The 72,089-nt window shown below is 38.6% G+C and overlaps 1 protein-coding gene across 1 annotated transcript; it reads left to right on the forward strand.

The window, feature by feature from the left end:
* Nucleotides 1-20,327: 20,327 nt before the first annotated feature.
* Nucleotides 20,328-21,182, forward strand: LOC109167419 (adenylate isopentenyltransferase 3, chloroplastic-like). Its single transcript, XM_019316435.1, has 2 exons — nucleotides 20,328-20,793; nucleotides 21,073-21,182. Exons 1-2 carry the CDS (start codon nucleotides 20,328-20,330, stop codon nucleotides 21,180-21,182), a joined length of 576 nt encoding a protein of 191 aa, XP_019171980.1.
* The last annotated feature ends 50,907 nt before the right edge of the window (nucleotides 21,183-72,089 follow it).

Below are 72,089 nucleotides of genomic sequence, written 5' to 3' on the forward strand. Positions count from 1 at the left end.
TTGTGTTGTCGGTGAAGAGGTTGGCTCAGTTATTGAGTTTGTCTGCTACCGGAGTGGCTCAGTACAGTGGCCATTCTTGAGTTAGTACGGATACCATGGGGTACCGTGACTATTTGAGCTATCTGTTGGGCCGTACGAGTGGTTTCACTCAAGCCTCTTGGCCGGAAAAGAAGTGGTTGTCTGCGGAACAAAGGATCTTGGTGATGTTGGAGTCAGATTGTTTGTTGCCTAATAACAACAAGGGCAGTTTGTTGGGTAAGTTGGAGTGCACCTTTGCTTTCTGTCTGAAGAATATGGTTAAGTTCAACCTGCCTGCTTTGATGATGCAACACATGGTGTTTTGCCGGGATCACAACCGGAAGAGTTTGCCGTATGGAGTGGTGCTGAGTTGGATCTTGGTTAAGAAAGGTGTTAGTGTGGACGGTTGCCTTCCGAAGCCCGTGGGGAAGATGGTGTTGGATACCACCAATCTCCGGAGTTGTAATCTGTTTCAGTTGGATGATGGTGAGTACATCACGCTTGAAGAGGTTGCAAGGAAAGCACCTGATGAACGGGCGGAGTTAGCTGCTGGGCTTGGAATCCATGCCGGGAAGTTGAGCCTCGCAGTCCAGAGTTTGGGCGGTGATGAAGAAGCTGAGGAGGAAGCAGACCAAGAAGAAATAGGAGCACCGGAGACCGCCGAAGCTGAAGTAAGTGAATCAGACAGTGAGAAAAGCCGGAGAAGGAAGGAAGCTCGCACCAAGAGAGAGCATGACGTCGTCACCTTGCTTCGTCAGCAGAACAGCCTGATCGCCAAGGGTTTCGCGTTTTTGAAGGCGCAGTTCGTCGCAGTGCAAGAGAGGTTGGACCAGATTGAAGCCAGTTCTAGCCACAGAGACGAAGACGGACAGGAGTCTGTTGAGGCCGAGGAGTCTGAGAGTGAGGAGTTTTAGTTTGTGTTGCGGTAACCCCGTTCGCTTTTTCCTTGTTGTTTCTTTCTTAACTGTTGCTAGCTTGGTGATAGGTTGTTGTTTGCCTTGCGTGCTTGTTTGTTTTGCTTTTTGTCTTGTTGTTTAGCTAGCTTAGTAAGTTGTTTAGTTCTTGGTTGTTGCCTAGAAGTTGGTGGTTGTGCTGAGGGTAGAGTTCTTGATGCTCAATCTATCCGTTTGTTGACCTCTTGATCAACCCTTGAATTTGAAATATCTTCTACTTTGCTTTGGAATCCTTGTGAGTTCTTTTGGAGTTTTTGACCAAAAAAGTTATTCTTGAACTTCTTGTCACAATTTCGTTTCCTTGTTACCGTTCGCTTTTAATTCGTCGTACCCAAGCTTCGGGGACGAAGCTTCTTTGAAGGGGAGAGGATGTGACACCCCAAAAATTCACATTTCAATCCATGAATTAATTGAGTAATTAATTCTATATCTTTTGAGGAACTAATTCCCAAAATCCTGATTTTTAATACTCAAGGACTAGAATTTGACTAGTCAACCTTTAAGTTGTGTTGTACCTTGTGCTTTGAGGGGAGTTCCCTTGTTCCTTACACTTTCTAAAGGTTAGTAAAGGTATTCTTGTCTTTTCACCAAGAGTTAGTATTGTAACCTAACCTAGAAGACTTCTTCATTTCATTCCTTACAATTCCTAGAAAAATATCTCTACATTCTCTAGAAAAGAAGTGTAGCTTATTCTCCAAGCCAAGTTGAGACCCTTGTTAAGATTTCAAGTTTTGCTTCCAAGATTCAATCTTTCACCTATTTGGGCATCTAGGAGGGTAAGATCAAAGTTCATCTTGTGTTTTTGGTTCCATCTTAGTTGTCTTTTTCTTAAAGGCAGGATCTTTATGATGTTTTGGTTTAATCTTGAAGTGGGTTTAGAAAGTGAGCCTTGTGGAGAGCTTGTTGTGGTGTAAAGTGAAGTCTTTTGGTCTTCAAGAGGTAACTCATGCTCTACAAAACCTATTTTTCTTACCTATATGTGATTTCTTGGATTCTACTTGTGTTTTGCTATGAAATGTGAGGGTTTATGCATTTATGTTGTGATATTGCATATCTAGAGCTTGTGTTTAGGGTTCCCTTGTGCCATTGCTTGGCATTTTCCATGGTTTAAGTCATTTTGTTGTGTTTGGTGAGATTTAGCATGTTTTGGAATTGAATTTGTGTTTGGAGAAGAAAATCCCCGAAGGATTAGTTGTGGAACAGGAGTGTTCCCGCGGGCGGAACGGCGGGCGGGGCACCACCCGCCGGCCTACCCGCGGGTACACAGCCTCGTGGGAAGTGTTTCCGCGGGCGGAACCACGGGCGGGGCACTACCCGTGGGTCCACCCGCGGGTACATGGTTGTGGTGATGATGGGATTTGTTCCCCGTGATTCGGTTGTCTCAGTATTTGATATTTTGGCTTCCCGATGTTCTTTTGTGGAATTATTTGAGTGTCTTCTTGATGTTTCGTAGGTCTAGAACTATATGGTAGGTATCCATGTAGGACTTTGGTGTCTTGAATCGTGCTAAGTGTTCAACATTGTGTTTCGTTGGACCAAGAGGTGTCTTGTGTTCCTCGGAACTATCTTGAGTTTCTCCGTTGTTAAGCATGCTAGTTTATTGTCTTAATGCTAGCGTGTGTGTGGTTTGTACCTTCCGTTTGGTTTATGATAACTTGTGTTATTCATCGTTGTTATCGTTGGGTTGTGACTCGTTCCTTGATTGAGTATGTTTCATACCTTCGTTGCAATCCTTTGATTGATTCCTGTTGAGGTGTGGTGTGCGTGGCTTTACCTGGATTGCACGATTAGTGGTATGGGACACTAGTCACCAAGGTATTGCAGCGGTCCTCGTGGTGGCCGTGACGTGATTATGGAGTTGTGACCTGTGTGTCAGGTTCACGTATTTTCTTGGGAAGACGTGTGTCGCCGTGTGTGTGTACGGTACCCTCGTGTACTATGAAATTGGTGGCTTTGTTGGTGGCTTGTTGGTAGGGGACGACGGTCCCGGAGGTAAAAGGTTGGACTAAGAAGTACAGGGGTCCTGGAGGTAATGGTTGGAAAGAAGATACAAGGTTGGGGGTAGCCATAAGGTTGGAACAGGGCATAAGGAAGGCATACCAACTCGTGATGGGTGATGTTGCGAGGGCTTGTAAAGCCGGCGTTGTGTGATATTCTCTCGTGACGTGTGTAGTCACGGAGGCTTGTGTTGTTTTGGCATGTGTTGCCGTTGGGTGAGTATTTATCCTTTGTGTTGTGGTTAACCTTTGTGGTTTGGGATGTGTTCCCGGTGTTATCCTTGTGAGTGGTGAGTCTTGTGTTGACTGTTGATCTTGGTTTTGACTTATATACTTATGTATTCCGTTTCGAAAATGGTTTTATGGCTTATATCTATCTATATATGATACTTAACGGTATTGGTGGGTTACCAGCATTATTCGCTGACCGGGCGTCGTCCCGATGTTTATCTTTGTATCTTTCAGGTAATGTTTAGACGAGAGCGATGTCTAGAGCCTGGTAGCTTAGCATCTTTACCTTTCTGTTGTGGCCTGTGTGCCGTTGTAGTGTTAGTTTGATGTCTTTTTGGGATAGATGTATACACTTGCAGATTGTTCGCCGTAGCGTTTACCGGGTTTGGTAAATGTGGCATAACACCCCGTTGGATTTCTTTTTATCCAGTTTCCGCTTTATCTTCCGATGTGCTAGTTTTGTTGTTTAATCTGTATGTGTTAGGGCTTTTATTGGGCCTTGTTTGGGGTTGTTACAATTACAATCTTCAAGATAAGCTTCAGCAGAACCAGGTACAGGCTATGTATCTCAGAATTAAAACCCTTAATAAAATATATAATACAAGCAGATTAATTTAATAACTTTGTAGAGAATCCTTTCACTTAGAATAGTAGTTCTCGAAATCAGCAACTTTCTTCTTTGGTGTGGCTTCCTTTTAGAGCAACAGATATGCATTACATTGATCCTCATAATCAGCATCTCAAAATCTCCATTATACCAAAGCCACACGTTTTATTTGAATGCCACATAGCACGCACTGACTTCTCATTCTCAATCAACAATTAATTTGTGTCCATGCAGATTAATAATGTATGATTGGAAGTGGTCCAAAGAGTTCTTTTAATCCAGCTTAAATCTTAATTGAAACAAACTAAATAAATTTAGCCAACCAAGGTTTAATGTGTACTATATTTGTACACTTACAAACACAACTACAGTATCATTATGATATAACTACAATTTCGTTGGGCAATATTATTCCCTCAAAATATGTGAAATTGTTATTCAGTTTCATTTTGTATACACTGCAGTTTCATTTCAACACAATTATAGTTCATTTCAATTCAATTGCAGTTTAATTTGATAATATAAAAATAATACGTGATGCAGTGTCAGTTTAGATACACTGTAGTTTCAGTTGGTAATTCACACACCAAAAAATGCGCACTCCATTAACTGTAATGACGCGCCATTTCTTTACTTAAAGAAATGCGTCGTTTTAGACCCGCGGTCAATAGTATAATTGTTGTAAGATTGAAATGATGGTCATAAGAATAATTTGTGTAAGACTGTCTCATCAAGGGCCTTATAATACTTTTTACAAGTACATATAAAGCTAATACATTTTAATTAAAAATTATTAAATTTTTTACATTGGACGATGTCATATAAAATTTACTCTAATATTTTTGGCTAAATCTAAATTTGTAGTTCACAATTCGATGAATTGAAGTAGAGAGCTATTGACTCACATGATACAGCTCCTTAATTAGTTAAAAATCTTTGCCTCCATAAATAAAATTTTGGGGACACCTCAGTTTGTACACATGATAGAATGTATCTATATTTTTAGAATATATTTAAATCTACTATATACTAATAAGAGTCTAAGAGAGTTAGGCCTATAATGGGTAGAAAAAATGACCGTCAAATGAATGGCTCAAATTGATCAGATTTTAACTTTTTCGTAAGATTTCCTAATTTATCATTAATGAATATAATTATCCATTGACTTTTACATTAAATATTATCTTTTCCATTAATTTCTATTAGTTCACTGTTAACTTATTGATTTCAATAAGAAAGGTCTTAGGTTCGAACCTCATCCCAATGAAAGTTGGCATAGCTAGTAATCTATTTACTTGTATTAAATTAAATAATAATTTGGTAGCTACAACAAAAAATAATACGTATGCATTTTCACGGTTAGTCCTATCATTTTATAGGCCCGGAGCAAAATATATAAAAACAAGGGCCCTATATGAAGTTAAAAGATTATACGAGTTAATTGAAAATAATTAAATGATAATTTTGAATTTTTATAAATATATAATTTTTTTTATTAAAAAATCATTTTAGATTAGCTTTGGAGTCAATCATTATTACATAGACCATGATCCACACAATTGTGTGGACCATAAATAAAAAGTGCATTTTTTAATATACTAAGGGTACATTATTTATGTACGTAAGGTACATTTTTTGAAAGTACATTTTTAAATTACTAAGGGTACATTATTTTATATAATGTATCTTCAGTACAAAAATAATGTACTTTTAATATATTAAAAATGTATGTACATGATATTCATGGTCCATACAATAATTTGCCAAAGCAGTAGTACCTATTCAAACTTTGGACCCTATATGAAGTGCAATTATAAATTAATTCGACGTTTGCAAATATATATTACAATGTAGTATCTATTCATAACTACTTTCTCAACCAAATGAAGCACAAAGAACTTTGGACCCTATATGAAGTGCAATTATAGATTAATCGACGTTTGCAAATATATATTACAATGTAGTATCTATTCATAAAGTATTTTCTCAACCAAATGAAGCACAAAGAGCCAATCACCTCCACTGAAGCTCGAACCCACAACCTCCCCTATGAGGGAACAACTTAATGTCATCGGACCACAAGGTCTTTGACATTAAGTATATTTAAAACTAATAAAATAATTTTGAAGTCATTGATTCAAATCTTTACATATGTAAGCATTTTTTTTTTAACTTTATCAAAAAAAAAAAAAAAAATAGAAGAAGAAGAAGAAGAAGAAGAAGAAGAAGAAGAAGAAGAAGAAGAAGCCAAACAAGGAGCCCTCCCAACGTTGGGCCCAGGGCGGTGCCCATCCCCCGCCCTTCTGGGTCCGCCCTGTGCATTTCTTTAATTTAGAATTATGTGTCTACCATGTCTTTATTCAAAAAAATTATTCATTATCACTAAATTAATTAATAAGAGAAATAATTTCATTAGTTATATTATCATTATTTTTTCTCCAATATAAAAATTCTTTACATTCAAATTCATCAATTGATTATATTCGCTACATTGTCCTTACAATGTCTTTATTAAAAAAATTATTAATTACCAATAAATTAATTAAGAGATATAATTTTATTAGTTATATTGTCTTTATATTTCTCCAATGTAAAAATTCTTTACATTCAAATTCATTAATTGATTATATTCACTATATTGTCTATTATCTTTTTTGTGCACTATTTTTTAATTAAATATCAAAGTTATAATACAAAATAATGCTATATATTTATTTACCAAGTATTTATTAATATCATGAAAAAATTTAAAAAAAATATAATTAATAAAATAATCATATTAACTACTTTGAGAGATTTGTTGACAAAGAAAGTATTCAAATCACACACCAAAATGAAGTGAGAACTACCTCACAATGTCCTTGTTTGACAATCAACAGTTAGCGGTTAGCGTTAGCGGATTATATTAGCGGATTTGACCAGCAAATTATATCAAAAGTTGGTAAAAAGATATTTGAAATAATTAGCTTTTTAGATTAACATGTAAAATGAGCTAATGGTATATATATATATATATATATATATATATATATATATATATATATATATATATATATATATATATATATATATATATATTTTAATATAATAATAATAATATAATAATAATAATTGTTTTTTGGTAAAATAATAATGATTGTTTTTAAAAAAATAAAAATATAAAAAATATAATTAAGCCAATCATATTAACTACTCGGGGATTTATTGACTAAAAAGAGTATTCAAATCACACAACAAATTGAAGTGGGAAACTACCTCGCGTTGTCCTTGTTTGGCAATCAGCAGTTAGCTCTTCAATATTAGTATATATTTAATATTTTATGCCCTAATTTTTATTTATTCTCTCTTATGTCTCGTATTTGGTTTCAAGCATACTATACAATTATTTTATTGACAATTATAATCAATCTTGACTATATTATCTTGCATTTGTAAACTTAGAATTACCTATTTAAATACAAAAATTCAACATTCGATTATCTATGAATTAACAATTCCAATATAATCTTGCTTTGATATATTTTAAAGTACTTATTTAAAAAAAAAAAAAAAAAAAAACATTGGGCATTACCTAATCGTGCAATGCGCATAAAAAACTAGTTTTCTAATAATTATAAATTAAATAAAAATCTGAATAATACATTGTTTCAATAAAATTGATTCTTACAATAAATAATAATTAAGTACATTTAATTATGTTAAAATCTAAATGTACAGTTGAAAACATACATAACAATATATATATATATATATATATATATATATCTAAAACATAATAAGCCTCAATGAAAGTTATATCCTTGATTTATGTTCCCTCTTTTTGTAGCAAATAAATGTAGCATTTTACTTTAATATGTTGTACATTCCAATGTTATTAGACAAAACTTCCTTACACCGTTATAACACGTTAGTTTTTAATTCTAACTTTATAACACTATTTATTACCATACACCTATTATCTATATATCTTTTCCTATTTTTAATTATATTTTATTAAAATCATTATATATTATAATTATACTTAATTTATTTTAATAAATTTCTATGAATGATAAAGATATATGTGGTGTGTACAATACATATATTATTTGTATATATATCATTCAATTTATAATTTTTATTATTTGAATTTATCAATATTTTAATATTGGCATGAATTTTCACGCATCCGCGTACATAATGCTATATATATATATTGACATACAATAATGCCTATAACGCCATTCTTTAATTTCACTTTGCCCCACGCAATTACGTTTTCTCATGAACACCGGTCAACTACTCTATCTCTATAACATTAATTTATATTACTCATGAGTCGTTCGTTACCTCACCCTCTCTCTTCTTTTTTAATTTTTAAAAGGTGTTATGCAATGGAACGTGTTACCTGGTGGTGAAACACGGTTCCATACCGACGCCGTTTTGAGTGAGTGGACTAACGGTGCCCGTAAGTGGCACCGTTAACTCCCACCACTCATATTTTTTTTTTTTTTAAATTAAACGCGCCAATAGCGTTTGCAGTTCCCACTACACCATTTCACTTCCTCTCCACGCAACGTCCATCACTCTGCTCTCTGAACTCCACTCTCGAGCTCTCTTCTCTCACTTCGTCTTCCACAGCCATTTCCTTCGATCACTCTCAAACACTCTGCTCCACAGCCATTCCTCTCTGCTCTCGCATTTCCGTTCTCGCATTTCTCATTCTCGCATCTCTCGAACAAAACTTCGCGTTCTCCCATAGCTATCAAAGGAGACAGCCTCTCCATCGCTCATTCTCAACGTTGATTCACTTGTCTTACAGTATTTTGTATATGGTGTGTTTATGATTTAGGGTTTTTGTATTCCGTGTACATATTTTGAAATTTTTAAATGGGTTTTGAATGTAATGTTATGAGCTTATGAATGTATATCTGTAGCATTATATATGTGTAGATTAACCATTATGAATTGATTCGTATATGTTTTTACTGCTGTTTATTCACTTTCTATGCAAGCTTTGAATGTCCATAACGTTTATTCACTTATGTATTATGTCATGCTTATGTATTTTTATGTCATGCAAATATGTATTTTCTGTGTGAGATTATGAATTTTCTATTGTGCCTATGAAATTACGGTTTTGCTGTTATGAACTTTCTTATATGTGGTTATGTATTTTCTGTTAGAGATTATGAATTTTCTCGTAGAGAGTATGAATTCTGTATTGTGAGTTGTGAATTTTATGTTCTGTAGTTATGAATTTTCTGTTTGCAGTTATGAACTTTCTGTTCTGGGGTTATGAATTTTCTGTTCTGAGGTTATGAATTTTCTTTGTGGAGATATTATGAATTGCATGTTACTATACTATGAATTATATGTGACTGTTATGATGGACAATATGGAATTATGGATTTTCTCATATGAGATTATGAATTCTACAATGTGAGTTGTGAATTTTCTGTTCTGTATTGTAGTTATGAACTTTCTGTTCTAAGGTTATGAATTTTCTGTTATGATATTATGAATTTTCTTTGTGATATTATGAATTTTATGTTACTATATTATCAATTATGTGTAACTGTTATTTGATGGACAATATATTCTTTTCGGTAGAGCATGGCTGGATTTATTCGGCACTCCCCATCCCCCCTCTACTGAAATAATGAATATATTTTCCATCAATCTATATTATATGTTGTATATGAGTTACTTGCTTTCTAACGTTTTTAATAAAAGCAATGGACACTGCTCAACGAAGGAGAACACGCTCACAAACAAAGGCAGTCTTGAGCTCTCAAGCTGCCAGAACCATCACAACCCTCACAGACGATAGCTGAACAAAACACTGCAGTCAAACCTACAACAAAAAACAAGAGAAAACGAACAACAAGGGCTGTACTTGACTCACAGGCTGCTCAACCATCCCAGCAGCAGTCTGATGACCTGCTCGAGCAAGAAGTTATTAAAGAAAAGAGATCAAAGCAGATAAATGACAGACATAGGGGCAAAACAGCCATTGGAGGTGATTGTGTAGAAGGGAGTTCTACTCCCTACTTCAGCACACGGATGGGACCAAAGACCATGTTTAGGCTTGTACAACAACTACTGCCAGAACAAAAAACAATCTGTCCGTGATATTGGTTTTGGAGCCCTGTTGGACCTTCAATTGTGTGCAAATGAGTCACAATTAGTCCAGTATTTGATAGCCAACTTTGAGGTTTTCCAAACACATTTCAAGTTGGAGAACGACAAGCTCACAGTTGATGAAGAAGACGTTGAGTACACTCTTGGCATTCCAAGAGGAGAAAAAAAGGTTGTTGAGGCCCCAAAATATGATGAACAGGGGACACCGGAATACAGGGCTCTCTTGAAAAGCTGGAGGGAAAGGTGGAATATTAACCTTGGTTCCCCAATCACTACCCAGATGGGAGATGTCATAGTTCAAAGGGAGATTCTGGAGATGACTTTAAGAGAGACTTCATGGTCTTGACTGTTTCGTGCATGATGAGGGGATTTCAGACACGCTACTGCAACAACAGAATCCTCAACTCCTTGATTAATGTTGATGAGATAAAGGAGTACAACTGGTGTGGCTACACCTACAACTCTCTGATCAAGTCCATCGAGCAGTACAGGAAGAAAAGTAATAGCTTCTTTACTGGACCAATGACATTCATATTGGTAAGGTCTAGCTCCACTTATGAATCTTATGATATTCAGATTGTAAATTATATGTGTTAGATTATGAATTTTCTTCTATGTGATTATGAATTTTTCTCTATGTGATTAAGAATTTTCCTCTATATGATTATGAATTTTCCTTTATGTCATTATGCATCTTCCTCTATGTGATTATGAATTTAGAGTATGTACTTATGAATCTTATGTTGTTTAGATTTTATGAGAATTATATGTGTCATATTATGAATTTTCCTTTATGTGCTTATGAATTTTCCTTTATGTGCTTATGAATTTTCCTGTATGTGATTATGAATTTACAGTATGTACTTATGAATTTTATGCTATTTAGATTTTCTGAGAATTGTATTTGTCAGGTTATGAATTTTCCTTTATTTGATTATGAATGTTCCTTTATGTAATTATGAATTTTCCTTGTTGTCATTATGAATGTTCTTTTAATATTATGCAATAATGAATCTCATAATAGAAAGTTCATAATTGCATAACATAAAATCCATAATACGATAGTTGAATATAATGTTCATATGGATTATGAATTTTCTATTATGATATTATGAATTTTCTGTAGTGTAATTATGAATTTTGTGATTATAACTTTTTTATTTTACCTTTTTCTTCAACATTGTAGCTATTCTACTTTGATCGGGTCCAATTCAAAGGAATGAGCGTTCAAAGAACATATCCAAGCATTACTGCATGGACAAATAAACTTGCACGGCAAAGGGTTTCCGCTGAGAAAAGGTCGGGCGGATATGGTAAAGGGAAAGTTATCCCTCGTATTGCAAAGCCTACTGCTGATTGTATCGCTTCTACTTCCGCCCAACCAGTCCCAACCATCTCTGTGCCGCCATCTAGTGTTGATAGGGTCACACGGGTTCTACAACGCCTTGCTGCTGATGTCTTGGAATTCGGTGAGGCTATGGCTGAAGTTGGCAAACAAAACGCCCCAGTGGATGTTATGAAGGCTGCATTTTCTGGGATTTCCACCATGATTGGCGTTGCAAGCACGATAGAAAGACCACCATCTCCAACCTCCTCTCAACTTGACGACATCTTCTTTGGCCAAGAGTCTTTCACAAAGGCTGTTGATGCCTTGGTTGAAGCCTTCCAAAAGACCAATCGGCAAATGGAGATTGACCCTCCCTCATTTGATTTAGGGATTTCTTATACCCCGGCACCATTGGTTGATGAACCACGTGAGCAAAGTGCAATGGATGACGATGAATTGGATGCCCTTGTTGAGAACATTGTGAAAGACACTCCTGGTGCTGCTGATGCTGCTACACTCTCTACTACTCCTACCGCTATCCCTGCTACAACCCCTGCTGCTACGCATGGTGCTACGGCTGTTTCTTCCCCTGCTGCTTTCCCTGCTCCTACACATGTTCCTACCACTGCTGCTACCCCTACTGCTTCATCTTCTGAAACATATACTGCTACCCCTGCTACATCAAGTTCTGAAAGACGAGAAATAACTCCATTGATCAAGGTTCCATTCGCCAGAGATGTCCCTGATGCTGCTAATACTTCTACGCCTGCTGCTACACTACCTGCTACCCTCGACGATATTGATAGGTAAACTAATTAGAATATGAAATTGTGTTATGAACTTTCTGATATTATATTATGACTTTTCTTCTGAAATATTATTAATTTTCACATATGAGATTATGAGTTTTCTATTATGAGTATTAAATTACAGTTTTGATATTATGAACTTTCTGATATGCAATTATGTATTTTCTGTTCTGTATTTATGAATTTTCTGTACTGCAGTTATGAACTTTCTGACCTGAAATTGTGCAACTATGATGATATTAACTAGCTTCGTGTGTTTACAGTGCATTTCTGGACAGTGAATCTGATGTCGAGGATGTCACCAAGCGAAAGAGACCAGTCCGGAAATACAAAAACATCCCGTTAAACTTGAGGTCACCTTTTTGGACAAAGAATGTGCCATTTGACCATAATGCCAGTGTGACCGAGAGGGCCGTATCAAACTACGCCTTCATGGATGCTTCTACGGATCATCCAGTGGAGTATGTTTGACTCTAACCATTTAGAAAACTTTTTATTTTCATGAATATTTCACATTTATAACCATATGTTAATTTATTTACCTATTTATCAAAATTTTTTGTTCATGTAGTGAAACTCTGTTTATCTTTGATGATTTCTCAATGACAAGAGGAGATTTCCACACCCTCCGCAGCGGTGAAATTTTTAACACATTCATAGATGTATGGGCGTTGAGGCTTACACTCCTCAACACAAAACGGGCGTTGGGGAAGCCAAAGTGCATCTATTTTAGCACGTTGGTACATGTAAGTTAATAACAACAATTTTTACTCTGCTCACTTCTGAATTTCATGTTAAACCATTCTGTATTTTATGTCATGTAAATATGTATTTTCTGTTTGTGATTATGAATTTTCTATTGTGAGTTTATAAAGATACATTTTTGATATTATGAACTTTCTGATGTGAGATTATGTATTTTCTGTGTGAGATTATGAATTTTCCCATATGGCATTATGAATTTTCTATTTGTGAGTTATGAAATTACAACTTTGATATTATGAATTTTCTGTTCTGTGGTTATGTATTTTCTTTGTAATATTATGGATTTTAAGTATTTTCTGTGTGTGATTATGAATTTTCTCATATCATATTATGAATTTTCTATTGTGAGTTTATGAAGTTACATTTTTGATATTATGAACTTTCTAATGTGAGATTATGAATTTTCCCATATGGCATTATGAATTTTCTATTGTGAGTTATGAAATTACAACTTTGATATTATGAATTTTCTGTTTTGTTGTTATGTATTTTCTTTGTAATATTATGGATTTTATGTTATGATATCATGAATTACGTATGACTGCCATTACATATTGCACAACTTATCATTGATACGTATTTTTTTCCCCTTAGCTTCAACTCGACCCATCTGAACAGTGGATGAAGAATCTTCCGCTTCAAAAGCGGAAGGATAATTTCAATGAGCGATTACAGTATGAGATTTCAAAATTTGAAAATCTTGATGTCAATGATGCTGATTTGGTAATTTATAATTACCCACCTTCAACATTTATTCATTAATTACATATTTCTTCTCTATTCTAACTACTTCTTCTTTTGATGTTAGCTATTTTTCCCCGTGCTTCGACACGAACACTACTTTGTTGTCTGCATCAACACCATCTCAAAAAGTGTTGAAATCATTGACAACAAGATGTTGCCTAAGGGTGTTACTGAAGCTGACAAGTATGAAGATTGCCCAAATCTACTGGTAACTTAACCTTAAACTTGACCTTTCAAACGTTTGTTATACATTTCATGTGAATCATTATCACACTAGTTTCATTTTTGTCCAGATGAATGCTTTGAAAGAGTACTTGACTGCAGAAAAATCCCCCCTACTCCGTAAGATACAAAACCTTCCTGTATCATACTTGGCCATTCCTTGGAAGGAGCTTGACAATGTCATTGATTGTGGCATATATGTCATGCGACACATGGAGTCCTACAAGGGGAATGTTCAAGATTGGGACAGTGGATTCAAGATAGGCACCCATGTAAATGTAAGAGTATAAGATATATTAATTTCAACTTAGATTTGTTTTTTTTTTTTTTTGTTTTTAACATCTTTTTTTTTTTTGAAGGCTGACTTCATTTGGGAGCTTAGAGCTAAATACGCATCAAACATTATCACATGGGGTAGGAACACTGAAAGATTGCGAGTTATGAAGGCAGCCAAGGATCTTTCAAAAAAGAAATGAAACTATACCGCTTTTTGGTGTTTGAATATGTTGTGAACATGAAGCAAATCTTGACTGTTGGTACCCTAGATTGTGAATCTCTCATTTTGTAATGTGCACAGATATTTTGCACCTATGAATATACAATCTATTGCTCTTAATTCAGATTACATGTGGATCATGTAGAGTTTATGAATTTTCAACTACCATATTATGAATTTTCTATTATGCAACTATGAACTTTCTTTTATGAGATTATGAATGTATACGTGTTAGCTATAACTGAAATTCATTATTACATAACATTAAAATAACATTCATAATGACAACAAAGAAAATTCATAATCACATAAAGTAACATTCATAATCAAATAAAGGAAAATTCATAATCTGAGACATAATTCTCTTAAAATCTTAATAGCATAAAATTCATAAGCACATACTCTAAATTCATAATCACATATAGGAAAATTCATAATCACATAAAGGAAAATTCATAATCAGATAAAGGAAGATTCATAATCTGAGACATAAAATTCATAAGAACATACTGTAAATTCATAATCACATAGAGGAAAATTCATAAACTGGTAAAGGAAAGTTCATAAACTGGTAAATGAAAGTTCATAAACTGGTAAAGGAAAATTCATAATTTGACACATAATTCTCATCCTATATCTAAAAATCATAAAATTCATAAGTACATACTGTTAACACGATCTCAATCTATAGCTACATCGTGGTCTACATTCTTATTAAAATGAACAAATTGTGAACCCCCGGTGCTTGGATGTACAAGATATCCATCACGAGCAATCTCTGAAATATTTTCCAAGACCAATGATTGGACAGAGCCCTTTGTAATTGAAGCAAGCTTGTTTGCAGCACTCTTTCTTCCCCTTGCTGCATTGTACTTCTTCTCAATAACACTACTACTCCTTTTATTTCTCACACCTTTACCCCTCCGGCTTGAGGGGTCTTGGACAATACCACTTGACGAAGACACAGCACCCTCCTCAGTGTTCACATCCCCAATCTCAGCTTCAATGTTTTTCCTTGCATTCTCAACGGCTTCATCACAGAATTGTCTAGCAACACTGTTATCTTGGCTAGAAACAATAAGCCTTTGAAATTTCCTACTAATCTCAACAGCCCAAATTGAAGAAGGGACACCACCATTATAAAACACAGATGCAATGTCCACGTTTCTACCCTCAACAACCTTTTTAGTCCATCTTTTTAGAATGTATTTATCGGGAATACTGGAAACACAGTGCACATGAAGTATACGTAAGCAGTGACAGCAAAGTATTCCCAATTCTGAAAACAGCTTGCAACTACAGCATATATCCAAATTGATTGCCTTAAAGGTTACTTCATGCCTTATGATATCTATGTCTGGTCGCCACACGTGATACTTGCACTTACAACCATCGTTCAACACCATTTCTTGATAACAAGAGCTACCTTTCATAAATTGTTCCTCGAACAAAAAATAAATCTCAATTGTATAAACCTCTCTAGCATGTGAAAGGAGTTTCACATGATCCATCATCATGGCGGGTACTCCTTGAGAACACCGGAAATCCTCGCCATTTTCCTTACTTCTCCATTCAGATATAACACTCACAAAGGATGAATAAAAATCACATAAACCAGCAGTCTTGGACAGCCTCCTAGAAATTGCATGATTTGTGCTTTCACTCCTTTGCGAAGATAAAATACCCCCGGAGAAATAATCCTTGTTGAACGCTGGACACCACTTCTCCCTACAGTCATAAAGCTTCTCTAGCCATGTATTCTTATGACAACTATATTTTGTAACCATCCTGAAAAGGTTAAAACACATGTTTATTACTCATATTCTGAAAATTCATAATCTCATATTAGAAAGTTCATAATCATATAACAGAAAATACATAATGACATAACAGAAAATACATAATTGTATACTGTGAATTCATTATCTCATATTACAAAGTTCATAATCATATAACACAAAATACATAATGACATAACAGAAAATACATAATGACATAACATAAAATCCAGAATTGTATAACTGTGAATTCATAATCTCATATTAAAAAATTCATAAATCATATAACAGAAAATACATAATGACATAACAGAAAATCCATAATGACATAACAGAAAATTCAGAATTATATAATGTAAATTCATAATAACATACCTTGTCCAGTAAACCTCAAATTCAGCTTCAGTCTCGGTGTATTTCAACACACAATTGAACATATCCAGAAAATCCTTATGATTCCTCAATGCCTTGATATGCTTCTTCGAATTCTCACCAATATGCCATATGCAAAGACGGTGGCGTGATGTAGGAAACACCATGGAAATGCCAGCAGCCATAGCTGAACATTGATCCGTCATGATAGTCTGTGGACACTTGCCATCCATGGATCTTAAAAACACTCTAAACAACCACGCAAATGACTCTATCCTCTCATTCATCAAAAAACCACAACCAAACATTACATTCATGCAGTGATGGTTCATCCCTACAAAAGGACCACAAATCATATCATATTTGTTAGTGCGGTATGTTGTATCATGCACTAACAGATCACCAAACACCTCATAATCCCTTCTCATTTGACCATCCCTCCAAAAAAAACTACACAATCTTCCATCCAAATCAACTTCGAAATCAAAAAAGAAATCAGCCTCATTAGATTGCCTCCTCCTGAATATCTCAATCAAAGAATTAGAATCAGATCCATCCAAACACTTCAAACTCACAGAAGCCATCGAATTGTAAGCATCGCGGTTGGTAAAGCCAACCAATGGAGAACCCCCTGACTGATGTTTCAAAAACCTCATACCATCCGCCAATGCAACACCACTACTCTTCATGTCTTTTAAATATTCAAGCTGATTGTTTCCCACTCTTCTATGCGACCGAAGCAGATGACTCTTGCCAAATGAACATAACTCGTGATTGTGCTCTTTCAAGTGTTTTGTAACTGTCCACATCCCATCACCCCCCACATCAAATTGAACAAATGCACCACATCCAGTCCTCATATCAATCTTTGAATAAAGCTTAACACCACTGTTTGGTTTCTGCTTATACCCAGCCTTAGCACAGAAGAACCTCTTCATCTGAATTGACTTAGTAGATGCCTTATAACGTTGTTGGCCTTTACTCACACTAAAACCAACTCTGTATGCATATCCATTATATAACTCAAAAGCTTCGTCAACATTTCTTACTACAACACCCACCAAGTCTTCATCAACTGCAATTGCAACAAAAATATAACCACACCTATACCAACTACTAAAATATGAATGTGGATTTCACCTATAATGAATATAATATGCTACACTATAGAATTCATAATCTCATGTGAGAACATTCATAATCACAAAGAATAAAATTCATAACATCATATAAGAAAGTTCATAACAAAGACCGGGTATCAATAACATTTGTGACATTATGAGCATTCAAAGTTGCATAGATACTCATGGCATGAAATGCATAAACTCATAACATAAAATTCATAACCTCATATGGAAAATTCATAATCTCATATAGAAAATTCATAATAACATAACGGAAAATTCATAACCTCAAAACTGTAAATTCATAACGTGAACAAATTATTAATACCAATCACAACATTCAATTTGCATATAATCACCATGAATCAGTACCTACACCTACCAGAAACAACATTCATGATACACCAACTAATAAAAAGAACCTGGACTTGAAGACGAGCCATCAATGTCAATGTTTAACTCTGCTTGATCATTGCTTATTGAATCACCAACACAATCTTCATTCACTGAGTATATGCAAGCAGTGTAACATACCAGTTAATATGTTATGGACATAGTACTATTACATTATGAATATTCATATCACATGCATGAACAGAGTATCAAAATTCATAACTCTGTAACAGAAAATACATAATTGCATTATGTAAAATTCATAACAGAAACATGGAACTAATACACATTTACGGCCATTATGAACATTCAAACTGCATAGATACTGAACAAATACCAATAAAAATAACTAAATCTTCAACAATCCATGATCTCATAAATCAAACGAAATCAAACGCATAAAATCGAACGCAACCTGGAATCGCAGAAATCATATCGGTTGAATCTTCTCCTCGAACTGTCGTCTCCTCCATCGCGAATAGGAAAGAATCGCGAATGTCGGATCACAATTGCCTTCAGAGATTTGCGAATAGGAAAGAATCAAACGCAAAGAGTTGTCTGATCATAACTGCCTTCCTAACGCCGTTAATAGAACAATGTTTTTTTTTTTTTTTTTTTTTTTTAAAACGACGCCAAAAACGATGTCGTTTGGAAGCGTGTTCACCAAGCATGGTGAGCACGTTTCCACGGCATAATTTGCGCTTTCTCAACTCCTTGGCTATTCCAAGTAGGTTAGACTCAATATACCCACTCCACTGGGTCGGGTCTAGAGGTATAATCCCAACATCTATACATATATTTACATCATTTAAAAATAATGATCCGTAGCACATTATATTTAAATTTAAAAAATGAGCAACGTAACATGTTTGGTGAGTGGTTAATTTGATTCATACAATACTTCTAAAAACAATATGCTTGTATGAGTGTAGGTTTCATTTGAAAAGTTGTGTTTGAAGCATTTAAAACCGCGGTAAAAATTTTGGAGTAACAATGACTTTTAAATAATAACATTTGAAATTATGAGAAAATAATAGTGACCTTGAAATGATTATCATAAAAAGAAGTCTTGTATTATAGTCTTAATATGAGACCTATAATACTTTTTAGGGAAAAGGTGTCAAATTGGCCACCTAAGTCGAGTGGATAGTGCAATTAGGTCCCCTAAGTGAAAAAAGTTCCATTCAAGTCTCCTAAACCTGTAAAATTGTTCAATTAAGTCCAAATTGACTTGTTTATCGGGTTAAATGCATACGGTGTTGACACGTGTCTTTATTTTATTTTTTTATTAAAAATATTATTTATTATAAATTAATTATAATAATAATAATTGAAAAATTAAAAATTAAAAAAAAAAAGCCACTGGCTGTCCACGCCGGACAGTCGGTGGCTGTCTTCCTTCTTCAAGAACAGCCGTGGCCGGACGTTCCAGTCCCCTCGGTCTGGAACGAGGGCAGCGGCGAAGGTAGTAGCCCTCGTCCATATCTAGAAGACGACCATGGCCGTCTTCCTTCGTCGGTCGTGGCCGTCCGGCCACGGCTATTTATATATATATATATATATATATATATATATATATATATATATATATATATATATATATATATATATATATATATATATATATATATATATATATAATAATTATTATTATTATTATAATTAATTTACAATAAATAATATTTTTAATAAAAAAATAAAATAAGGACACGTGTCAACACCATATGCATTTAACCTGATAAACAAGTCAACTTGGAGTTAATTGAACAATTTTACAGGTTTAGGGGACCTAAATGGAGCTTTTTTCACTTAGGGGACCCAATTGCACTATCCACTCGACTTAGGGGGCCAATTTGACACTTTTTCCTACTTTTTAGAGGTGCATATAAAAAATTACTCCGTACAGTTTAACTAAAAAGTGTTACTACTCTAATATTTATGTTAAATTAAAATCAAAACTGATTTGGAGAGCCATTGACTGTCTTCAGTAAAGCTCCTTAATTAGTTAAAAATATTTTCTGCCCAAAATAAAATTTTGGGTTCATCCCAGTTTGTACAAATGATCAAATGTATCTATATTTTTGGTATATATATAAATATTGTACTAATTTTAAATTAAATAAAAAGTTGAACAATACATTTTCTCAATAAATCATTTAATAATTTAACAAATTAGGATACTAAATTGAATTAATAAAATTAGAAAAAAAATAAGTTAATTTTTTACTAAATTCGCATATCTATTAATATTCACTTGCCATACTCGTCACTCCTATAGAAATATATATACCCTCACCCATACCCCCATTTTCATTTGCTATGAACAGATCAAACAGGCAGGCGTCGGCAGGCAATCGATTCACTGAAGATGGCGATGAACGCTGTGAACAAGAAGGTGGTGGCGTTCATCATGGGAGCCACCGGATCGGGAAAATCGAAGCTGTCTGTCAGCCTTGCCGCCCGCATTGGAGGAGAGATAATCAACTCCGACAAGATTCAGGTTTATAGAGGGCTTGACGTTCTGGATAACAAGATTCCTGAAGTCGAGATGCTTGGCGTGCCTCATCATTTGCTTGGGCATGTTGGGAACCCCGATGAAGAATACACTGCCCGCGACTTTTGCTTCCAGGCCACGTCGATGATCGAGCGAATCCTCAACTCCGGCACGGTTCCGATCGTCGTCGGAGGGTCAAATTGTTTCATTGAAGCCCTGGTGGAGGACACTGACTTGAAGTTCAAGTCCAACTACCACGGCTGCTTCATTTGGCTTGATGTTTCTCCAAATGTTTTGAACACTTTTGTGTTCAAAGGAGTTGACCAAATGGTTAATCAAGGTAACTTAAATTCATTTCTAGGTAGAATCGTCACAACGAACTTATATAACTAGTCAGACTAATTTGGTTAACTGGTCTATTTGCATGACTCTATAAAAGAGATCATCCGAGACATATATTCATGCATAATTTTTGTTTAGTGTACTAACTGTTGTATTTTCTGCTAGTAGGGACGAGAATTGTGGGAAAAAGGGACTCAGATTAGAGTTCTGTATCATGTGCAACACACTGCCTTAAAAACATTCACGACCTGGGATTGATTCGTATGTTTCCGACCAGCAAAACAGAACAGCAAACCAGAAGAACACAGAGGGAAAGAGACGCAAACAGTAGAAGTGTTTACTGTTAGTGGTGCGTTTTTCCCTTTGTCTAATGTCGCCTATTTATAGTGTAATGATGCATCCCATTACAGCACCCCACCTCACACTACCACAAATGTAGCGCTAAAAGAAAGGATGAGGACAAATTCTGTCCAGGTCATTACAATGATCCATAAAAATAGGGTGTGAAATTTAATACGTAGAGCAAAATGTTGACCCAACCCCGTGCCGTGCCGTGCGGGCGGCGGCGGCGGCGTGCGCGTGGTCTACCTCTTTTCCCTTCTCATAACACTTCAAGTTAGATGAAAAGCCTTGGAGTATATAAGTAAGGTAACAAGAGGCTAAACTTCCAATGTGGGACAACATGGGAAGGCAAAAGTAAGCCTTTCCCTTTAAATGCTCCCAACAATCCACCACCATTAAAGGGATTTAGGCTGATGCTGTCATTGCCTGATAACGATCAAAACAAATTTTCATGCCAGTGTATAAAACTTGAACTGTCATATAGTGACATTAAGTACTTCTCTAGACGGGAGTGAATTTGATCTTGAACTCATCGAATAGACAAAGTTTGAACTCAATGCACTTAATTTGCTTTGGTCGCCTTGAATCTCATGAGGTCACACTCACGACCCTGAGATATCCCCTGTTAGGTCTATTCTAGGATAGACCTTCAACTCTGTCAAGTCTACCTCATCGCAGACCACCATGACTGGCTACAGAGTATCTATGGGTCCCAAACCCATTTCCCTTGACGTATCAAGGACGGCCTTCCTGTTTAGGCCCTTCGTGAAAGGATCAGCAATATTCCTTTCAGACCTCACAAAGACCATTGTGATTACCCCATTTAGTATTAACTGCCTTACAGACTCATGTCTGACTCTTATGTGTCTACGTTTCCCATTGTAGACACTGTTCTGCGCAACACAGATGGCAGTCTGGGAATCACAATGTATGGGAACAGCAGGTGCTGGGCAGCCCCACAATGGCACGTCTGCCAAAAGATTTCTCAGCCATTCAGCTTCCTGACTTGCTAGATCTAGTGCTATGAACTCTGATTCCATAGTTGATCTAGCTATACAGGATTGTTTGGTCGACTTCCACGATATCGCAGCTCCACACATAGTGAACACGTATCCACTAGTTGAGCTTACGTCATTAGTGTCATTTACCCAGTTTGCATCACAGAACCCCTCGAGCACAGCTGGGTGTCCTTTGTAGTTAAGGCCCCAGTCTATTGTGCCTCTTAGATACCGAAGTACCCTTCTTAGTGCATCCCAATGTGAGATGCCAGGGTTGTGAGTATACCGACTGAGTTTATTCACCGCAAATGTAAGATCTGGTCTAGTATAGTTCATCAAGAACATTAGACTCCCAATTATCTTTGCATATTCTTCTTGAGACACACTGGCCTCTATGTTCTTTGATAACTTGACGCTGGGATCATAGGGGGTTTTAGCTGGAGTTACCTCATAACTCTCAAACCTCTTCAGGAGTTTCTCCGTGTAATGACTTTGGGATAAAAGATAACCTTTCTCAGTTTTTGTAACCTTTATCCCGAGTATTACATTAGCCTCCCCTAGATCTTTCATATCAAACTTGTCACATAGAGTTCTTTTAGTCTCTTTTATAGCTCCTATACTTGAGCTAAAGATAAGCATGTCATCTACATAGAGACAGATTATTACGATGCTAGACTCTATCTCTTTGGTGTATAAGCAGGCATCTGAGCGGTTAGTAGAATAACCTAGCTCTAACAAAGTTTTGTGAAACTTTTCATACCACTGCTTGGGAGCTTGTTTCAAGCCATAAAGAGATCTCTTAAGTCTGCATACCTTCCCTTCTTGTCCTGGTTCTACACATCCAGGGGGTTGTTCCATGTAGATCTCCTCCTCTAGTTCACCATTTAAAAAGGTTTTTTTTACATCCATCTGATGTACTATCAACCTATGTAAAGATGCTAAAGCAAAAAGAACGCGTATAGTAGCTATCTTTGTTACTGGTGAATATGTAACACCCCGTGTTACGAGTCCTAAAACCAATTAGTTAATTAATCAATAGCCCAAGGGAAAGAATAAATTATAATGATTAATTAGGGAAAAAGGCCCACCATAGTCCGTGGGCCCTCATATCTAAACCCAACCCCTAATCCCAATAGGATTAGACTCTAAATAAGATCCCTAGATCTATAAATAGGGAACTTAGGAGGCACCTAGAATCCCCACCACAATAATCTCTCACCACCCAAAGAGCTCCAAGAATTCCCCTAGGAGAAATCAAGAAATCAAGAAAGCTTAAAGAAAGATCCTTCATAGCCAAGGAATTAATTAAGGCTAAGAGGTAACCCATGTCTCAACAAAACCTATTTTCATAGTTATAATTCCCCCTTAGGGTTTCCCCATATTATTGTATATTGGCGAGTTATGATGATTATTATTGGTAATTGATGTGATGATCCCATGGGGGATCTTGATGATCCTGATATTGGGAGATTCTTGATAATTATGGTGTTCTTGATGATTATATGGAGTTCGTGATAATCATGTGTTGTTCCTGATAATTGTGTGATGTTCTTGATGCTTATGTGTTATTCTTACCGAATCTTGCAATTAGAAGACGAACCGTATTCCTGTTGATATAAAAGTGATTAGAACCCTAGGTTGTATCGTATGATCTTATTCTTGGGTTATCGGGTGGGGAAATCGCATGTTTGGGTGTTGATTATATTTAGAAAAGCATGATAGGTTATGTGCCGTTCGTTTCTTGTATTTGATTCGTTAATTGGCTACATGTTATCGTTAATTTCATAGTAAAGTGTCTAAGCATGGTTTCGGGTTCCACAACGGTTCCCGGGGCGTAAAGTGTGTGAAAAGAGTCAGTGGGGGGTAGGTGGGGGGTAGGGGACCCGCCACCTACCCACGGCCATGAAACACCGCCCGGCAGCCGGTAGCCGGCGGGCGGGCAGCTGCCCGCCGGCGACCCGCTGCCCGGAACAGTAATTCCGGCGGGCAGCCGGAGGGTGGCCCCCTACCCACCGGCTACCCGCTGGAAATTATCCCACCTTGGGATCCCGGCTTCCCCGTTTGATGTTCCCCCGTTCCCCGTGGTGTCCCAACGGACTCCGTTTATCGTGCCTATGTCTAGTTTGATGTTTCGGGTACCGTTCGTAGGTTTATGAGTCTATTATATTGCATGCTAATTGAATTGGTATCCCGTTGACCTAGGTGGAAGGAGTATGAACCCCTTAGGACTATTCTTAGTATGTGATGGATCACGCATAGGTTTTGTTATGCGCTTTCTCCCCCTTCCCAATGTGTAATATGGGTTGCATGTGCTTGCTATGTGTTATGTGTGTGTGTTACCCCAATTCGGTTGCGATCGGATTGGTTTTTCCTGAGCTGCGGTTCAGAAGCTGGCTGCGGTCAGATTGATACTCTTGGGCTGCGGTCCACCGTTTGGTTGCGATCAAACGTTTCTATACGAGCTGCGGTTCGTCCTTTTTCCTGGCTGCGGTCAGATGACATTCTCTTGGGCTGCGGTCAGATGACATTCTCTTGGGCTGCGGTCCACTGTTTGGTTGCGATCAAACACTATGATGAGCTGCGGTTCATCGGTCGGTTGCGATCGACCCCTCCGTGTTGCGATACGGGCCAGGGTGCTGCGGGGCCGTGTCAGAGCTATATGCGCTGACCCTCATGTATGGGCATGCGATTGGTCCTGTGGCGCCAACAAAGTGTGTTATGTGCGGTGACATGGACGAGTTGGAATTACGAGTGTCTTGGGAGATGTGACTATGGGATTTATATTGGGGATTGTTCATATTGGGTTATGATCATTGTTTATGCTTTGCCTTATCTGCCTTATCTATTGTGAAACTGCATATGCTCGTTATGACTGTTGCTTGTGTCTGGCCTTATCTGTCGAGTCATTCCCGGTTTTAAAGCTAGAGTTCGTAGGATATATCTTCATGCTCAAAATGGTTTTCGTATATCTATATATATCTCTATATGTATTGTATTTCAACGCGTTGGAGTGGGTTACCAGCATCTCTCGCTGAACAGATATATTTGGCTTTCAGGCACAGAAGATTAAGTCACTGGAGCACGCTAGAACTTGAAGTATAGAAGTAGATAGTTTTCCCTTTTGGCCTGCGTGCCACGTTTACGTAATTACGCTTTGAGGATATTAGTTAGTTAGCCTGTGCACTTGGGTTCTCTAGCCCAGGTGTGGCATAGCACCCCGTACGCTTGTATTTATTTCTTGGGATTTAATGGGATTCTACCTTTATTATAAGTTTTAAAAAGTCTTGAAAATCTGGGGTGTTACAGTTGGTATCAGAGCCTAAGTTTGACCCTAGGAAAAGACTCGTAAGATCGGACTTTAGGACATTAGGCTTGAACTCTAGGTACTTAGGAACATAGGTCTTAGGAATCTTAGGACGCACGGTGAGATTGAGAAACCTACACATCACCTCCCCTCACTTCATCCCTCTCTAATATTAAGAAACTCTCCTCCGCTTATTACATCAAAGTGAAAACACAAAGTAATATCAACCTTTAAACACCAGGATGGCACCCAAGAAGAAACAGACAGGAACACCGAGACGCCCTACTCAGGAATTCCTGACCCAGAATCTACAACGCCTGGCCCAAATCGCCCAGGCACTAAGTACTATCATTCCCCAACCTCTACCAACATACGAGAACTTGGAAATCCACCACCGAGTCTCGGCACACCAACCACCCACCTTCTCGGGAGATGAAGACCCCACGACCCTCGAAGAATGGATTGAGACCTTCGACAGGGTATTCAGGGCAACCCAATGCCCCGAACACCACCAAGTCGGGATAACCTCCTTCTACTTCAGACACGAGGCCGACATCCGGTGGGCCCGTGAGGGACCTACGTACGAACAAGACCCCAGATTCAACTGGGAAGGCCTAAAAACACGGTTACGAGAACAGTTCTACCCCAACCACCTGAAAGCCGCCACATGCGAGGAATTCCTCCATCTAAGACAAGGGGCAGCCCCAGTCTCATAATACTACCAACGATTCTGCCAACTGGCTCGCCTCACCCCCGAACTAGTATCCACAGAGGGGATCAAAGTCAGGAAATTCTTAGCAGGCCTTAACCCCGAAAACCAGAGGGCCTTGGCCGCTCAAGAACCAAAGACCCTCGGAGAAGCCTACACCAAGGCATGTCAACTACAACAGGTAATGAACCCGCCCCAAGGGACGCAACTGGGGTATAAAAGGAAGCCCGAAAGAAGTCACCCAATTCCCACCAAAGAGCCTAAGAACCCCAAAACCACCTCACTTGACCAGGCCATCACGCCGACTGCCCGGGGAAGGATCCTCACCCTAAGCAAGGCCAGGATCGGAGATAGCAACATAGTCTCCGGAACTTTCCTAGTGCACGCCACCCCAGCCACCATACTATTTGACTCGGGGGCTACCAACTCGTTTATAGCAACCGAGTTCGCCGCCCAGCTCGGCCTTAACGCCAGCACCAAGGTCCGACTCCAAGTCAAGGTGGCCTCAGGCGAGATCATAAAATGTGACCGCATGTACGAGCATGTAATGATCACCATTCAAGGAGTGGAATTTCCCAGCAACCTAATCCAGTTCCAACTGGATGGGATGCAAGTAATCTTGGGCATGGACTGGCTAGGGAAATTCCAAGCGCAAATCCTGTGCGGAGAGCAGAAAGTGGTCCTACGAGGACCAAACGGTAGGAGGGTGTCGTACCGCGGTACCCGCCAGGATCCGGGAATCAAGCTTGTAAACATGATGAAAACTAAGAAGTATCTGGGCCAAGGAAACAAGGCCTTCTTGTGCTCAGTCGAAGACCTCAACGCCAAAATACTCGAACCACGAGCCATCCCAGTGGTAAACGAGTTCACCAACGTCTTCCCAGACGAAATTCCCAGGGCACCCCCAGCCAGAGAGGTCGAGTTCACTATAGACCTCATACCGGGCGCCGCCCCGATCTCTAAACCACCCTACAGACTAGCACCAAAGGAAATGAAGGAGCTGAAAACGCAACTCCAGGAACTACTAAATAAGGGTTACATCCGACCCAGCACCTCCCCATGGGGAGCACCGGTACTATTCGTTAAGAAAAAGGATGGAAGCATGCGCCTGTGCATCGACTACAGGGAACTCAACCAAGTTACAATAAAGAATAGGTACCCCCTTCCCCGAATAGATGACTTATTCGACCAACTTAAAGGGGCAGGGGTATTCTCAAAGATCGACCTAAGATCCGGGTATCATCAAATTGAAGTGGCCAAACCGGACATCCAGAAAACGGCCTTCCGGACACGTTACGGCCACTACGAGTTTACCGAAATGCCCTTCGGCCTCACTAACGCGCCCGCCATATTCATGGACCTCATGAATCGAGTATTCCGACCTCACCTGGATGACTTCGTCATTGTGTTCATTGACGACATCCTAGTCTACTCCCGAAATAAAGAAGAACATGAGAAGCACCTTCGCATATCACTGCAAACCCTCAGAGAAAACCAACTTTACGCTAAATTCTCCAAGTGCAAATTCTGGCAAGACAACGTAGCCTTCTTAGGCCACGTGATAACCAAAGAAGGGATCAGGGTGGACCCCGCTAAGATTCGCGCCGTTAGAGAATGGACCACGCCGAGCTCGCTCTCGGAAGTCCGAAGCTTCCTGGGCCTGGCTGGTTACTACAGGAGGTTTGTACCCGACTTCACCAAGATAGCCCAACCCCTCATTAGGCTCATGAAAAAGGAAACCCCCTTCCGATGGGACAACAACTGCATCTCAGCCTTCCAAGAATTAAAGGACAAGCTAACCACGGCGCCCGTACTAGCCATCCCCTCCGGAACGGAAGGATTCGAGGTCTACAGCGACGCATCCAAGAAAGGGTTGGGATGCGTGCTGATGCAAAAGGGAAAGGTAATAGCATACGTATCCAGGCAACTCAAAACCCACGAAGAGAATTACCCCACCCACGACCTCGAACTAGCCGCTATCGTATTCGCACTAAAAATCTGGAGGCACTACCTGTATGGGGTACAATGCAAAATCTACACCGACCATAAAAGCTTAAAGTACATCTTCACCCAGAAGGACCTAAACATGAGACAACGAAGGTGGCTAGAACTCATAAAAGACTACGACCTAGACATCCAATACCACGAGGGAAAAGCCAACGTCGTTGCGGACGCCCTAAGCCGAAAGACGAACTATTCCCTCAACACCACGTGGGTCCTACCGGACCAACTGTACAGGGACTTCCAAAAACTACACTTAGAAATAATAGAGCAAGGACAAACCCGCCCCAATGCCTACCTACTCAACACGCAAGCCATACCCGCCCTCTTCGAGGAAATCAAGGCAGGGCAACATCAGGACCCGGAACTAGATAAGATTCGCCACGACCTAACCCAAGGGAAGGAAGGCCCCTTCGAAGCACGCCCGGACTGCAGCCTCCGTTAAAAAGGAAGGTGGTGTGTACCCTCAACGCACCCTCACTTGAAACAACGGATCTTGGAGGAAGGGCACAACTCCCCGTACTCAGTTCACCCAGGAGGTGACAAGTTATACCAAGACGTAAGGAGGACGTTTTGGTGGCCAAACATGAAGAAGGAAATCGCAGATTTCGTGGCCAGATGCCTGAATTGCCAAAGAGTAAAGGCTGAACGATGCAAGCCCAAGGGGCTCGTGCAACCCCTTGAAATACCACAAGGAAAATGGGATTCCATATCCATGGACTTCGTCGGAGGGTTACCCCCAACAAGAACCGGCAAGGACAAAATCTGGGTCATAGTGGATCGGCTGACCAAAACAGCACGATTCATTGCCATGAAGGAAACATGGACGATGACGCAACTAGCCCAAGCCTACATAAACCGGGTAGTGAAATACCACGGAGTCCCCCGAAACATTGTGTCCGATAGAGATTCCAAGTACCTCTCGCAATTCTGGAAATCTCTACAGTCGGCGTTGGGGACGCAACTAAAGCTAAGCACAGCCTTTCACCCCACCACAGACGGCCAAACCGAGAGAACCATCCAAACCCTTGAGGACATGCTAAGAGCCTGCACGCTAGACTTCCGAGGGACATGGGAAGAACACCTAGACCTCATCGAGTTCTCATACAACAACAGCTACCACGCGAGCATTCGCATGGCACCATACGAAGCACTATATGGTCAGAAATGTAGAACCCCCTTATGTTGGGAAGATATGGTCAACCCGGTAACATTGGGCCCCCAATACCTACAAGACACCATAGCTAAGGTCAAACACATCCAGGAAAGGATGAATGCCGCCCAAGACCGCTAGAAGTCTTACGCCGACCTAAAGAGGAAACAAGCTGAATTCAACCTCGGGGATAAGGTCTGGCTAAGGATCTCGCCCACACGAGGAGTAATGAGGTTCGGAAGAAAAGGAAAACTCAGCCCCCGATTCATCGGCCCTTACGAAGTCATAGAGAAAATCAGGGACTTGGCCTACCGCCTCGCCTTACCCATCGAACTAGAACGAGTACACAACGTGTTCCACGTATCTCAGCTAAAGAAATACATACACGACCCAAGCCACGTACTCCAACCCGAGGTTGTAGACCTCGACGAGTCACTAGTATACGAAGAAAAACCCGTAAGAATCCTGGACACCAAGACAAGAAACACCCGGAACCGAGACATAGAAATGGTGAAAGTCCTCTGGACCAACCACGGGACCGAGGAAGCAACATGGGAACTTAAGGACACAATGAAGGAGCGGTATCCCGAGCTTTTCACACCAGGTAACTAAAAGAAAACCTTCCACCAAGGGCCAAGCTTCGGGGACGAAGCTTCCTGTTAAGGGGGGGAGAGTGTAACACCCCGTGTTACGAGTCCTAAAACCAATTAGTTAATTAATCAATAGCCCAAGGGAAAGAATAAATTATAATGATTAATTAGGGAAAAAGGCCCACCATAGTCCGTGGGCCCTCATATCTAAACCCAACCCCTAATCCCAATAGGATTAGACTCTAAATAAGATCCCTAGATCTATAAATAGGGAACTTAGGAGGCACCTAGAATCCCCACCACAATAATCTCTCACCACCCAAAGAGCTCCAAGAATTCCCCTAGGAGAAATCAAGAAATCAAGAAAGCTTAAAGAAAGATCCTTCATAGCCAAGGAATTAATTAAGGCTAAGAGGTAACCCATGTCTCAACAAAACCTATTTTCATAGTTATAATTCCCCTTAGGGTTTCCCCATATTATTGTATATTGGCGAGTTATGATGATTATTATTGGTAATTGATGTGATGATCCCATGGGGGATCTTGATGATCCTGATATTGGGAGATTCTTGATAATTATGGTGTTCTTGATGATTATATGGAGTTCGTGATAATCATGTGTTATTCCTGATAATTGTGTGATGTTCTTGATGCTTATGTGTTATTCTTACCGAATCTTGCAATTAGAAGACGAACCGTATTCCTGTTGATATAAAAGTGATTAGAACCCTAGGTTGTATCGTATGATCTTATTCTTGGGTTATCGGGTGGGGAAATCGCATGTTTGGGTGTTGATTATATTTAGAAAAGCATGATAGGTTATGTGCCGTTCGTTTCTGGTATTTGATTCATTAATTGGCTACATGTTGTCGTTAATTTCATTGTAAAGTGTCTAAGCATGGTTTCGGGTTCCACAACGGTTCCCGGGGCGTAAAGTGTGTGAAAAGAGTCAGTGGGGGGTAGGTGGGGGGTAGGGGACCCGCCACCTACCCACGGCCGTGAAACACCGCCCGGCAGCGGGTAGCCGGCGGGCGGGCAGCTGCCCGCCGGCGACCCGCTGCCCGGAACAGTAATTCCGGCGGGCAGCCGGCGGGTGGCCCCCCACCCACCGGCTACCCGCTGGAAATTATCCCACCTTGGGATCCCGGCTTCCCCGTTTGATGTTCCCCCATTCCCCGTGGTGTCCCAACGGACTCCGTTTATCGTGCCTATGTCTAGTTTGATGTTTCGGGTACCGTTCGTAGGTTTATGAGTCTATTATATTGCATGCTAATTGAATTGGTATCCCGTTGACCTAGGTGGAAGGAGTATGAACCCCTTAGGACTATTCTTAGTATGTGATGGATCACGCATAGGTTTTGTTATGCGCTTTCTCCCCCTTCCCAATGTGTAATATGGGTTGCATGTGCTTGCTATGTGTTATGTGTGTGTGTTACCCCAATTCGGTTGCGATCGGATTGGTTTTTCCTGAGCTGCGGTTCAGAAGCTGGCTGCGGTCAGATTGATACTCTTGGGCTGCGGTCCACCGTTTGGTTGCAATCAAACGTTTCTATACGAGCTGCGGTTCGTCCTTTTTCCTGGCTACAGTCAGATGACATTCTCTTGGGCTGCGGCCCACTGTTTGGTTGCGATCAAACACTATGATGAGCTGCGGTTCATCGGTCGGTTGCGATCGACCCCTCCGTGTTGCGATACGGGGCAGGGTGCTGCGGGGCCGTGTCAGAGCTATATGCGCTGACCCTCATGTATGGGCATGCGATTGGTCCTGTGGCGCCAACAAAGTGTGTTATGTGCGGTGACATGGACGAGTTGGAATTACGAGTGTCTTGGGGGATGTGACTATGGGATTTATATTGGGGATTGTTCATATTGGGTTATGATCATTGTTTATGCTTTGCCTTATCTGCCTTATCTATTGTGAAACTGCATATGCTCGTTATGACTGTTGCTTGTGTCTGGCCTTATCTGTCGAGTCATTCCCGGTTTTAAAGCTCGAGTTCGTAGGATATATCTTCATGCTCAAAATGGTTTTCGTATATCTATATATATCTCTATATGTATTGTATTTCAACGCGTTGGAGTGGGTTACCAGCATCTCTCGCTGAACAGATATATTTGGCTTTCAGGCACAGAAGATTAAGTCACTGGAGCGCGCTAGAACTTAAAGAATAGAAGTAGATAGTTTTCCCTTTTGGCCTGCGTGCCACGTTTACGTAATTACGCTTTGAGGATATTAGTTAGTTAGCCTGTGCACTTGGGTTCTCTAGCCCAGGTGAGGCGTAGCACCCCGTACGCTTGTATTTATTTCTTGGGATTTAATGGGATTCTACCTTTATTATAAGTTTTAAAAAGTCTTGAAAATCTGGGGTGTTACAGAATAGGTATAGAAGTAATCCTCACCAAATTTCTGTGTGAAACCTTTAGCTACCAGCCTGGCTTTGAATCTTTCAATGGAGCCATCTGGTCTCAACTTCCTTTTGAAAATCCATTTGCAGCCTATGGGTTTACAACCCTTAGGTAAGTTCACTATTTCCCATGTGTGATTAGACTGTATGGAGTCTAACTCACTCTTGACTGCTTCTCTCCATAGAGTAGCGTCTACAGATCGCATGGCTTCTTGAATGGATTTTGGTTCTTCTTCTAACACAAGTTGACATATAAAACGATCACACAGTTCATTTGGATCTTTCAATTCAGTCATATACGTTATGAAGTCAGATCCAAAGTCTTTCTCAATTCTAGGCCTTTTACTTCTTCTAGGCTCTTCTGACATACATGATAAATCAGGGAAAGATAGATTATGTTGAACTTTATTTGCATCTAGTTCAAGAGCACCCTTTAAAGGAAACACATGTTCAAAGAAAACTGCATCTCTAGATTCACAAATTGTGCGGTTTTCTAAACACATAAACCTGTAAGCTGCACTATTCTCAGCATACCCAATAAACACGGCATCTACAATTTTAGGTCCCAAGTTGGGCCTTTTAAAGGACGGAAGTCCCACCTTTGCCAAGCAACCCCATACTTTAAAGTATTTAAGATTTCGCGCGTGCCCTCTCCACAGTTCATAAGGAGTTTTTTCAAACCCTTTGTGTAAGACTCGATTTAGAATGTGGTTAGCTGTTAGGACAGCTTCTCCCCACAATGAGTCAGAGGCACCTGAACTGATTAGCATGGCGTTAATCATCTCTTTTAGAGTTCTATTCTTTCTTTCTGCTATGTCATTTTGTTGGGGTGTGTAGGGTGCAGTTACTTTGTGTACAATGCCAGAAGATTCACACAGGTTTTTCAAAAAGATTGATTCATATTCTCCTCCTCTATCAGATCTAAGCCTTTTGATCCTTTTTTCCAACTGATTTTCTACTTCATTTTTAAAAGCAACAAACTTTTGTTCAGCTTCATTTTTTGTTCTCAACAAATATAATTTTGTATAACGAGAAAAGTCATCGATAAAGGTTATATAGTATCGCTTACCACCTCGACTTTCAGTGGTTTTAAAATCAGCTAAATCAGTATGAACCAATTCTAACAGTGATGAAGAACGATGCTTTGCAGTTAGAAAGGATGTTCTAGCAAATTTTGCCTCAGCACATGTTTCACATTGTTCACATGTATCATTTGACACGTTTGGTAGCATATTCACATTTCTTAGTCTATTTAAACATTTTGCACCAACATGTCCTAATCTAGCATGCCAAACATTAACTGATACAACAGTATAAGCAAAGGAAGCATTCTTATTATCACGAGCAATGCGAGATGATCCAGATACATCAGAGGAATTGCTAACTATGGAAACATCTAGAACAAAAAGACCTCCACGAAAATATCCCTTCCCAATGAATTTCTCATAACGAGTCATCACCAGACGGTCAGACTCAAAAACCATCTTGATTCTAGCCTTATTTAGAAGGCCTCCGGAAATCAGGTTTCTTCGAAGGGAAGGAACATAAAGAACATTTTGCAACAGTAAATGTTTTCCAGAACAAAGCAGTAATTCTACTTTTCCTCTACCACTTACCTCGGAAACATTGGAGTTTCCCATGAAGACTTGTTCTCCACCAGTGATAGGCTCAAAAGTTTTGAATGAAGCTTTGTTGTTGCAGAAATGTCGTGAAGCTCCAGTGTCCACAACCCACTCGTCTGGATTTTCCACCATGTTGGCCTCATTTACTTCTGTGGCTACTGGATCAGTATCTTCTGCAGTCTCCGTCAGGTTAGCTTGGTTTTTCGGCTGCTCATTATTTGGTTTTTGACTCGTAGCCCCATAGCGTTTATAGCATTGGACAGCATGGTGGCCTCGTTTTCCACACACATAGCACTCACCACTATTGTTTCCTTTTTTCTGAACTTTTCCACCTTTGCCGCGAGTGGAGTTGTTGTTCTTATAATTCTTCTTTTGATTTTTGGAATTTTCACCAGGTTTTGACTTCTCAAAGCCAGAGTTAGTTTCAACAATATTAACTTTAACATTGTCAGTTAGAGAAACAGACCTTTGAACCAGGCGGTTTTCTTCCTCGATGTTCACGCTATTGATTAGCTGTTGCAGAGTGTAGCTCCTTCGATCATGTTTCATTTTATTTTTGAAGTCCACCCAGGAGTCGGGCAGTTTGTCAATCAAAGAGTCACATAGGACCACTTCATTAACTATTCCACCTTCTGCTTTCATATCACCTACTAAATTTTCAAACTCGTGGACCTGTTCGATTACAGGCTTGGTATCCACCATTTTAAAGTGTAACCAACGTCCTAGAGCATACTTACGTCTCCCCACATCATCAGCCCCATATTTCTCAATCATTAAATCCCAAATTGCTTTTGCAGATTTATATTCAGAAAACATATCAAACAACGGGTCACTTACACGTTGAAGAATGGTTGTCCGGGCAGTCTTGTTATCCTTTTCATATTTGATGCGAGCTGCCTCGGCTGCAGATGTGTCTTGAATTGAAGATGACTTCGGGTCTTTGGTAGAATCTGCAGTCGATGTACCACCAGTAGACTTCGGGTCGGTCGCAGCAGTTGAAGCCGTGGTCTGCAGTGTAAGTTGCGCAGCAGGCACATCGAACTTCGTAGGGTCTGCAAAAAGGACAAAGTCCACATCCTTCGATTCCAGAAGCATGATTAATTTTGCAGCCCATCTCTTGTAATTCAAGCCACAAGTGAGTGGTTGAATAGGAGCAATATCAGAAGCAGTGTTTCCAGCAGACATTTTCGACTCAAATTAGAATCTGAATGTTTTTAACTGTTGTATTTTCTGCTAGTAGGGACGAGAATTGTGGGAAAAAGGGACTCAAATTAGAGTTCTATATCGTGTGCAACACACTGCCTTAAAAACATTCACGACCTGGGATTGAGTCGTATGTTTCCGACCAGCAAAACAGAACAGCAAACCAGAAGAACACAAAGGGAAAGAGACGCAAACAGTAGAAGTGTTTACTGTTAGTGGTGCGTTTTTCCCTTTGTCTAATGTCTCCTATTTATAGTGTAATGATGCATCCCATTACAGCACCCCACCTCACACTACCACCAATGTAGCGCTAAAAGAAAGGAAGAGGACAAATTCTGTCCACTCTTACATGGAGTTGTAATGACAAGGTCATTACAATGATCCATAAAAATAGGGTGTGAAATTTAATACGTAGAGCAAAATGTTGACCCCACCACACCGCGTGCCGTGCCGTGCCGAGCGGGCGACGGCGGCGGCGCGCGCGTGGTCTACCTCTTTTCCCTTCTCATAACACTTCAAGTTAGATAAAAAGCCTTGGAGTATATAAGTAAGGTAACAAGAGGCTAAACTTCCAATGTGGGACAACATGGGAAGGCAAAAGTAAGCCTTTCCCTTTAAATGCTCCCAACAATTATATGCATGTAGGTCTTGTTGAGGAGGTACGAGGAATCTTTGCTCCCGACAAAGATTACATAAAGGGTATCCGAAGATGATGGCGTACACAACCAGCATCAAAACTCATTAATATCTCCTTTATGTTTGGTTGCTACATGCATGCATTGCTTTCTTATTTATTATTATTTTATTTCCCAAGTATTGTTATTTTCCTATGTGATGTTTACTATTCCCACCATCTTTGAGTTAATTCTCTCCTTTTTCCCGTAAGCCTGCTATATAAAGCATGGTTGTAAGCCTTTGGTGGATCATTGAAGAATATAGAACAAAAGTTATCTTGGTTATTTCAGATAGTTTCAAATTTCCTTTGTTTTGTCCTACATCAGTTTGGTATCACAGCCATTAATTTCCTGGACTACGAACGAGATACCGATTTTTTTCCTCTCTATTCATTGATCTTATAATGGCACACGGTAGCAACAACGGAGGAAAGAATCAGACCACGAGCGGTGACTGTGGACTTGATGCCCTTTGGGCAGCTCTTCAAACGCAAGGAGAGAATGTTAACCGCGAGTTTCAAGAAATGCGCAGCATCCTCACCAACTTATGCTTAAGACTCGATGGAAATTGTGAAGCCCCCGTGGCCGGAAATGGTGAAGCCCCTGGAGTCGCACGCCAAAGAAGGAACCAACCTCCAGGTGGAAGAGCACATGGAGTTTTACTGTTGGGTAACCCACCCTTTGGCAATACAAATAGCAGTGACTCCGAAGATGAACTCCAAAATCCGTATGCCCAAGCTCGTAGACAACACCACTATCGACCAAAGGTTGATTTACCATGCTTTAATGGAAATTTGGATGTAGAAGCCTTCCTTGACTGGTGTTATGAGGTAGAAAAATACTTTGACATCCTAGATATTCCTGAAGACCGCCAAGCTAAATATGTTGCCCATAAGTTACACGGAGGAGCTGCTGCATGGTGGGAGGTCACTCAAAATAACAGAAGGAGGCAAGGAAAAATGGCGGTCACTACATGGAGAAAAATGAGGAAGCTAATGTCAGGAAGATTTCTACCCCCTGACTATCAACAACAATTATTTCAAAGGTACCAGAAATGTTCTCAAGGATCCCGAAGTGTGAATGAATATACAGAGGAGTTTTATCGTTTGGGAGCCCGTTGTAATCTCTCTGAAACTACTGAACAACATTCTAGCAGATATATCAATGGGCTGAGGTTTAATATCCGAGAGAAAATGACATTGACACCCATCGGGTCTGTGGATGAAGCATATAACATGGCTACACGGGTAGAGGATATTCTCATGCAATCCAACCGACGGAAGCAATACTCCAACTCAGTCCCTCGCATCCCTTCAGGACCACCTATGCAAGGTAACACCTCTAACCAGCCTACTCCCATCTCATCCCACCCGGCATCATCCAATGAAGTATCTGCTTCCAGGAATCCTAGACAGAAACAAAATAGTGAACAACCTGCACGTAATACGGCACCAAATCCTTATGCTAGGCCCATGATGGGTAAATGTTTCAAATGTGGGGAACCAGGGCATCGCTCGAATGAATGTAGGGCTCGACGGCCCATTAATTTGGTTGAAGAGAAAACTGATGAATTTACCGAAGATGAAGGCTGCCACGAAAATGTTGAGATTGCAGAAGAGGATGGTGAGTATGTAAATTTTGTCATTAAAAGGATCTTATATGCAGCAGATGAAAAGGTACCCCTTCAACGCAAAAATATTTTTCGGGCATACTGTAGTATTCTTGGGAAGGTGTGCAAACTCATTGTCGACAACGGGAATTGTGATAATATTATTTCCCGATCGCTTGTGCGACATCTCAACCTTCCTACCGAGCCGCACCCGAAGCCGTATAAGTTGGGTGGATCAAGGAGGGACCATCTGTCACGGTTGTAGAAATTTGTCGTGTTCCTATATCTATTGGGAAGGGCTACGAAGATACTGTCGTTTGTGAAGTTATAGAAATGGGTGCCTGTCATGTTCTTTTGGGGAGGCCGTGGCAATTCGATACAGATGCAACTCATCGAGGACGACAAAATGTTCATTCATTTCTTTGGAATAATAAAAAAATTGTTATTCCACCTCCTACATGGGAGGAAACTAAAGGTAAGGGAACTTGTGCCATCACTATATCAAATGGGTGGAAGGAGGTTTTGAATGATACTCGTGAGAGCATAATCATTTTGGTCTTGGTAGTCAAAGAACAAGAGCCTGAAACTAAGGCCATACCTGGTGAACTTTGGTGTTTGTTAGAAGAATGTTCTGAAGTAGTGCCTGAAGACCTCCCAGATGGCTTGCCACCCCTACGAGATGTCCAACACCAAATCGATTTGGTACCAGGTTCAAGTTTTCCCAACCTCCCACACTACCGTTTGAATCCTGCTGAAAACGAAGCTTTGAATGGGATGATTGATGACTTGCTTAACAAGGGTTTCATTCAAGAGAGCAAGAGCCCTTGTGCCGTGCCTGCTCTTCTTACTCCAAAAAGAGATGGCAGCCTACGGATGTGCATTGACAGTCGCGCCATCAATAAAATAACAGTCAAATACAGGTTCCCAATCCCACGGATTGAAGATATGTTAGACCAACTTCACGGGGAAGCAGTGTTTTCCAAAATTGATCTGAGAAGTGGTTATCACCAGGTTCGAATAAAGCCCGGAGACGAGTGGAAAACAGCTTTTAAGACTCGTGATGGTCTCTTCGAATGGCTTGTCATGCCGTTTGGGCTGTCCAATGCCCCGAGCAGTTTCATGCGGCTTATGAATCAAGTCTTGAAGCCATTTATTGGGAAATTTGTTGTCGTTTATTTCGACGACATTTTGATGTATAGTCGGAGCCATGCAGAACATGAGAATCATTTAAGGATGGTTCTACAGGCCTTGCGAGAAAACAAGCTTTATGCCAATTTAAAGAAATGTTCCTTTATGACTACTAAATTGGTTTTTCTTGCTTTTGTGATTAGCTCTAATGGAATCCAAGTGGACGAAACAAAAGTGCAGGCTGTTAAGAGTTAGCCAGTTCCAAAAACTGTGTGTGAAATTTGGAGTTTTTTGGGATTAGCAAGTTTTTATCGACGATTTATTAGAGATTTTAGTTCAATCGCTGTGCCATTAACAGATTGTTTGCGTAAGAGTGGGTTTCGTTGGAGTGAAGTTGCTGAACAGAGCTTTGCAGAGCTTAAAAATAAACTCACGACAGCACCTGTTCTCACCTTACCAGATTTTTCTAAGCTCTTTGAAGTGGAATGTGATGCTAGTGGCAAAGGTATTAGAGCTGTATTATCCCAAGAGAAAAGACCAATTGCTTTCTATAGCGAACACTTGAGCTCAGCACGAGAGAAGTGGTCTACATACGAACAAGAACTTTATGCAGTGATTCGTGCATTGCGTACATGGTCTCATTATTTGTTGCATCGTGACTTCATTATTTATTCAGACCACGAGGCTTTGAAATACTTTCGTAGTCAGAAACACCTAAACAAAATGCATACCAGGTGGGCATCCTATCTTGAGCAGTTCTCATTCCACATCCAGGATAAGTCAGGTAGTGCTAATCGCGTAGCCGATGCCCTTAGTCGAAAAAGAATTTTAGTAATCACATTGCAAGGGGAGATTATTGGTTTTGACACCCTGAAGGGCCTCTATGAAGAAGATGAAGATTTTAGTGACATATGGAGACGAGCTCTGCTTCATGACCCCTCTCAAGATTTTCATATTTCAGAGGGGTATCCTTTCAAGGGCAATTGACTATGCATACCACGAACATCACTACGAGAGCAACTCATTCGAGATTTGCATGCTAGCGGACTTAGTGGTCATGTTGGTAGAGATAAAACTATTTCTGCTGTGGAGGGGCGATTTTATTGGCCTCAATTAAAAAGAGACATTGGTCTATTTGTGAAGCGTTGTTCAGTTTGCCAAGCCTCTAAGGGGCACTCACAAAACACGGGGTTGTACATGCCACTGCCTATCCCTGAGGATATTTTGGAAGACTTATCTATGGATTTCGTACAGGGACTGCCACGAACGCAGCGAGGGGTGGACTCTGTCTTTGTTGTCGTTGATCGATTCTAAAAAATTGCACATTTTATCCCATGCTGGAAGACTTCCGATGCTGTTCATATTGCCCGATTATTTTTTCATGAAGTAGTGCGCCTTCATGGTGTTCCACGCTCAATCACATCAAATCGTGATGCAAAGTTTCTGTCACATTTTTGGATTACTTTGTGGAAGAGGTTTGATGCAAGTTTGAAATACAGCAGCACCGCACACCCACAAACTGATGGCCAAACTCAGGTCACTAATGGCACTCTTGGGAATCTTGGCAACTTTAAACATTGGGACTTCGCTCTGGCTCAGGCTGAATTTGCATACAATAGTTCCGTTCATGCATCAATTGGTCGCTCCCCCACACAAGGTGGAAGACTCTGTGGCAGACCATGTCCAATCTGTCCAAGAAGAAGTTCGAACCCGACGGGCAGTCTCTAATGCTAAATATAAAGCCGGTGCAGACAAGAAACGTCGTGAGCAACTCTTTCAAGTTGGGGAAGATGTCATGGTTTATCTCCGAAAAGAACGACTTCCCGCCGGTAACTATCATAAACTCTCTCCGAAGAAGCATGTCCCTAACAAAATCTTAAACAAAATCAATGATAATGCATATGAGGTGGATATTCCAGATGTTTGGAAAATTTCAAAAACATTCAATGTGGCTGATTTATTCAAGTTTCACTCGGCTGATATCCCGCTATATCCAGAAGTCAATAACTCGAGGACGAGTTCTTCCTCCGGTGGGGGAGAATGATGGCGTACACAATCAACATCAAAACTCATTAATATCTCCTTTATGTTTGGCTGCTACATGCATGCATTGCTTTCTTATTTATTGTTATTTTATTTCCCAAGTATTGCAATTTTCCTATGTGATGTTTACTATTCCTACCATCTTTGAGTTAATTCTCTCCTTTTTCCCGTAAGCCTGCTATATAAAGCATGGTTGTAAGCCTTTGGTGGATCATTGAAGAATATATAACAAAAGTTATCTTGGTTATTTCAGATAGTTTCAAATTTCTTTTGTTTCGTCAGACATCAGAAGAGCCATCGAAGTTCCTGGACAAGTATCTGAGAGCTGAAGCCAACAAAGACATGTCCGACGCTGATGAGAAGAAGGCGCTGCTTGAAACCGCCATTGCTGAAATCAAGACCAACACCATAGGCTTAATCCGCCATCAAGTAGGCAAAATCCGGTGACTCAGGGACGAGTTGGGATGGCCCATTCACCGCATCGATCCCACTGCTGGGTTCCAGATTGAAGGTGACAAACAGGCTCAAGAAGCAGCATGGATGAAGAAGGTTTTCAACCCCAGCTTGAACATCCTGCAAAAATACTTTAAAAACAAATGATTAATCTCCTAATATCTTTCAAAATAATTAATTCCCAAAGTAGAGGGAATGTTTAATTTTTACTAGACATGAAAATTTGAGTTTCATTGTGGTGTTTTCTTTGCATTAATCGTGTTTCTATGAATAAAACAACAAGTTAAATTAAATAATATAATTCTTCTCCATATATATATAGTACTATGTTTATACATACGATATTGTTATTTAATTATTTCTTTGAAAGATTTGATTGAATGCAAGACTTGTATTTGTGATTCTTTATTATGTTGGAAAATTATATAGTAATAGAGATTAATATTTCAAATGGCCGGACTGCCAAGAAAGGTTAAATAATATTTTGGAGTTGTGGAGTTATAATTGTTATTTTAGTTTGGTAGAAAGTAATTTGGAAAATATGAATATTAGGTACGGTTGGAATCGAATTGTACTCAATTTGATACGCGTGATTCATTGGTTTTAATAATTCGTTGGTGTCAACGAATCATTGATTTTTAACGAATTGTTGTTTAAATCAAATTAATTAGTTGTATTAAATCGTTTCTTAACGGTTTGATAGATTCTGTACAAATCATTGCTTTACGATTTGATGGTTTTAAATTTGTAATTCGTTGTTTAACTAATGGGTCATTTCGGATGGCATGGTTATGTATATGCATCAATTCAGGTTGGAGTATTGAATTGATATGTATATGCATGTGCTTTATCAATTCGGCTTGATTTTAACAAATCAGTGAATGCCTCGTGCTGGACTTCATGGATAATGTACTTTGTACATTCAGGTGGCATGAAGGTAATTTGGAGAGACATCTGAAAGATAAAAAAAAAACAAACAGGCAATTGATGGAGGCAATTCAATCAACTTGCAGGACACCAAGATGTTTCACAGTCTTACAATTCTATAGGAAATTCTCAAACAAAGCAACTTGAGAATTTCATTCATCTTCTTGTATCCCATAAGATTAAATTTTGAACCTTGTTGTTTTTTTGTGAGGGAGATTTAAATAAAGCTTATAGGAAGTGATTACACGCCTGAAAATATCAAATGATCCAATGTTTGTTCCCGGATCTTTCTGTATTTTTGTTGTATCTCAAATGTATTACAGATTACAAGCACTTTTTCCAACATATTAATTGTGTAAATATTTTAATTTATAACACTTTTTATTTTTAGGATACCGCATTGTAATTTTTACATTACAAGAGGCACTATATATACATAATATTCTAAAATAATTAACAAAGATAATATTAATAATCGTGTTCTTACTTACAATTAATTTATCACTAATTAAGCTTTCTAATTAATTATTTCTTAAGTATAATAATCATTATTTGTTGTGATCATTTCAAACTCACCACTATTTCTTCTTCTTCTTTTTTTTTTTTTTTTTTTTCAAAATCTATCACACAAATTTTATTACTCTCGTCACTAATTTTCTGATAGGTGGTTAGATGTTATGAAGGAAGAGTTGAAATATATGGCAAATAACAATGTCTAGAAGTGAGACTCCATGGGCAATGTCGAAAGGTATGAAGCCAGACTTGTTGCTAAAGGTTTCCAAGCCATCCCTTTAACCATCTAGATCAATTGTGTTTCTTGAACCTTATCCTACTTAAATTCCTTTTACCATTTTACTCTTAACCTACCCAAAATCCCCAAATTAAAATCTTCTATTCCCAAATTTTCCCCAAAACCCTTATTTTTCCCCCCTCTACCCGTGAGCTTCAGCCGATAACCCCCACCACCGCCCGTCGATCGCTACCACCCGTCGCCACATGTCGCCGCTCGACGGAGATCGCCGAAGACCGAGAAGAAAGAAGAAGAAAAGAGAAAAAAAAAAGGAGAAGTCGGGTCATCTACCAAGCCTAGAAGGTCAAAAACCGCGAGAAGAGTGGAATGGGTGGATGCCCATTACTCGGTTTTGAAAGGTAAAGCTTTTGACCCCGAATCTATTTCAAGTTCTATGTTGGAATTATTGAACTATCAAGGATTGTTGGATGAGTATCTCGCGATTAGAACCGAGACCTACCCGAGTTTGGTGAAAGAATTTTATCATCACATGAGTGTGACAAAAGATGGGGGAAAGTTGGAAATCACCTCTAAGGTGGGAGGTATTAAAATTTCCTTGACCGAGAAACGATTGGCACAACTCTTGAGTTTGATGACCACTGGAGTCTCACAGTACATTGGTGATTCTTGGGTTGAGATGAGTAGCATGAGTTATCAGAATTATTTGAGCTTTTTTGTTAGGAAGGACAAGTGGTTTTACTCAGGCCACGAGGCCAGAAAGGAAATGACTTTCTGCTGAGCAAAAGATTTTGGTAATGCTTGTTTCGGATTGCTTGATGCCTAACAACAATAAAAGTAGCTTGTTGGGTAAATTGGAATGCACCTTTGCCTTTTGTCTGAAGTATAAAGTGAAGTTCAACATGCCCTCCTTGATATTGCAACACATGGACTACTATACGGACCATAACCGTAAAAGTCTGCCCTATGGTATGGTTTTGAGTTGGATTTTCTTGAGGAAAGGGGTGAATGTTGAGGGCTATGTGCCCAAGCCTGTGGGCAAAATGGTTTTGGATGCCGTGAACCTCCGGAGCTGCAATCTGTTTCAGTTGGAAAATGAGGAATACATCACTCTGGAGGAAGTCGCAAAGAAACACCCTGCCAAGAGGAGTTCCTTGGCTGAGCAGCTTGAGATCCCCGTTGTGATTGTTTGAGCAGCTTGAGATCCCCGTTGTGAAATTGAATCAGGTGGTGTAGAGTTTGGGAGGGGATGCTGAGGATGAAGAAGAAGAAGAGGGAGGAGAAGAAGAAGAAGAAGAGGAAGTTGAGGAAAGTGACCCCGAGAGCGAGGAGAGCTTAAGAATGAAAGAAGTGAGGACGAAGAAAGAGCATGACGCCATGACCCACGAGGAGCGTGTGGTAGCCCTTCTCCGTCAGCAAAATCGGATGATTGAAGTGGGCTTCTCCTTCATGAAGGCTGAGCTGGTTACTGTGAATCAAAGACTGGATCTGCTGGAAGCTAGCTCTAGCCGAGGTAGAGCCGAGGAAGCTTCTGATGAGGATGCCGAGGATTCGGAGGATGATACCTCCTAGGCTGCAGTTGGTGGTAAGCTCATTTCATTCCTCGTTTGTTTTGTTTGCCGACTTGGTGGTTGTTGCTTGTTTAGTTGTGCGTTTAGTGGTGCTTTCTTGTTTGCTTTGGGTGTTATTTTGCTGCTTTAGTAGTTTGTTTAGTTGCTTTGCCTCGTTCGAGCTTAGGTTGCTTGCAGTTTAAGAATTAGTGTAGATGGGTGTTAGTTGTCCTTAAGGTTTTGTTAGTGGTGGTGTTGCTTGAGAAGTTTTCCCCGTTACTTTGAAACCTTGCATTTCATGATCTTGAAACCTTGCTCTTTCACACCTTGTTATCTCTTGTCGCATCTTTGACTCGTTGCTATCTTTTGTTAAACCCGTCGTGCCCAAGCTTAGGGGACGAAGCTTCTTGTTAGGGGGAGAGGATGTGACACCCCGTAAATCTAAATACTAATTGGGAATTAATTGAGGAATTAATCCAAGCTTTCTTTGCTAATCAATTTCTAAAAATCCTGAAATTTAATTGTCGAGGGACTAGAATTGGACTAGTCACTTAAGTCAATTGAGTGTACATTGTGCTTCATGGTTTGTACCCTTGGCCCCTTGTCTTTCCAACCTTAGTAAGGGTAAAAGTGGCACCCATGAATTCTTGTTCAAGCCATCCCTAGCAAGACATTCCATTCATTCATCATTCAAGCCTAAGTCTCAAACCCTCTAACATCTCTCTAAAAGAACCTAGCTTATTCTTCAAGCAAGAAGGTGAACCTCCTAGCCTTGCAAGATCCTACACCAAGATTCCTACTTTATTCTTCTTGAGCATAGGAAAGGGTAAGGTTCATAGCTTTTTGGTGTTTTTAGTCATCTTTTGGGTGTCTTTATCTATGTTAGAATCTTTCTTGTGTTTTGGCTTGTGTAAGAAGTTGGTGTGGAAGAAGAGCTCTAAGAGGAGGCTTAGGAGGGTGTAAAAGAGGAGTTGTTAGGCTACAAAGGTAACCCATGCTATACGAAACCTATTTTCTTACATAAATGATGATTATTGGCTTCTATTTGATGTTCTTGATGTGAATTGTGAGATTTGATGCATGATCTTGGGATAATGCATGTTTAGAGCTTGTTTTTAGGTTTCTTGAATGCCATTGATTGACTATTTCTTAGGTTCAAGTCATATCTTTGTTGTGTGTGAGATTTTTGGGTGTTTTGGACTTGAACTTGACCTTGATGGTGAAAATCCCCGAAGGGAAATTGTGTACAGTACAGGTATTGTATGCCGCGGGCGGAACGACGAGCAGTGGCCTACCTGCTGCCCCACCCGCGGTGTAACACCCCCGATTTTCACAACTTTCAAAAACCAATTAAAGCTTAAGTAAGAGATAAAGACAACTCATTAAGATAAAATAAAGCGAAAGCTACTAAACAATTACGGGAGATGTTATGCCACACCTACACATCTATAGGTGCACAGGCTAAGTCTAAACCAAACAGCATAGTCATACTTATAAAAATCCATGGCTCACAGGCCCAAAGTCTAACTAAACCAAGCCACAAGGAGCTACACTAACAAACGATCTGCTAGCGCGCTCTACAAGATGTTACTCAAAACCTGTAAAGCAACATAACATAGGGGATGACACCCGGTCAGCGAACATTGCTGGTAACCCATCAATACGCGTTAAATAGCATATATAAATAAGTATAAGTCAAAACCATTTTCGAAACGGAATACAATATATATCAGTTCAAAAGCCATAGATTGAAGTCAACTTCAAAGACTCATTCACACTCTCAAAGGAAAGGAAATCAAAATCCTTACAACAACACAAAACAAGAATACCAACTGTAAACAATACAACTCGAGATGTATTCTACTGATCATAAAGTAGAATACATCAAGACATGCTTACTAGCAAAGAATAGACATTCACACATTGGCAACTACATGCCACAGTGACAACTACATGTCACAAGTCTCACAGTTCCAACCTTATGCCCTGTTCCAACCTTATGGCTACCCCTAGCCTTATTTCAGTTCCAACCATTACCTCCGAGTGCCACCCTGTACTTCTGGGTCCAACCTTATACCGCCAGGGACCGTCATCCTCCCTCCAACATAGCCTCCAACATACCACCTACATATGAGTACACGAGGGTACTTTTCATTTCATTAACACAACCACCTACATATGAGCGTATGCTCAAGTCACACCACCAATTTCAATCATAGTCACACAAGTCATCATCATTACCAAGAGGACTAAGGTTCAACAATAACCTTAATCAAGTATCAATCAAAGGGTACAACGATCACATACGTTCACATCATAGGAATCAATCAATGGATCACAACAAAGATATGAAACCATACTCAACAAGGAAGGATCACAATCCGACACCAAACGTTGGTCAACACAAGTTTCCAATCTCAATAGGAAAGAACAAACATCACATACTAGCATTTCAATGTCAAACTAGCATGCTTATCAAACGGGTAAACAAAAGTAGTTCCATAGAACATTCAAGACTCATCATTAGTCCAACGAATCAAAAAGTTGCACCCTTAGCACGATTCAAGACTCCAAATCCTAACATGGATTCCTAACTCATCGTTCTAGACATACGAAACATCAAGAAGACTCATAAATAGCTCAATAAAACAACATCGGGAGGTCAAAACATCAATACCGAGTCAAAAGAATCACGGGGAACAAATTCCCGCCACAACTCATACACGTTCCCTGCGGGTGGGGCCACGGGTGGACAACCACCCATGGTTCCGCCCGCAGGTACCAAGCCCACGACTACTTGTTCCCCGCGGGTGGGGCGGTGGGTGGTGCACTGCCCGCCGTTCCGCCCGCGGGTACCAACCTGCACTCCAAAATATCCCTTCGGGGATTTTCAACAACAAGTCTAAATTCAAGTCCAAAACACCCAAAATCTCACACAATACAACAACATGACTTGAACCCCAGAAATAGCCAAGCAATGGCATACAAGAACCCTAAGAACAAGCTCTAAACATGCATTACCACAAGACAGTGCATCAAATCTCACATTTCATCACAAGAATCACAAGTAGAAGCCAGGAAATCATCATATAAGTAAGAAAATAGGTTTTATAAAGCATGGGTTACCTTTATAGCCTAAACCTTCATTCTCTCACCCCTAAAAAGCTTCTCCTAAAGCCCTTCTTCCACACCAACTTCATAAACAAACCAAAAAACAACAAAGATTCTATTTTTAGAAAAAGACATCTAAAAGGATGCTAAAAACACCAAGAGATCAAGGATCTTACCCACCCCTATGCTCACGATTAGGAAAGTAGGAATCTTGGAAGACAACTTGTAGGATTTAGGATGCCCAAATTTTGGCTTGGAGAATAAGCTACCAAATTCTTAAAGAGAAGGTAGAGATTTTGTGTTTAGAGTGTTGGTGGATGAAATGAAGAGATGCTGCTAGGTTAGCTTAAAGCACAAACTTTAGGTAGAAAGACACCTTTGCCATTACTAAAGTTAGAAGAATAAGGAAACAAGGGAAAAACCCACTAAGCATAAGGTACAACCCTTTGACCTTGATTAACTAGTCAAATTGTAGTCCTCCGACTATTGAATTTTCAGGATTTTTAGAAATAAATTAACAAAGAAGCTAGGATTAATTCTCCAATTAATCCTTGACTAGAGTTTGGATTTACGGGGTGTCACACGCGGGGAACGTGGTGATTTGGGGAGTGTACCTCGCGGGCAGGCCCACGGGTGGGGGCCTACCCGTGGCCCCTCCCGCGGGGAACATTTGATGTGAGTGCGGTGATTTGTTCCCCATGATTATTTTCTTCTTGGTGTTGATGTTTTGACCTCCCGTTGCTTGATTATTGAGCTTTTGTGAGTCTTCTTGACGTTTCGTATGTCTAGAACGATGTGTTAGGAATCCATGTTAGGATTTGGTGCCTTGAATCGTGCTAAGGGTCCACTTTGTGATTCGTTGGGCTAATATGAGTCTTGAAGGTTCGTTGGAACTCTTTTGGTTTATCCGTTTGATGTTGATATGTTAGTATGTATCGTTTGTTCCTTGTTTTTGAGGATTGGCAACTCGTGTTGCCAATCATTTGATGTTGGATGGTAGTTCTTGTTGTTGAGTATTGTCTCATGACTTTGTTGAAATCTGATCTCTTGATTGATTCCTATGACATTATCTTGTAATAAATCGTTGTACCCTTTGTTGATACTTGATTGAAGCTATTGATGAGCCTTAGTCTTCTTGATGATGATGACTATGTGTGACTATGAATAAGATTGGTGGTTTTGTGACTTGAGCTTTGCTCACATGAGATCGGTGGTATATTGTAACACCCCCAAATTTAATTCTCAACACATACCATAAATAAACTAATAAAACAGAACTGCAATGAATAGAATTCCTGAAGTACGCATACCACCGTTTAGAAACTAAGTAATAATTCGACTTACAAAATAACTTTAAGTCCTTAATAACAAATGAGGGTGAAACCGCCACATCTAATCTAACACTGACTAGATTTAAGGCTCTAAACCATAACATTCAACCACAGCTTAATCCAAAAACTAAAGAAATACAATATGAATCAATAACTCCAAAACATCATAAACAAGATAGCTACTAAGTTCTAACGCGCTCTCTCAGCCAACAACTTATTCATTCACCTGCACAAATCACAAACAAGAGAAACACAAAACAATAAAATTAGCAAAACATTGCTAAGTAAGGTTTACTCCACCCTGTAAAACGGATTTAATACAGTATATATATTCACATTCCAAAACAATTAGCCACAAGGCTTAGCAATTCTCAACTCGCACATAACACTTACTTCACATCACACTCCACATAGAGATTTAGTTTTCTCAACTTAAGATTTCAAATCAACTATTTTCCAAATTACACGTTTCCAAAAGAAATCATTTTTAGGAAGTATAGATGAATATCAAACCAAATAATGGGCAGGGTCTTAATTACTTAAGCCCTAGTGAACAGTGATCACTCCACTGAACACTACGCAAAAATCCCATTTAAACCAACCAAATAATGGGCAGGGTCTTATTTGATAAGCCCTAGTGAACAGTACTCACTCTACTGAACACTACACAAAAAACCCATTTAAGTGGAACAGAACTAATACCATAAGTGTGCACACCCCCAATGGGTTTCCAAACCCAATGGGTAGTAACTAGTCCTAGTAGCCAGGATACGTTTCTACTGACTACTACTCAACGGGGTAAATACCCTAGTGGTAGACTCCGCTAACCACTCCTCAAAACAACAGGACCAAAAGTCCTAGTGAGACAGGATATGTTTCTACTGCTCACTCCTCAATTAACCGAGAGTTTTTAGGCTCCCTAGTGAATCAGTATATTTCAACTGTTCACTCCTCAACAAATTGGGTAAATCCAGAATTCATAGTTGGATACTACACGAGTCTACAAAACCTTTTTATTCTCCACATTTATAAAAATGATAAGAGTAATGATATTTCACAAGCAAGCAACTTCTAAATATCTCAAATAAGAAACTGTCAAAAATTTTCAGAAACTATGACCTGAATTGCAGAATTTACTGAGAAAAATCGGTAACACATTTTCATATGAAATTTTCCAGATAAGCAATAAAAAGAGTCTAGATTACACACAAAAAGTTTCAAGCCAATCCAAGGCCTAGAAGTATTTTTCCGTTAATTCTTCTCAACACAGCACCAGACTGTAATTTAACTGGCAGAACACTGCCTAAATTTTACGAAATTATTCTGGAAAAACGAAGGCATATTTTTAACCAAAACTTTTTAGAAACATCAAATATAACAAGTCTAGGTTCTCCATAAAAAAATTCAAGCAAAAACAAATTTAGGAAACAATTTTCACGAATTTTTCTTTCCAGCTGCACCAGTCAGAATTTTCTCAGGCAATGATCAAATTGTGTAAAAGTTATCCTTTTTAATCACCACAAAATACCATATCACATGTGCCCACAAAATCACGAAATATATATATATATATATATATATATATATATATATATATATATATATATATATATATATATATATATATTTACAGAGTAAAAGTATTTTTTGATAGACATAAGCACTTACCTGGATACGTAAAACAAATCACACACTTGACCCGAGTCCTACGTTTGCTCCTCTGCAAATCCTCCTTCTAACCAAATTGAATGTTCATATAAAAACAGAAAATCACATAAGCATAAAATCATAGAAATTTTACCAGAAACACATAATTAAACTTACGAATAGATGACACTAGATGGAAGAAAAATTGACGCCTAGGAGTTCTCTTGTGTTGAAGCAGAAACTGGGAATGAAAAGAATGAGAGTGTCGACGGTGAAGATGAGGATTAAGGAGGGGAAGGTATCGTATATGGTAGGGTTTGTTTTTGTATTTCTTTTGATTCCAATAGCAGCGTGTGTTAAGAATTAGAGAGTGAATTTAAAAAGGCTTAGGAAACTAATATCATACTGAACATCCTGACTAGACATATATATCCCAAACTTAATCTAATAAACTAACATATATATATCAAACTTAATCTAATAATAATAGGTATATATATATATATATATATATATATATATATATATATATATATATATATATATATATATATATATATATATATGTATATATACTAGAGCCGTACAGGAGAATCACATATATATATATATATATATATATATATATATATATATATATATATATATATATATACTATAACTTAAGTTAAGTTTATTTAATATAATATAACCATATTAATTTTAGGATTTAAAAAATTAGCTTATTAATATCATATAAGTGTTATGGGTTTAGGAATAGTAATAACCATAAAATAATAGTAGATTTTTTTCCGGAATAGTTAATTTATAACAAATTAAAATACTCAAATAATCGGGGTATCACACTCTACCCCCCTTAAAAGATGCTTCGTCCCCGAAGCAGAACCATAAGGCAACAAGGAATAAGGGAACCGGAAAACCTCGCAACAGGGAAACCCAAACTCAACCTCACCAAGAAACTTAAACTCGAGTTTCATACACAAAAATGGAACGATGCAATTAACACACTAAAAGACAAAGCTGTGTTACACTCTACCCCCCTAAAAATAAAGTGACGTCCCCGTAACTTAGACGAGTACCTTGATTGAACAACGTCGGGTAACGATTTCTCATATCATCCTCTACTTCCCAAGTGGCTTCTTCTGTCAAGTGGTTAGACCACAAGACCTTTACAAGTTTCACAACTTTCCTTCGGGTTTCCCTTGTTTTGGTATCAAGAATCTTTACTGGTTTTTCCTCGTAAGTTAGCGACTCGTCCATCTCCACAACCTTATAATCATAACAATGGTGTTATTAGTATCACCATCACCCATTCAAGGGTCTCAAGACAACCTTTTAATTCCTTACCTCTGGACGAATTACGTGAGAGTTATCATGCATGTACTTCTTCAATTGCGATACATGGAATACATCGTGTACCTAGTCGGAAAATACGTTTATAATGGCTTAGATAGGTCGTGTTTCCAAGAATACTAATAATAACCACTCATTATCAATAAGGTCATTACCTTATCCAACTCCGTTGGTAAAGCTAATCGATAGGCTACCTTCCCAATCCTTTCCAAAATTTCATATGGTCCAATAAATCTAGGACTTAGCTTCCCCTTCTTTCCGAATCTCATTACTCCCTTCGTAGGTGAGACTTTCAGTAACACCTATTATAATAACACATCTTAGTCCTAAGCATATAAATACTTTGAAATTGTTCATCTCTTAATAAGTTAGTCAAATTTACCTTTTCGCCTTCCTGAAACTCAATTAATTTCCGCCTCTGATCTGCATAAGACTTCTGTCGGTCCTGGGCTGTCTTCATCTTTTCTTGAATTATTTTGATTTTCTCTGTTGTGTCCTGCAAGCATTGAGGCCCCAAAACCACAACGTCTACCATATCTTCCCAACACAATGGACTCCTACATTTCTGGCCATATAATGCTTCATATGGTGCCATCTGTATACTTGCGTGGTAACTATTGTTATATGAAAACTCGATCAAGTCAAGATGTTCTTCCCATGATCCTTGAAAATCCAGCACGCATGCCCTCAGCATATCCTCCAAAGTCTGAATAGTCCGTTCCGTTTGCCCATCGGTTTCTGGATGAAAAGCAGTACTCAATTTCAACCCCGTCCCAATAGCAGCTTGCAATGCTTTCCAAAATTGTGATAGAAACCTTGAATCTCGATCTGAAATTATATCACGTGGTACCCCATGATACTTAACTACTTGTCTGATGTAGGCTTTAGCCAACTGATCCATTTTCCATGTCTCATTCATAGCAATGAATCTCGCAGTCTTAGTAAGTTTGTCCACTATTACCCATATCTTATTCTTCCCAGATTTAGTTAATGGCAACCCTCCAACGAAGTCCATAGATATGGAGTCCCATTTCCCTTGTGGAATATCTAAAGGTTGTACCAGTCCTTTAGGCTTGCTTCTCTCGGCCTTAACCTTTTGACAATTCAAACATCTACTTACAAATTCAGCAACTTCCTTCTTCATCTTAGGCCACCAAAAATGCTTCTTAAGGTCCTTATATAGCTTATCTCCACCAGGGTGTACTGAGTATGGAGTGTTATGACCTTCTTCCATGATTTGCCTTTTTACTCCTTCACATACCATCGGGATACACCACCGTCCTTTATATCGAATGCTCCCATCTTCATGCAGCTCAAAGGGTCCATTCCTAGCATTTACCATCTTTGCCCTCACTCTTTCAAGCTTAACATCACCAGGTTGTCCCTTCCTTATCTCATCAAATAGAGTCGGAGTGATAGACATACTATACAATTTAATCTCAGCCTCAACTTCTCCAAACTCTTTCACTTCTAAATCCAGCTTTTGAAAATCCTTGCACAACTCGTCTTGTAATACCCCATGTTGCATTAAGTGAATGTCCAGATTTTCTACTTAGTGCATCTGCTACTACATTTGCTTTTCCCTCGTGGTACTGTATCACTAAGTCATTGTCACGCCCCACTTTTAGGACATGACCCGGCCGTATCGTTACGTGAAGACCTGTAATAATACGAAGCCTAACCATATATACCTCTCAGAATCTTCATAATAACACTTGAATATACAATAATTCCACAATCCAAAATGACAAAATATAATCAACTTATTCTTCCCAAAAACTCATCAAATCCACTATTAGATATTTACAATCAAGAGTAGTATGTCCAAAATGCATCACAAGCACCAAAGCCAAGCACAATGGTCTACCAAAAAACACAAAGGGTCAAAGGGAATGTCTAAATAAACAAAAATCCATGATAAGCTCCAAAAGTAGGACTAAGTCTCCAAGTTTCAAAAGTCACCTTCGAGACCCCACCACTTGTGCTCGTGCTATTCACATGTCCTTAACTACTCTGAAACATGAGAAAAATACAAATAATGAGCTAATGCCCAGTAAGTGATACTCCTCTCAACCCCGGATCAAGTAGCCCCAATATAATACAAAAAGCTTTAGAGTAACAACTAGATGCAAAACTCAATCCTTAAATTATATCAAAATCATAACATACTTCCATCATACTATACACAAATTCCCAAAACGAAAAACTTTAGCTACATGGGCATCAATATTATTTCATAAAACAATACTTTCAAAAGCACCAATCATTCCTTTACATATAACTCATTGGCAACCTACAACCACCATTATATTATGTGGCACATGCCATTATCGGTATAATGGTCCAAAAAGACTCGACGATTCGGAATGAGTCAGGCTCGACGATTCAGAATGAGCCGGATGAAACGTTCCAACAAATAATTCGAAAGACTCGACGATTCGGAATGAGTCAAGCTCGACGATTCGGAATGAGCAATTAGGAACGTTCCAAGCCAAACAAAACAAACAACAAAATGTAGGTTGCCTCATGAGTTTGATCAAATAATCAAAATAGTTCTTATAATCAAATAGCCTGATGTAGCAAAAATCATTTGCTTAAAATCACATAACAAAGTTCATATTTCCAAAATAGGTAATAAGTTTATCAAACTAAGAAATATGCAAGGTATAAACCATTCTCAAAATAATAATTTTCTTAGTACATAACTCTTTAGACATCATAGAATGGTTTATTAAACCAAAGTAATTTCAAAGGGATTGAAATGGCTTAGTTAGAAGAACTTAAGTTAATATAAGCATGAGATTAAGAGTTCAAATCTCACTTTAAGCAAACAACCCATTTTATAAACATATAGCATACAAGTAAAACAGCACACAAAAATGTTAGCAAAAGGAGTTGAACACACGACATGCAACATCTCACCAAAGCACCAACACAACACCAACAAACCACTCCAACACCTCTACACATAATACCAGCTTTCAGTCCAGAATATATAAGTCAAGACCCGAAACAGTTTCAGTCCAAAATACTCAACATTTCCAGGGCAAAAAAACAGAGTTTTGAAACACAGTTCCGGTAGACATTTCCAGTCCAAAAACGCAGCTCAAAACATCAATATACAACTTAAAACACAAGTTTAATTTATAGTATAGGGTAAAAATAGTTTGAGAGAAATAAACACTTACCTAAAACATCCAAATCTTAGCTATTTAGCTTGCCCAAATACTCCTTGTCAAAATCTCTAATATTTTCAAATATCAATCTTAGGGCTCCAAAGATAAACCCAACTCATAATGAGTAAAAGATAGAGGTTAAACTCACCTAGAATACCCAATATCTTAGAGATCTAAGCTTGAAGAAGATGGAGATCCAAGCTTCAATGTCTTCCCTTCCCCTATCTCTCTCTAGTCAACTCCCCTTATCTTCTTTTAAAAGATATCTTTCTCCAAGACCAAGGGATTCCTTAATATTTAAGGGTAGAGAAGGGTAATTTAGTAATTTTATCTAATATCAAATTTTAATAAGCTTTGACTTGTTGACCTCATTTACTAAACATATATATATATTTTATTTATAAGGTTGTGGGTATTACAATCTCCCCTCCTTAAAATAAGTTTCGTCCTCGAAACTTGCATACCTTCAAACTTGAAGAGTTCTGGATATTTATCCTCATATCATCTTCCTTTTCTCATGTTTCTTCTCTTGGAGTATGATGTGACCATTGCACTTTAACAAAGGGGATTAATCGAGACCTCAACAATTGTTCCTTTTGGTCAATGATGAGAAGATGTACTTCTTCATAAGTTAAGTCATCTCTAACTTGCAAAGGTTGATACTCCACCACATGACCCGGATCTGCAATGTATCTTCGTAGCATTGATACATGGAATACATTGTGAACTCCAGCTAGTTGTGGTGGTAGGGCTAGCTCATATGCCAAACTACCAACTCTACTCAAAATCTCAAATGGTCCAATGTAACGTGGACTTAATTTTCCTTTCTCTCCAAACCTCACTACTCTTCGGGTTGGTGAAACCTTTAAATACCCAAAATCTCAAATTTTGAATTCCAATTTTCTTCTTTTCAAGTTTGCCCAGCTCTTTTGTCTGTCTTGAGAAGCTTTAATTCTTTTCCTAATGAATTGAATCTTCTCTAATGTGAGTTGTACAGGTTTTGGCTCTAAGATCTTTCTTTCTACAACTTCATTCCAATATAAAGGATATCTACATTTCCATCCAAATAAAGCTTCAAAAGGTGCCATTCCTATACTCGATTGGTAGTTATTGTTATATGCAAACTCAATTTAAGTTAAGTATTTACTCCAACTACCCTTGAAATCCAAGCCACAAGCTCGAAGCATATCCTCCAAGGTCAGAATAGTCCTCTCGGTTTGCCCATCGGTTTGTGGATGAAATGCAGTGCTTAATTTTAATTCAGTCCCCATGGCTCATTATAGGCTTCTCCAAAATTTTGACACAAATCAAGAGTTTCAGTCAGATACTATACTAACAGGTACACCATGAAACCTTACAACTTCTTTCACATACAACTTAGCTAGGTCTTCTTAATGGTATAAAAATGTGCAAGCTTAGTGAGTCGATCCACAATAACCCAAATTGTATTTTTCCCACGAATCTTAATCAACTTAGGCAACTTTAATGCGATCTAATAATACCGATTTTGTAATCATAGTTTCCAATATCCCTCCTTGCTTATTTTGCAAAATAACCTCAACTTCTAAATCTTGAAAATCTTTCAACAATTGGGTATGAGTAGTTACCACTATCACATTAAATGTGGAAAACTTACTACTTAAAGCACCAGCTACCATGTTAGCTTTACATGGACGATAATTAATAGTGAGATCATATTCTTTTATTAGCTCCAACCATCGTCGTTGTCTCATGTTCATTTCCTTTTGGGTAAAGAGGTACTTCAAACTCTTATGGTCTGTAAATATTTGACAAGATTCTCCATACAGGTAGTGCCTCCAAATTTTTTTAAAGCAAATACCACAGCTGCTAGTTCTAAGTCATGAGTGGGGTAGTTAACTTCATGAGACTTCAATTGTCAAGAGGCATAGGCTACCACCTTATCATTTTGCATCAACACATATCCTAATCCGCTTCTTGAAGCATCACTATAAATAACAAATCTTTCTTCCCCAGATAATAGGGCTAAGATAGGTGCACTAACCAATAATTCCTTTAATTCTTGAAAGCTCTTCTCACACTCCTCATCCCAATTAAACTTTATACCCTTCCGAGTTAACCGAATCAATGACATAGTTATTAACCTGCTAAACCCAGAAAACTCCTTACTTTTGTAACATTAGTGTGTCTCGGCCATTGTGTTGTTGCTTTAACTTTAGTTGTGTCTACAGAAATCCCGTCTCCAGAAATTACATGACCAAGAAAAGATACATCCTTACGCCAAAATTCTCATTTACTTAGCTTGGCATACAATTCATTTTCCTTCAAGGCGTGCAAGATGGTCCTTAGATGTTGAGCATGTTCTTCCTCACTCTTTGAATATTGCAAAATGTCATCAATAAATACCACAACAAATTTGTCCAGAAACGACTTGAGGACCCTATTCATTAAATCCATAAAGAAAGTAGGAGCATTAGTTAGTCCGAACGGCATCACAAAAAAAATTCATAATGGCCATACCAGGTCCTAAAAGTAGTCTTGGGTACATCACTAGCTTTAACCTTCAATTGATGGTACCCTAATCTCAAATCAATTTTTGAAAGGTATTTAGCACCTTGAATTGGTCAAATAAATCATCTATGTGAGGTAGAGGATACTTGTTCTTGACAATAACTTTATTCAATTTCCAATAGTCAATACACAATCACAAGCTACCATCCTTTTTCTTCACATATAACACTAGTGCACCCCAAAAAGATACACTAAGTCTAATAAATCTCATATCAGGCAATTCTTGCAATTGCACATTTAACTGACGGTGACATGCGATAAGGGGCCTTTGAGATTGGAGTAGTTCCGGGAACCTCTATTTCAAAATCAATTTCTCTATTTGGAGGTCATCCAGGTAAATGCTCTGGGAACACATTCGAAAATTCCTTAACAACTGGGATATCATCTAACTTAACTTCTTTCTGGTGGGTATCCATTTCATAAGTTAAGAAACCGCTACACCCTTTTTTCAATTCTTTCTTACCCTTCAATGCAGAAATTACTTTCAATGCCACTTTCGACACCAACATTCCGCTCCTAGGAAAGTGCCTCAAAGTAAAGATAGATTGTCCAGGAATTTGAAATACCACCTTCCTACGAGCGCAATCAATATAGGCATAGTTTTTTTTTATTTTTTATTTTTGCTAGTCCATTCCTATTATCACATCAAAATCCTGCATATCCAACTAAATTAAATCAATTGACACATCACTCCCATTAAGTTGTAGATGACAATCTTGAAACCAAGTATCTATCACCACAATCTTCCCCATAGGGTTATTAACATAAAAATGATCACTCAACTTCTTAGCTTGCAAATTTAAATCCTTTGCAACTTCTCATAAAAAAAAAATAATGCGAAGCACCGGAATCACACAGCACGTAAACATCTAAACCTATATTCCGAATAGGCGACATATTTATCAACAGGCTAACTCGACGAGTTCGATCACGTTTAAGAACACCCCTCCTCATCCTTGTAAAGCAATACTCCTTAAATTCAAACAGAGAAAGTATGGCCACATTAGCGAAATGTTTAAGAAATCACATCCAAAACTTGCTCAAGGCCTAAACTTATCATTCGCTAGGTTAAAGCCTAATCTTGCAAAAATTCAAACTTAACTTCTTGACCAACTAAATATTTAAACCTAGGCTCTGATACCACTCTGTCACGCCCCACTTTTAGGACATGACCCGGCCGTATCGTTACGTGAAGACCTGTAACAATACGAAGCCTAACCATACATACCTCTCAGAATCTTCATAATAACACTTGAATATACAATAATTCCACAACCCAAAATGACAAAATATAATCGACTTATTCTTCCCAAAAACTCATCAAATCCACTATTAGATATTTACAATCAAGAGTAGTATGTCCAAAATGCATCACAAGCACCAAAGCCAAGCACAATGGTCTACCAAAAAACACAAAGGGTCAAAGGGAATGTCTAAATAAACAAAAATCCATGATAAGCTCCAAAAGTAGGACTAAGTCTCCAAGTTTCAAAAGTCACCTTCGAGACCCCACCACTTGTGCTCGTGCTATTCACATGTCCTTAACTACTCTGAAACATGAGAAAAATACAAATAATGAGCTAATGCCCAGTAAGTGATACTCCTCTCAACCCCGGATCAAGTAGCCCCAATATAATACAAAAAACTTTAGAGTAACAACTAGATGCAAAACTCAATCCTTAAATTATATCAAAATCATAACATACTTCCATCATACTATACACAAATTCCCAAAACGAAAAACTTTAGCTACATGGGCATCAATATTATTTCATAAAACAATACTTTCAAAAGCACCAATCATTCCTTTACATATAACTCATTGGCAACCTACAACCACCATTATATTATGTGGCACATGCCATTATCGGTATAATGGTCCAAAAAGACTCGACGATTCGGAATGAGTCAGGCTCGACGATTCAGAATGAGCCGGATGAAACGTTCCAACAAATAATTCGAAAGACTCGACGATTCGGAATGAGTCAAGCTCGACGATTCGGAATGAGCAATTAGGAACGTTCCAAGCCAAACAAAACAAACAACAAAATGTAGGTTGCCTCATGAGTTTGATCAAATAATCAAAATAGTTCTTATAATCAAATAGCCTGATGTAGCAAAAATCATTTGCTTAAAATCACATAACAAAGTTCATATTTCCAAAATAGGTAATAAGTTTATCAAACTAAGAAATATGCAAGGTGTAAACCATTCTCAAAATAATAATTTTCTTAGTACATAACTCTTTAGACATCATAGAATAGTTTATTAAACCAAAGTAATTTCAAAGGGATTGAAATGGCTTAGTTAGAAGAACTTAAGTTAATATAAGCATGAGATTAAGAGTTCAAATCTCACTTTAAGCAAACAACCCATTTTATAAACATATAGCATACAAGTAAAACAGCACACAAAAATGTTAGCAAGGGGAGTTGAACACACGACATGCAACATCTCACCAAGGCACCAACACAGCACCAACAAACCACTCCAACACCTCTACACATAGTGCCAACTTTCAGTCCAGAATATATAAGTCAAGACCCGAAACAGTTTCAGTCCAAAATACTCAACATTTCCAGGGCAAAAAAACAGAGTTTTGAAACACAGTTCCGGTAGACATTTCCAGTCCAAAAACGCAGCTCAAAACATCAATATACAACTTAAAACACAAGTTTAATTTATAGTATAGGGTAAAAATAGTTTGAGAGAAATAAACACTTACCTAAAACATCCAAATCTTAGCTATTTAGCTTGCCCAGATACTCCTTGTCAAAATCCCTAATATTTTCAAATATCAATCTTAGGGCTCCAAAGATAAACCCAACTCATAATGAGTAAAAGATAGAGGTTAAACTCACCTAGAATACCCAATATCTTAGAGATCTAAGCTTGAAGAAGATGGAGATCCAAGCTTCAAGGTCTTCCCTTCCCCTATCTCTCTCTAGTCAACTCCCCTTATCTTCTTTTAAAAGATATCTTTCTCCAAGACCAAGGGATTCCTTAATCTTTAAGGGTATAGAAGGGTAATTTAGTAATTTTATCTAATATCAAATTTTAATGAGCTTTGACTTGTTGACCTCATTTACTAAACATATATATATTTTTTTTATTTATAAGGTTGTGGGTATTACAGTCATAATCCTTGATAAGCTCTAACCATCTTCGCTGTCTCATATTCAAGTCCTTCTGCGTAAAAATGTATTTTAAACTCTTATGTTCTGTGTAAATTTTACACTGTACTCCGTAGAGATATTGTCGCCAAATTTTCAAGGCAAACACCACTGCTGCTAGCTCCAAATCGTGGGTAGGGTAATTTACTTCACGATTCTTCAATTGCCTTGACGCATAAGCTACCACTTTCCCATTCTGCATCAACACACATCCTAGCCCCTTCTTTGAAGCATCACTGTATACTTCAAATCCTTCAGTTCCAGAAGGTAGTGCCAACACTGGTGCCATTGTCAACCTCTGCTTCAATTCTTGAAAAGCATTTGCACAATCTTTGTCCCACAAAAATTTCGTGGTTTTCTTCATTAGATTAGTCAAGGGCCTCGCTACCTTTGAAAAATCTTGTATAAACCTCCTATAGTACCCTGCTAACCCCAAGAAACTTCTAACTTCTGTGACTGTAGTTGGTGCAGGCCATTCCATTACAGCTTTCACCTTAGCTGGGTCTACCGATACTCCTTCCTTTGTAACAATATGACCCAAAAATGCTACATTGCTCTTCCAAAAGTCACACTTAGATAACTTTGCATAAAATTGGTTATCTCGCAAAGTATGTAATACCTTCCTCAAGTGTTCTTCATGTTCTTCAAGAGTTTTAGAGTATATCAAAATGTCATCGATGAATACCACTACAAACTCGTCCAAGTATGGTCGAAAAACTCTGTTCATCATGTCCATGAATACGGCAGGTGCATTTGTTAATCCAAACGGCATTACAGTAAACTCATAGTGCCCGCACCTTGTACGAAATGCTGTTTTGGGTATGTCTTTCTCAGCCACCTTTAGTTGATGATAACCCGACCGCAAATCTATCTTCGAGAAAGTCCCTGCTCCTTTCAGCTGATCAAACAAATCATCAATGCGGGGTAAAGGATATTTATTCTTGATGGTTACTTGGTTTAATTCTCTATAATCGATACACAATCTTAGTCCACCATCCTTTTTCTTTACAAATAAAACTGGAGCACCCCGTGGCGAAACACTATGCCTTATGTAGCCTTTGTCCAATAATTCCTGTATCTGCTCCTTCAGTTCTTGCATCTCTTCGGGTGCCATTCTATATGGTGTCTTTGAAATTGGTTCGGTTCCTGGTACCAAATCGATCGAGAATTCCACCTCTCCGTCAGGCGGTATCCCGAGAATCTCTTCCGGAAATATATCTGGGAATTCTCTTACCACTGGAATTTTGTTGATCGCCTCCTCCTCTATGTTCAAATCTTTGATCATACACCAATAAGCTTCATGGCCTTTTCCCACATACTTCTTCATCCTCTGCATGGTCACCAATTTCACCTCTGGTTTGCTTGTAGTTCTCTTGTATGACACCCGTTTCCCATTGGTGCCTCTTAAAATCACCTTTTGTTCATCGCATATGATTTTGGCCTTAAACTTGCCTAACCAATCCATTCCTAACACCACATCTATATCCTCCAATTCAAACTGTATTAAATCCCCAGTTTGTACAAATGATCAAATGTATCTATATTTTTGGAATATATATAAATATTGTACTAATTTTAAATTAAATAAAAAGTTGAACAATACAGTTTCTCAATAAATCATTTAATAGGATAATAAATTGAATTAATAAAATTAGAAAAAAAAAGTTAATTTTTTACTAAATTCGCATATCTATTAATATTCACTTGCCGTACTCGTCACTCCTATAGAAATATATATACCCTCACCCATACCCCCATTTTCATATGCTATGAACATATCAAACAGGCAGGTGTCGGCAGGCAATCGATTCACTGAAGATGGCGATGAATGCTGTGAACAAGAAGGTGGTGGCGTTCATCATCGGAGCCACCGGATCGGGAAAATCAAAGCTGTCTGTCAGCCTCTCTGCCTGCATTGGAGGAGAGATAATCAACTCCAACAAGATTCAGGTTTATAGAGGGCTTGACGTTCTGGGTAACAAGATTCCTGAGGTCGAGATGCTTGGCGTGCCTCATCATTTGCTTGGGCATGTTGGGAACTATTAGAATAAGTATATAGCAGGCTGTTAACATAGCAGTTAGGACATGGCAGTTAACTTTCTGTTAAGCACTGTTGCATTGTTGTGGCAGTTACTTTCTATTATTACTGTTGCATTGCCTACCTCTATATGTAATCCAGTAGATCATAATGAATGTGATTGATTGATTCCTTTTTTTTTTTCTTCTTCTCGACTCTCTGCTCCATGTCCTTAGTTGTGATATGGTATCAGAGCATTAAGTTTCGCTCCTGGCTTGGAACGGTACAACAATCAGACCGACGGCGACCACGATGGCTCCGATGCCTGCTACGACGTAGCCCGATCCAGTACAGACAAATTCCGATACAGCCGGAGCCACTTTTGATCCAAACGACGCTGCTAGCCCTTTCTTTCTTCATCCGAATGAGAACCCTTCACTAATCCTGGTTTCTACTTGGATGGCCGGAATTTCCATCCCTGGGCCAGGGCAATGGAAATGTCTCTGCTATCGAAGAACAAACTAGGGTTTGTTGATGGCACAATTCCGATGCCAAACGTGGGAGAAGTTAAGTATCCCTATTGGAGAAGGTGTAATAATATGGTAGCAACATGGATCATGCGCTTTGTTTCACCAGAAATTGGTCAGACGATTCTCCGGGGAGGAACGACTGAAAGAGTATGGAACACATTAAAAGGCAAGGTTCTGCGAGGCTGATGTCTTCAGAATTTCTGATCTCCACGCTGAAATACATCAGACAAGGCAAGGAGATCTGACTGTGAGTACTTACTTTGCTAAGTTGAAGGTTCTGTGGGATGAACTCCAGGTCATAAGACCACTACCTACCTGCAAGTGTGAGAGGAGGTGTGATTGTGGATTGCTGCAAACCCTTGAGCAGCAGTTAGAGAGTGACAATCTCTCTCCGTTCAGTCTCAAATCATGATGACAAAGCCTCTTCCTACTGTGGATGAAGCTTTCTTGATGATCCAACAACAAGAGAGGAGGTTTAACAATGCAGGAGGAGGTCTGCAAGTGCAAGAAGCAGGCAATGTCTTCTTCACTAAAAGGACTAATGGTGGTAAGAAGTTTCATCCCAACAATAATAGGAAACCAGTTTGCTCTCACTGTGGATACACTGGTCACACTGCAGAAAAATGTTATAAGCTACATGGTTATCCACCAGGGTGGAAACCTAGAAATAAGAGTGTTGGATCTGCTAATCAGGTGCAATTCACCTCTAGTGAACAACAAATGGATGAAAGCATTGGTTCTATAACCTTAAGCCAGGGAAAATACAGATTATTCAAGCAGATTCTGCAAAGAGATGGCATGGTTCATAGCCCTTCGTCACTAAGTCCATCACCCCTAAGTGAGTTGGAGGGATGACACCTCAAGCCAATCTGATTGCTGCCAATTTTGCCCCCAGCTCACAGCTTGAAGGTAATCATCTTAAACTCCCTTTTGATAACAAGGCTAGTTGGATATTAGACAGTGGGGCTACCCACCATGTTGTATGTCATCATGGCTTGTTGACAAATGCAAGAAGAGTCCAGGGAATGTTTGTTGAACTACCAAATGGTGATAAGGCTGACGTTACACACATAGGATCTATATATGCTGACAGGCTAATTCTACAAAATGTGTTTTGTGTTCCTGCCTTCCATTATAACCTAATCTCTGTCAGTGAATTGATTAAGACATCCAAATGCAAGCTGCTATTATACTCTGATTTGTGCATCATACAGGATCAGGAATGTGGGAAGATGATTGGCTTGGCTAGCTTGCAGAAAGGGGTGTATCACCTAATGATACCTGAATTTTCTACCCTGAATAAAATAGGACATGTTAGAGCCAATTCTTGTAATGCTGGCAGCACATGGCATGCTAGATTAGGCCATTGTTCATATGGAAAACTGAAACAATTGTCTTTGTTTGACATGAATTCCAAAATAAATAAAAGTAATGCTTGCAATGTTTGTCATTTAGCCAAGCAAAAGAAGTTGCCCTTTAATACTAGCTCTACTGCTTCCACTGATGTCTTTGAACTTGTACATATTGATATTTGGGGGCCATATTATATATATACCATCTATGGGCACAGGTATTTCTTAACCATTGTGGATGATTATAGCAGGGCTACATGGGTTTACTTAATGAGAAGCAAGAATGAAGTCAGAACATTGGTAAAGTCCTTTTGTGCCTTCACTGTCACACAGTTTGAAAAGAAGATCAAATGTATAAGGACTGACAATGGTCAAGAATTTAAGATGGAATGTTTCTTTCAAGAAAGTGGGATCATACATCAGACAACTTGTACCTACACACCTCAACAGAATGGTGTGGTTGAGAGAAAACATGGACACATTTTGGCAGTTGCTAGGGCTCTAAAGTTTCAAGCAGGCTTATCAGATGGCTTCTGGGGAGACTGTGTACTTCATGGAGTCTATATCATCAACAAGTTGCCACCAACATCCTTGCAAAGCAAGATCCCTCATCAAGTGTTGTTTAACAAGGTACCCCAATACTCCCACCTTAAAGTTTTTGGATGCCTAGCTTATGCTGTAGTGAACAAGGGATACCAGAGGAAATTCTCACCCAGGGCTAGGAAATGTTTATTTCTTGGATATCCCAATGGGGTAAAGGGGTATAAGTTGTTTGATCTAACTTCTAGAGAAGTATTTGTATCAAGAGATATGGTATTCTATGAGAACATTTTTCCCTACAAAGCAGAATGTCAGCCTTGTAGACAAGAATCAGTCCAGGTTCCCATCTTACCAAGTGACAGCAGCAATGTGGAGGATATTGAGTGTCATAGGCATATTCAAGGGGAATCTGATAGCCATGCAGAATCAGCAATTCCCTTACCTGATCCCATTCAGAACTCCTATGGTGAAGAACAGACTCAGCATGCTCATGTTCCAGTACATCATATTCCAATACAGCCTAGAAAGTCAAGTAGGCAGACATCAAGGCCTGCATATCTCAAGGACTATGACTGTAATTTACCTAATGGAAGAACCTCTCCTCATACTCTTTCAGCTGTCTTGTCCTATGATAAGCTATCACCTGGCTTCAAAGCCTTTGCCACCAACATTCTCAGCATTCAAGAACCTAAGTCCTACAATGAGGCCATCAAATATGAGTGTTGGAAGGCTGCCATGCAAGCAGAGGTGGATGCTTTACAAGCCAACAACACATGGGACCTAACCACACTCCCACCCTCCAAGCAACCAATAGGGTGCAGATGGGTGTATAAGGTGAAGCATAAAGCTGATGGGACAGTGGAGAGATGCAAAGCCAGATTAGTTGCAAAGGGGTATACTCAAACTTGTGGGATAGACTATGTTGATACCTTCAGCCCAGTTGCTAAAGTCACCACCATCAGAACATTGCTCACTGTAGCAGCTGCAAAAGGATGGGAATTATACCAACTTGATGTCAATAATGCTTTTTCTACATGGAGACCTTAAAGAGGAGGTTTACATGACTCTTCCACCAGGGTTTGTTCCTACACAGCCTGGGCAAGTATGCAGGCTGAAAAGGTCTCTTTATGGTTTAAAGCAAACAAGTAGACAATGGAATTCAAGATTAACTTCTGAATTGTCCAGCATGGGATTCAAGCAAGCCACCTGTGATAACTCCTTGTTTACTAGAGGGACTGGGGATAGCTTCATTGCCCTTCTAGTGTATGTTGATGACATAGTATTGGCTAGCAGTGATAACACACAGATACAGCAAGTCAAAAATCATTTGCATTCAGTATTCCAGAGCAAGGATCTAGGAAGTTTAAGGTTTTTTCTGGGACTTGAAATTGCTAGAAATCATACAGGCATATCTGTAACACAAAGGAAATATGCCCTTGATCTGCTACATGATACAAAGTTTCTTGAAAGCAAACCAGCTAAGTGTCCCATGGTACAAACAAGTAAACTCTCCAAGGATGATGGTGCACCTTTGGAAGACAACACTGTGTACAGAAGGCTGATAGGAAAACTCCTATATCTAACTATTACTAGGCCTGATATTTGTTTTGCTGTGCAGCAACTCTCACAGTTCTTGGACAGCCCTACTGTCATTCATTTGCAAGCAGCACACAGAATGCTTAGATATATTAAAGGCAACCCCACAAGGCTTATTCTTCCCTTCAAATTCAACATTAAAGATGAGTGGCTTTGCTTATTCAGATTTGGCAGCTTGCCCTGACACTAGAAAATCTGTGACTGGTTTTTGTATTTTTTTAGGGAAGGCTCTAATATCCTGGAAATCAAAGAAGCAAAACACAGTTTCTAGGTCATCATCTGAAGCTGAGTATAGAGCTATTGCTCTTGCAACATGTGAAATACAATGGTTATTTTATCTGCTTGAAACTCTTGAAGTTCATTTGGGAGAGGCAGCTGTATTGTTCTCTGATAGTAAATCTGCAATTGCTATAGCAGAAAATCCTGTGTTCCATGAGAGAACTAAGCACATAGAGATTGATTGCCACTTGATAAGGGAGAAAGTTCAGAAGGGCATTATCAGGCTTTTACATGTTTCTACTGAAAATCAGACAGCAGACATCCTAACAAAGCCTTTACAGCCAATGTTGTTTCAGAAATTTGTCTCCAAGCTGGGGCTTCATTCCATGTACACTCTAGCTTGCGGGGGATATTAGAATAAGTATATAGTAGGCTGTTAACATAGCAGTTAGGACATGGCAGTTAGCTTTCTGTTAAGCACTGTTGCATTGTTGTGGCAGTTACTTTCTGTTATTACTGTTGCATTGCCTACCTCTATATGTAATCCAGTAGATCATAATGAATGTGATTGATAGGAACCCCGATAAAGAATACACTGCCCGCGACTTTTGCTTCCAGGCCACGTCGGTGATCGAGCGAATCATCAACTCCGGCAAGGTTCCGATCGTCGTTGGAGGGTCAAATTCTTTCATTGAAGCCCTGGTGGGGGACACTGACTTCAAGTTCAAGTCCAACTACCACGGCTGCTTCATTTGGCTCAAGAAGCAGCATGGATGAAGATGGTTTTCAACCCCAGCTTGAACATCCTGCAACAATACTTTAAAAACAAATGATTAATTTCCTAATATCTTTCAAAATAATTAATTCCCAAAGTAGACGGAATGTTTAAATTTTTACTAGACATTAAAATTTTGAGTTTCATTGTGGTGTTTTCTTTGCATTAATCGTGTTTCTATGAATAAAACAACAAGTTAACTTAAATAATATAATTCTTCTCCATATATATAGTACTATGTTTATACATACGATATTATTATTTATTTCTTTGAAAGATTTGAATGAATGCCAGACTTGTGATTATTTATTATGTTGGAAATTTATATAGTAATGGAGGTAATGTTTCAGATGGCCGGACTACCATGAAAACTTAAATAATATTTGGAGTTGTGGAGTTATAAATGTTACTTTAGTTTGGTAGAAAGTTATTTGGAAAATATGAATATTGGCTAGGTACGGTTGGAACCGAATTGTACTCAATTTGATATGCGCGATTCATTGGTTTTAATAATTCGTTGGTGTTAACGAATCGTTGTTTAAATCAAATTAATTAGTTGTATTAAATCTTTGCTTAACGGTTTGATAGATTCTGTACAAATCGTGTTTATCAAATTTGATGGTTTTAAATTTGTACAATTCGTTGTTTAACGAATCGTCAATTCGGATGGCATGGTTATGTATATGCATCAATTCAGGTTGGAGTATTGAATTGTTATGTATATGCATGTGCTTTATCAATTCGGCTTGATTTTAACAAATCAGTGAATACCTCGTGCAGGACTTCATGGATAATGTACTTTGTACATTCATGTGGCATGAAGGTAATTAACCTTTCATGTAGTAAGCTATGTTTCGGGTTAAGAGATTGACACACGAATGGATTATATACTTAGCATTCGGGTGGATTAAAATGTACCGTACGTAATATGTTTTATATGCAAACAAAATGCAGGAAGGTTCAATATATATATTTGTATATTATATTTTGCATGGTCAGATGCATGAGATGATATAGGTGCTTAGATGTTATGAAGGAAGAGTTGAAATCTATGTCAAATAACAATGTCTAGAAACTGACAGAATTGTCGAATGGTTGTAGGAGGGATGGCTACTAATGGGTCTTTAAGACCAAGTGAGACTCCATGGGCAATGTCGAAAGGTATGAAGCCAGACTTGTTGCCAAAGGTTATTCTCAAAAGGATGGTGACGTGTTAGTTTTAGTGTGGTGGTGAATGGAGAAGTAAACAGAAATGGAATCCCCAAGTGTCGTTCTCTAAGGACAGTAAATTTGGAAGCACCGAGATATGTTAGTGAGCGGACTCAAGCTTGTCACTCACGAGATTCAAGATGAGCATTGTATCAAGAGTAAATTGAGAGCGAGAGCAAGAGAAAGTAGACAAGTAGAAATCAATTAAAAGGAAACGGGTGGAGGATTGCCCCTTCGTTGCAATGTGCATTAGTGTCTAAAATAGGAGTGTGAGATTGTGAGGATTGTGTTTTCAAGAGAAGTGTTTCGCAATGCCATAGTCATTTCGGTCTCTATGGCCTATCATAGGTCACTGTGGCACCCGAGTGTCCGCAAGCTCTATGAGACAATTCAACAAACACCTAGCCTACACTTCTTTAGCCTAAAAAAAATCACATCCATAACTTTATAACTATACATTCAGAACTGTATAACTACACATCCATTAACTACATAACTATACAATCAGAATTGCATAACTACACATCCATAACTTCATAACTATACATTCAGAATTGCATAACTACACATCCATAACGTCATAACTACACATTCAGAATTGCATAACTACACAGTCATAACTTCATAACTATACATTCAGAATTGCATGCATAACTACACATCCATAACTTCATAACTATACATTCAGAATTACATAACTACACATCCATAACTTCATAACTACAAATTCAGAATGTGAAATTATAACTTCATAACTATACATTCAGAATTGCATGCATAACTACACATCCATAACTTCATAACTATACATTCAGAATTGTATAACTACACATCCATATGGCCGCATTTGTTATTTATATATTCAGAATGTGAAATTATAAAATTCTGAACATATGTTTACACAACTAACGGCAATCGAAAATGTTTTTTTTTTTAAAGTAAAACGACGTCGTTTTTGCATTCGTGTGCACCATACATGGTGCACACGGATGCACATCATAATTTGCCTGGATCGGGATGCTTGATGCTGCAAACAATAATTCCGACCTCACCTTAAAGATTCTCCAAACTTCTCTAATGCTGTTTCATGCATTATTTATAGATTTCATGCATTTTAATATATTTTAATTTTATGCTGTTTTGTATTTTCCAGTTCAATTGATAATAAATTAAGAAGTCCTATTTCTCGTATAAAAAAAAAAAAAAAAAGAAAAAGATCTAGGTATAAATTTGAGTTGCACATGCAAAATCCTTCTAAAAATACATAAATATAAAAAATCAATGTTCATATCATTTTGCATTGAGCCCTTTGCATTGTAAAAAATAAAGAAAAAAAATGATATGATTCAACCTCGGACCCATTTAAATGTCGCGGATAACAGCGTGGCTCGAAAATTGATGTGTATTCGAATCATTGTGATGAAGTAAGAAGAAGCCTAGAAGTCAATTCTTCTATGCTTAGCTGCTCAGCCTTGTTAGAGTTAATAGAAGCATGAGGGCTTTCTTGTCTTTTCTCATTTTGGCAGTTATAACTGCCTTTCATCCCCATCTGTGTATAAAGGAGCACTGTTACTACTTTTTGTGTTCTTAGAACTTTCATCCTTTGTAACCAAAACTACTCTGAATACACTCTTACCTTTCTATTCTACAATGAGCTGAACCATTCCAACATGGTATTAGAGCTTCACCGCAGCTATGCCGCAGTGGTAATGGCGGAAGGTGATGAAGGAAACTCTACCGGACAGCAAACAGAGTGCTCTCGAACCAGAATCAGATGAATTTCAGTCCGGTTAGTCAACGCGCCGATGATCCTGAAGATCCTATGTACTTGCATGTAACTGAAAATCCTAATCTGATTCTCGTTTCTCCGCCTCTATCGGAGATCAATTATGCTTCCTAGAGTCGTTCGATGAAGATTGCATTGGAGGTCAAGAACAAATATGGCTTCGTTGATGGAACTATCACAAAACCTGCAGAAACGGATCTTAAGTATCCAGTTTGGAGGAGGTGCAACAACATTGTTTGCTCCTGGTTACTCAAATCGCTAAGACCTACAATTGAAGAACGAGTTCTCTACTTCGAGATTGCAGCAGAAATTTGGAAGGTCCTTGGAAAGAGATACTCCCACGCATATATATTTGGAAGATCCTTGGAAGCCCTACAATTGCAGAAGGAGTTCTCTACTAGTGGAGTATTTGAAAGAAAGGTATTAGAAAAGTAAATTGTGATATGTTTCTAGGGGAGTATTTGAAAGAAATAGATTCAAAATTGAATAGAATATGCCTCACGCATATATATTTCTTAAAAAATAGAATTCATAGACAAATAAGTAAAAAAAAAAAAGTTGATAGTATTAAATTTTTTTGCCACAATAATTGTAGTCCATCTTGGGTAGGGACACTATTACTGAGATAATCACTTCTATACGAAACGCTGATATGGATCGAAATAGAGTGGCTCAAATAACATCCACCAATATTACCAAAAATATTGTAGGAATACTTTTACGAGAAGATTTTATTGAAAACGTGAGAAAGCATCGAGAAAAAAAAAAAAACAAAAAAATTTGTTTTAACCCTGCGACATAGAGGGAATAGGACAAGACACTATAGAAATATTTTCAATTTAAAACGGACCAGTCGACCCGGTTTACGAATATATTCTAACTATCAACAAATCCCTAAAACTTTTTGTGGGATGGGAGTTGTAATTCTTTCTACTTCGCGAGGTATAATGACAGACCGAGAGGCTCAACTAGAAGAAATCAGGGGAGAAATTGTGTTATATATATATATATATATATATATATATATATATATATATATATATATATATATATATATATATATATATATATATATATATATATTTGGTATTATTTTGAATAGAATATAAAAATTGGATCCAAAACTTCTTATTTGTAAAATTTGGAAAAGGAAAAAAATGTGGGAGTTATTGAATATCGTTCTACCTCCATTAGTTGATACTTCAAGATCACTTACAATACCTGGGATGAAAGAACAAAAATGAATTCCTAAGGGTTTCATTATGAATCGCTCAAATAGTACGTTCCATGTTTATTTATAGAATGAAGATCTGATTCTAAGTTCTGTTTTGGAAAACCTCCAACGTATAGGTAGGTTTATATAGATACCGCCAATAAGTCAAATTTGAAGTAAGTCCTTATGATTCAACCAAAGGGCGTATAATTTATCAACTACGCAATGCCACAAAGATTTGAAGGATTCGTTTTTCA

This window comes from Ipomoea nil, unplaced genomic scaffold (genome assembly GCF_001879475.1).
Source record: "Ipomoea nil cultivar Tokyo-kokei standard unplaced genomic scaffold, Asagao_1.1 scaffold3162, whole genome shotgun sequence".
Lineage (NCBI taxonomy): Eukaryota > Viridiplantae > Streptophyta > Magnoliopsida > Solanales > Convolvulaceae > Ipomoea > Ipomoea nil.

Bases quoted from the DNA above. Each gene is read 5' to 3' on its own strand.
- LOC109167419 (XM_019316435.1), top strand. From the start codon at position 20,328: ATGGCGATGAACGCTGTGAACAAGAAGGTGGTGGCGTTCATCATGGGA. The intron at 20,794-21,072 runs GTAACTTAAATT...GTTTCCGACCAG, and splicing joins TGACCAAATGGTTAATCAAG to CAAAACAGAACAGCAAACCA.